The sequence below is a fragment of the Nelumbo lutea genome, chromosome 3 (assembly GCF_056320005.1).
Source record: "Nelumbo lutea isolate HS-2025 chromosome 3, American lotus-T2T, whole genome shotgun sequence".
Lineage (NCBI taxonomy): Eukaryota > Viridiplantae > Streptophyta > Magnoliopsida > Proteales > Nelumbonaceae > Nelumbo > Nelumbo lutea.
Window position 1 is genome coordinate 105922178 of NC_142686.1, and position 72089 is coordinate 105994266.

A 72089-nucleotide genomic window follows, 5' to 3' on the forward strand; every position below is an offset into this window, starting at 1 on the left:
ATTGAAAAACTAAGGGGGCATTCTTTTTCTGGATTTTGAGAGGGGGAAAGTTACGGTTGTTTTTTTTTTTTTTTTCAGATTTATGTGGGGACCAAGGAGAGTTTATTTTTCTATACCCATCTCCTAAGTGGGTAAATAACTTTCCCACCTGGGGGAAAGTTGCTAAGGCTAGAATAGGACAAAAATGCCAATTTTAATAATGAATTTTTATGGTTAAAATGATCATTATCTTATTTACATAGAAAATAAAAGAACATGGGTAAATGCACTTATCCGGGAAGTGTTTCCCAAGAAAGACTTAACCCGTTAAGTGCATTTATCTGGATAAGTAACTTACCGAAAAGCGAACAGGGCGTAAAAAGAATCATTGGTATTGGGGAGATTCTAGTGCTAACTTGCTAATTCTAAATACTAGCTTTGAGATTCTAGAGACTATGGGCGCATTTGATAACACTTTTCAGACGTCTGGTGTCTGAAAAACTTGCTTTTCAGACATCAGACGCATTTGGTGATGCATCTGAAAACATATCTGAATCTCATTTTTAGATTTGAAACTTTAATCACACAGTCCGACTCTTAACATGCTCAAACACATTTTAGAGCTAATTAAAGGTCAAAACTACCCTCTAAAATTTTCTAAATGATGCGCAAATGCCCTTGATTACCCCCTAAACAGAAAAACCTAGACCGTTTTGTTTCAGATGCAAAAGAGCTCTCCACTTGTGAACATTGCAAAAGGTATGGCCGTAAGAACTTTTCTCTCATGTTTGTTTCTTCTTCTTCTTCGGATTTCTCGCTGTAAAATTTTCTTCTTCTTCTTTTCTATTTATAGTTTGTTTATTGAATCTCTTAACTATTTTATACGATGCTTTAGTTGTTTATTGAATATGAAAACATCAATGCTTTCTTTATTTGATTTGTTTATTGAATCTCGATTCCTCTTCTTTTTCCCATTTCCCCATCCAATAGTTTGGTTATGGACCGACTCCATTACATCGTTTTCATGGGGTTACCAACTCCATTACATTGTCTTCATGGGGTTACACAAGTACCCATAACATCTCCCACCTGATAGATAGATCACACTGTCCTTTTCTTTTTTTAATTATTAACTGTTAATTAGTTATTATTAAAATTTTAAATGTGTAAATTATTAGTTAATACTTATCTTTATTAATTACTAATTATTAGTTCTAATTATTTTAAAATTTAATAAGTATTAATCATGTAAATATTTTTTAGTCATTAATTATTTTTTTTAATTTTAATTAAATTATTTTTTAATTATTAATTTATTATTTCGTATTCATATTATTTGAATATTATTTTGAATTTCCTAAATTATTTGATATAAATAATACAAATTGAATTCAAAATAATCATATAGTCTATTAATCCATCACAATCAACCTTATCTAACCATCTAAAAAAAGTAAAAAAGCATAACAATTCTTTTCTTTAATATATTTTTGGATAAATCTCTTAAACTATCTCGAAATGTCGAATTTATCCTCCACTATTCCTCAAATTTCATCCCCTATTTCACCGCCTCTACTCTCTCCGTTCTCAGACCTCCCCCTCCGCCTCTGGTCTCTCTCCTTCTTTCTCCGTTCTCAGACCTTCCCCTGCCTCTGAAATAATTGTGGGGATCCTTGTGGATAGAGTTGCAATTAATAATCCCTAGATTTGTCCTATGCTTCTCCTTCCTCCATCTTCATCTCTGTTCATCGTCTTCTTGACGGTGAACAGAGAGCGTCCACCGGCATCATCATCTTCAGAGAATGTCCGTTGCACAGAGAGAGGCCAGTTCTGGGTTGGCGAGAAGGAAAGAGGGCCCCTCCGCCTCTGGTCTTTCTCTTCTTCTTTATCTGTTCTCAGACCTCCCCTTCGCCTCTGAAATAATTGTGGGGATTCTTGTGGATCGAGCTGAAATGAATAATCCCCAAATTCCGGATCGCCTGGGGACTTTAAAGATCAACCTTACGATGCTTTCCAGCACTGCTTTGGTGGGATTGTAACGATCGTTGGCGATGATGAAACAGGGGCGATAGCATTGTCAGCTGAGATTGGATATCTTTCTCTGTGTGCTTGTCTGGAAGACAGAGGCAAATGGGAAAATCAGCGAGAAGGTCACCTCACCCGTGAATGTTCCCAACACCTTGAGACTCATCTAAGAATTTCTTGAAGGAGCACAGTGTCTAAAGAGACGGAGCTGGTGCAAGGGAGTAGAGGTTGCATCTCTGTCACCTCTGAAATCGGCCATCAATGGCATCACATAACTCGAAACCACCGACAAGGATTAAGAATCGATGGTAAAGAGTTATGGTGGGTTCCCCTTTCTCAACTAGAGTACTGATTGCATAATTGCAATGGGCAATCTGCTGGTGGTCGTAATGGTGGTCAATCTGGCCGAGGATTCCTCCATGTGCAGACAGAGCCATGTCTTTGCTCAAGGTCTTTCCACCTGGAACACTTACATCTACTCAATCCATCCAAAAATCTGTCTCTCCCTCGTCGTTTTCCATCCAAAAACCTTGGCGGTGCTTGTCCAAGCTCACTGATTTTCAAAGGTAAATAGCGCCGTCAACTGGGTTTTCAGAAGCCATTGTTTCTTCTCAGTTTCTTATGGCGGTGCTCGTCTAGCTAGCTGCCAGGGAGCTTGGACGGAAGGGAGTACAAATACAAACCCAGTTGGCGGTGCTTGTCCGCTAGCGTCTATGACATACCAGGTATGGTTTCTATCAGCTGCCAGGCAGGGAACCAGTTGCCGGTGCTCATCCATTGCGTCCAAGCTCCCATGGCGGTATTCGTCTGCTGCATCTGCGTGCGGTGAATTCCCAGTTGACGACGCTATTTACCTCTGAAAATTAGTGGAGAACTGATAATCTATCAAATGGAGCACTGTCTTTAGCTCCCAGATCTATCAAACGGGACAGAGGAAAGGGGATCTGCAACTCCCAGATCCCAGGTAATCTATCAAATGGCATTTGCAACTCCTAGATCTGCAACTCCCAGATCTGCAACTCCCAGATTTGCCTCAAGCAGAGGGAAGGGGATTCATCTGTAGAGGGGAGATGAAGGACGAGAGACGGACGAAAGAGAGAGAGAGACGAGAGAGACTGCCGTCGACTCTAGCACCGGCAACTGTGTGGGTGCCGTTGTCTGCGACGACGATGCGTTGAAAATGTGAAGTGGATTAGTCTTACAACTGATTTTTGGCAAATAAAGAATTTATTAAATCTAGCCATACAATAAAAAATGAAGATGCGTTGAAAATGAAGCTTCTGACATTGAGGTTTGATTATCTCATGACTTGTTGCCCACGAACAAGATAATTAATCAGATGTAGATAAGGTCAACACTGCTAATATATATTATATGTATATTAATGCATACTCTATTTTCTTGTCAAAGATAAAAGTTTGATCAACAATGAGTTAAGTCTATTACTTTGTCGATTGCTTGAGGGTTACGTCTTGCCAGTCTTTTTTTTTATTTCCCTTTCTCGCCATTGATCCATTGGAACAATGCTCTCTCCTTTCTCTCTCTCTCTCTCTCTCTCTCCCCGATCTCTTTGGCGTTTTAGTTTAATTTGAGAGGAGACATGGGAAGAAGAAAAGAGAGAAAAGAAAAAGAGGCAAACCGCCAATATAATAATGGCGGAGAAGCAGTTGGCAAGAAGCATAAGGTTATTATAAGGTCATGGCTGTTGGGGAAGATGAGGTCACTGTAACTTTGGAGGAGAAGCTTTGAGGCGAGTCTGAAGATAATGTCTTTAGAACGTTATTTATCCCTACTCAGTTTTACTGAGTTTGCTGTTGGGTTACAGGCAAATTCGTTCCTAGGATACAACAGAGCTTTGAGCGAGAATCTGCAACCAGCAAAGTTGAAGAGTCTCCAAAGAAACCTTCTGTGAGACTGTAGCAGACCGGACAGAGAGAGAGAGAGATAGTGAATTTCGAAATTGTGTGTTTTAGAATCTGATTCATGCTCCTTAAATAATTTGTGAAGAGGTATGAGGAAAAAGGTAGGTGCTGGTTTAGAGAAGGCACCTTGAACAGTCACAATTTCAACCATTGTGACTGTTTAAAAAGTTGTTAATAGTTGGTGACTGTTAACTTTGAATTGTGCCTCTTGATCACACCCGATCGAATCGTGACCGTTGATGAGATCAACGGTGATCAACGTACCAAAACCAGAGCCGCCCATCGTGAGCCACGCGGGTGCGAGCAAAGTGCACCTCATTGCGCCACACACACGTGGTATCGAATCCCCATACTCTCATCTACTAATTATAAGGAGTGCAAATCAGCTCCTATTGAAATACTGAAAACAAACCTTGTAATTATCTAATATGGGACTAGTTCAAAATTGGGTTTTTTTTTTTGTAAGAAAAAAACAGATTTTCCAACCAAGTGTGCATGTGCAATTTCTCATGTAATTGACCAATCAAACCCATTGGATTTAATCTCTTATGAGATTAAAACCCAACAATCCCCCACATTGATTTATCAATTACATAGTTCTCTCTCAATCCAAACTACTATGACACAGTTATGCATACAAAAGGTGTCTATCAACTTAAACCTTTTGTTCGTATAGTTATCTCAAAGCCTTGTCAAAGTTATTGGTGGTAAGACCTTAAACCAACTACTCTCAAGACAGACCGGAGACACCTATACACATAAAAATGTTCAGTCTCTGCAAGAGTTTCAAATTTTGCTCAGCACTGTTATGGCCATGTGCTTCTTTCCTGGTTTCATGAACAATCCCGAGAGCAAACCCAAACCCTAATGAGAAGCGGCACCACTTCTATGTTCACATAGGTGAAGTTCCACTATGTGCTCCATTATTTTACACAGTTCAGAACTTCATTAAGAGTTTATCTCAACCTCTCATCATAACGGACATCACTGTTTATGTTGTGATGGGAAATTTCTCAATGTCAGTGCTAACAGTCACATTGCTGTAACTTGTTGTTACCCATTAAACCCAATACTGATGGCTTTTCAGTTTAGGTTGGGTTACCATTACAGGTGACTAAGTAAAGGGTTTTAATCCCAACTCTTTGGTTGCCATTCTTACCAATTCTCTGGCTAAACCATTGGTAAGAGGATCAACCAAGTTTTTACTTGACCTCACATAGGTTATAGTGATGACTCCATCTTGAATCAGTTGTCTAACAAATTCATGCCTCAGACTTATATGTCTGGACTTACCATTGTAGGTACCACTGTAGGCCCTTGACAGAGTTGCCTCACTATCACAGTAAATGGAAATTGGAGGCGTAGGACTAGGCCAAAGTTTTATATCCAATAATAAATTCCTAATCCATTCAGCCTCTTTTCCAGCAGCCGCTAAGGCTATGAATTCAGATTCCATGGTCGAGTGAGATATACAAGTTTGTCTCTTGGATGCCCAAGAGATCGCACCTCCACCAAGGACAAAAATCCATCCAGATGTGGACTTGTTATCTCCATTACCGGTAATCCAACTTGCATCAGTGTACCCTTCTAGTACAGCTGGATAATCACAATAAAACAAGCCAAGTTCCATGGTTCTCTTGAGATACCCAAGAACTCTCCCAATTGCCTTCCAGTGCTTTGCACTGGGATTACTTGTAAATCGACTGAGTTTACTTACTGCAAATGCAATATCAGGTCTGATACAAAGCATAGCATACATCAAGCTCCCTACTGCACTAGCATACTCAAGTTGTGCAATTGCTCTACCTGTATTTTCTACTAGCTTTATACTAGAATCATATGGCGTGCTATATTCTTTAAACCCTAAATGCTTAAATTTCTCAAGTACTTTCTCAATATAATGTGATTGGCTTAATGCATAACCCCTACTATGCTTTTTAACTTTTATTCCCAAGATGGCATCTACTTCTCCTAAATCTTTTATTTTGAAAACAGAGGATAAGTGGTTTTTAGTTTCATTTATGCCAACCATATTTGTACCCACAATAAGCATATCATCCACATAAAGACACACAATTACTCCAAAATTTTTAGTGAATTTTGAGTAGATGCATCTATCAGCACTATTATATTTAAAACCAAAAGCTAGAATGCAAGAATCAAATTTCTCATGCCACTGTTTAGGTGCTTGTTTTAATCCATATAGTGATTTAACCAGTTTACAGACTTTCTTCTCGTTTCCAAGAAGAACAAATCCTTCTGATTGTTCCATGTAAACCCCTTCATTTAAATCATCATTTAAGAAAACAGTTTTAACATCCATTTGGTGAACAGATAAGTGATAAATGGATGCTAATGCTATAAGTGTTCTAATAGAAGTTGTTCTAGCCACTGGTGCATAGGTGTCAAAGTAATCAATCTCTTCCTTTTGACTAAATCCTTTGGCTACCAATCTAGTCTTAAAAGTTTGCACAGTTCCATCAGTGTTGTATTTTCTTCTAAACACCCATTTATATTTTATTGGTTTTGATCATGGAGGCAGATCTACTAGTACCCATGTGTTATTTGCCATTATTGAATCAATTTCATCATTTATAGCTTTCTTTCAAAAGGCAGCATCTCTAGAGGTCATGGCCTCACTATAGGTTTTTGGATCATTTTCAATGTTTAGGACAATGGATATTTTATTTAAAATCTTCTCTCTATCAGCCTCAACCAAAAATACAATTGACTGAGTAGAAATAAAATCCGAACCTAAGTATTTCTCTGTTCTTTGTCTTTGACTTCTTCTAAGTCCTATTGTAGGTGTTATAGTTGTGTCATTTCTTCTTTCAGTTTCATTATTATCAACATGTATCGAGATCTGAGTTTCTCTGTCATTTTCTGTAGGTTCAAAACACAGTTTATTTTCAAAGAATTCAACATCTCTAGTTTCAATTATTATGTTGGACTCTAAGTCTAGAAGTCTATAGGCCTTGCTATGTTCTGCATATCCAACAAACATACTTTTCTTATCTCTGAATCCTAATTTGGTTCTTTTAGGATCTGAAACTCTATAATATGCTAAGCACCCCCACACTTTTAGATATGCTAAATTAGGTTTTCTTCTTGTCCATAATTCATATGGGCATTTGTTATTAACTCTAGAAACAATTCTGTTATTTAAATGGTAGGCTGTTAGGAGTGCTTCCCCTCATAGGTTTAAGGGTGCATTAGCTTTTAACAACATGCAGTTTATCATTTCTGTAAGTGTTCTATTTTTCCTTTCAGCCAGGCCATTCTGCTGAGGGGTATAAGGAGCAGAACACTGATGTATTATTCCAAATTCTTCACAAAAAGAATTAAACTCATTTTTAAAGTATTCAACACCCCTATCACTTCTAAGGATTTTAATTTTCTTTTCTAGTTGATTTTCAACTTCAGTCTTATATAGTTTAAACATGTCAAATGCTTCATCCTTAGTTCTCATAAGATAGACATAGGTGTACCTAGAAAAGTCATCTATAAATGTTATGTAGTATCTCTTGCCTCCTCTAGTTAATACACCATTGAGTTCACAGATGACAGAATGGATTAGTTCTAGAAGTTGAAAATTTCTCTCAACACTAGGGAAAGGTTTCTTAGCCATTTTAGATTTTACACATATTTCACATTTTTCAGTTGATTCATTATTGTAAGTAATTATACCTAGTTTGCTCATGTTTTTTATGGATTTAAAATTCAAGTATGCTAATCTATCATGCCATAAAGAGAAAGAATCAACAATATAAGCATAAACTTTTCCTTCATTAATACTTAATTTGAACATACCATTACAACCATATCCCTTTTCAACAAACATCCCATTCTTGGATATGATTAGTTTGTCGGATTCAAAGACAACTTTGAATCCCCTTTTACAAACAAGATCTACTGAGACCAAGTTCTTTCTAATGTCAGGAACATGGAGAACATTCAGAAGAGTCAGTGTCTTTCCGGAGGTGAAGTTCAACTCTACGTTGCCCATTCCAGCAACTTTGACACATGTTTGGTTTCCCATCTGTACCTCCTAGCCATCAGTCACTTCTTCATATGTCTTGAATAAGGACTTGTCCTTACAAACATGGACTGTGGCGCCTAAATAAAAAAACCATCCAGAAGATGATTCTGCCATGTTGACTTCAGTAATCATGGCCACGAGATTGTCTTCTACCATGTTTGCAGACTTGGTTCCGTCTTTCCGATGTCGGGAGACTCGGGCATAATGCCCATTCTTTCCACAAACATAGCAGGATCATTTCTTATTGTTGCTCTTTTTGAAGTTTCCATCATTCTTCTTATTTGTAATGTAGGGTTAGTCTTCTTCGATCCGTTTTCCACAAAATTTACCTTAGAGTTCAGCATACCGGTCAGGGTCTTATCCCTACTGTCTATAATTCGAGACTCTTCTTCAATACGAAGGTGTTGTTGAATTTGCTCTAAGGTAAGTTCTTCAGCCTTGTGCAGAAGCTTCTTCCTGTAATCCTTCCAAGAGGGTGGAAGTTTGGCAATGATTGCTCCCACTTGGAAAGATTCAGGAAGAATGATGTTAAGGGATCGAATTTTATTGACTATCACCTGTAGTTCATGAACTTGCTCCAGTATAGGTTTATGGTCGTTCATGGTGAAGTCAAAGTATTCTACAATAAGATACTTATTCATACCTGCTTCTTGCACCTTGTATTTGATTTCCAGGGCTTTCCAGATTTCTTTTGGAGATGTAAGTTCCTTGTAGAAGTTGTAGAGCCGGTCTAATAAGGCATTCAGTATGTGTCATTGGCACAGAAGTGAGTCCTCTTCCCGTTTTGCTCTTTCCTTCTTTAGTTTCTCAGAGTCTTTGTCAGTGGGTTTAGGAAGTGATTGCAAATTCGGGTCCAACAGATAGTATAGCTTCAGTGTGGTCAGAAAGAAGATCATCTTGTCTTGCCATCGGCTGAAATTTGCTCCATCGAACTGATCTAATCGAATAAGATCTTGGTTCATCATATTGATCGAAGTCGTGCTTGCTTCCGCCTCCATTGCAAAATAACGTTCTAAATATTGTTGGGGAGATGGGGTCACTGTAACTTTGGAGGAGAAGCTCTGAGGCGCGTCTGAAGATACTGTCTTTAGAACGTTATTTGCCCCCACTCAATTTTATTGAGTTTGCTGTTGGGTTACAGGCAAATTCATTCCCACGATACAACAGAGCCTTGGGCGAGAATCTGCAACCAACAAAGTTGAAGAGTCTCCAAAGAAACCTTTTGTGAGACTGTAGCAGACCGGACAGAGACAGAGAGAGAGTGAATTTCGAAATTGTGTGTTTTGGAGTCTGATTCATACTCCTTAAATAATTTGTGAAGAAGTATGAGGAAAATGTAGGTGCTGTTGGTGACTGTTAACTTTGAATTGTGCCTCTTGATCACACCCGATCAAATCGTGACCGTTGATCTCATCAACGGTGATCAACGGTCATCAACGTACCGAAACTAGAGCCGCCCATCGCGAGCCACGCGGGTGCGAGCAAAGTGCGCCTCTAAAGTGCCACACACACGCACGCACACGCGTACGTGCACGTTGCGTGGTATCGAATCCCCATACTCTCCTCTACTAATTCTAAAGAATGCAAATCATCTCCTATTGAAATACTGAAAACAAACCTTGTAATGCAAATCACAAGTATGCAGGTGCAATTTCTCATGTAATTGACCAATCAAACCCATTGGATTTAATCTCTTATGAGATTAAAACCCAACAATGGCCACATCTTCCAGAGCAGATGCAGGAGTTGGTGAAGAGACAGATATATCTAATACTAGAGACTGTACCGGCCCCAGGATTTAACCTTAAAAACCCATAACAGAATCTTCATTTCAGCGGAGTATACAAAGCTTGGAGATCATCACCCAGGCAGTGCTGTAGTCAAGCAAGACCAACCCATCATTCCACATGGCTTGAAGAGATCTTCTTCACATACCAGACCACACATTACATCTCCACTCTACCAAATTACGGAAGATGCTCGTTATGGTTCTATCACAGGTGGCCTAGTGGCAGGGATCTTTACAAATGTTCTGTAGTGGGATCCTCCAATTGCCGACTGGTAATGGCTACTAGTGCAGCCTCTCTTGCCTCCGACTCTGAATATTATATCCAGTTTGGGGGTACGAGCTCCATGCTTCCACAGCTGAATTCGAGTGTGGAGTTCAGGCAAGTCGCCCTTTCCTCCTCCTGGTTCTACCCTTGTGCTGATGAACGCACAGCTTTAGCTTTACCAGTTAATCCCCACCTGGGTTTTATGTTTTATACGATCGGTGCCGGAAGGGAACGGCAATGGATTCAAGAAAGAAGCAGCCTTTGTGACCCCAACTCACCATCGTCGTGGTCTCAGGAGCGGCGTGCCGTTCGCTTCACAAATGCTATCTGGTTCCAGGGGAAATTCTATGCTCTCACCATGCAAGAAACCCTTGAAACCATAGAAGTTGATTCTCATGGTCTTAGTCGTCCTAGAGTCACTCTATTGTCGGGTGCAAGAAGAAGGGCTGTTCCTTCTGCCTCGTGTCTGTGTTTCAGAGAATATTTAATGGAGTCCTGTGGGAAGATCTTGCTGGTTTTTCTCATTTCAAGGAAATCATCACTTCTAATGGTGGATGAAGTGGAAGTTTTCAGGCTTGATCATGATGTCTCGAATCTCTCATGGATCAAGATGAACAGCCTAGGAGACCGAACGTTGTTCGTGGGGATTGGTTCTTGTATGTGGGTCGCTGCCAGTGAGGTCGGTTGTAAGGCTAATTGCATCTATTTTATCCACTACACCAGTGATGGTTGGTGGGTTTTCGACATGAAGAGTGGAGGCATTTCGCCTGGCTGGTCTGCGGGTTCTGCCAACAAATCTCCGGTGTGGGTTGAACCAAGTTTACAATCTTTCAATAGATTTCTCAGAAAATTGTTCATCAGTTAATCAAATCTCAGTGTGGAAATTAATTTTCTGATCATAGAATACAATTAATTCCCTGCATTATTTGTGATGTAACCGTTTTTGGCCACGGACCAATGTTTTGTGATGTAAAATTTTTTGGCAAAGTACCTCGTTATTCGACCCGGTGGTGGCGTGCTTTAGTGACGAGCTACTTGGTGGCGAACTCCCAGGGGGAGAACTGCTTGGTGACGAACTACTTGGTGGCGAACTGCCTTGGTGGCAACTGCCTGGGGGCGAACTGCCTGGTGGCGAACTCCCTGGTGGCAAACTGCCTAGGGGCGAACTGCCTTGGTGGCGAACTGCCTGGTGGCGAACTCCCTGGGGGCGAACTGCTTGGTGGCGAACTCCTTGGGGGAAAACTGCCTGGGGGCGAACTGCCTTGGTGGCGAACTGCCTGGTGGTGAACTCCCTGGTGGCGAACTGCCTAGGGGCGAACTGCCTGGTGGCGAACTCCCTGGGGGCGAACTCCCTGGTGGCGAACTGCCTGGGGACGAACTCCCTACTAGGCGGCGGATGCCTTAGAGAATGTTGGAGCTCCCTGGTGCGACGCAATCCGACTGCCCTCAGCATGAGGTGGTCTTCTTTCCTTTGTAGGCTGCGGGAGATGAGGGACCTATGAGAACTTCATCTTTTCCTCCTCTTTGTAGGTGGCAGGAGCTGAGAGACCTGCGAGAACTCCATCTTTTCCTCCTCCTTGTAGGTGGCGGGAGCTTAGGGACCTGCGAGAACTCCATCTTTTCCTCCTCCTTGTGGGTGGCGGGAGCTGAGGGACCTCCGAGAACTCCATCTCTTCCTCCTCCTTGTAGGTGGCGGGAGCTGAGGGACTTGCGAGAACTCCATTTTTTCCTCCTCCTTGTAGGTGGCGGGAGCTGAGGGACCTCCGAGAACTCCATCTCTTCCTCCTCCTTGTGGGTGGCGGGAGCTGAGGGATCTGCGAGAATTGAATCAGAGGTCCCAGGGGTATTTTCCCTGTGGGGGCTCTCCGATGCTTAAGCTAGCACTCTTATTGTAGATAGCTTTGAAGATAATATGAGAGAGCTAGAGAGCAGGGTTACTTCCCTTTCTTTTTCCTCCCCCTCCCCTTTGGGGGGTCAGGTCTTTATATACCGGAATCCTCGCGGGTTAGGTGGGTGAAAAGCCTCCAAACGGTAAGACTCGTCGCATCCTGTCATAACCGGGGTACGGTGGTGAACTCCTCGAGGTCGTCAGGCTGGCACTTGTGTCAGGCGGCCAGGTCGGCGCCTGGGCCGGGTTGTTAGAGGGGTGCCTGTGTCAGTCGGCGGGTCAGTGTCTAGGCCAAGTCGTCAAGTCGGCGCCGGTGTCAGTCGGCGGGTCAGTGTCTAGATCAGGTCGTCAAGCTGGCGCCTGTGTCAGTTAGCGGGTCAATGTCTAGGCCAGGTTCGTCGGTGGGCGCCTTGGCCGGATCATGCGCTAAGCTGGTCCACTCCCGAGCTGATAGTAACTCAGCGAAGGGAGTAGATTTCTTTTGGCCCGTAAGTCAATGAGCTAGTAAGTGCTGATCCAATTACTAGTGTGGCCCGTAGGCTTTGGGAGTGACTCGTAGTCTATTCTTTTTTGACTTTGCCCGTGCCGGAGAGGCGACCGGGTCTTGAGCAGTAATGTGGCCTGTAGGCTTTTTGGAGCGACTCATAGTCTACTCTTTTTTGACTTTTGCCCGTGCCGGAGAGGCGACCGGGTCTTAAGCAGTAATGTGGCCCGTAGGCTTTTGGGAGTGACTCGTAGTCTACTCTTTTTTGACTTTTGCCTGTGCCGGAGAGGCGACCGGGTCTTAAGCAGTAATGTGGCCTGTAGGCTTTTGGGAGCGACTCGTAGTCTACTCTTTTTTTACTTTTGCCCGTGCCGGAGTGGCGACCGGGTCTTAAGCAGTAATGTGGCCCGTAGGCTTTTGGGAGCGACTCGTAGTTTACTCTTTTTTACTTTTGCCCGTGCCGGAGTGGCGACCGGGTCTTAAGCAGTAATGTGGCCCGTAGGCTTTTGGGAGCGACTCGTAGTTTACTCTTTTTTTACTTTTGCCTGTGCCAGAGAGGCGACCGGGTCTTAAGTAGTGAGGTGGCCCGTAGGCTTGGCCTGCATCAGCTTCGTAATGCCGGTCACCTACTCCTACAAGAAGCTACTAGGGGCTCGATCTTCGGGGGCAACACCACTAACTTTAGGTTGCCAGCTCACACGGGAGCCTTGGAAGGCTCGACCAGTAAGGGCGCCTATGTAGTCAGTTGGCCGCCAACTCCCGTGGAAGCCACGAAGAGCTCATCTTTGTAGGGGGGACCTTGCGGAGAGGACTGATGTGGCATTATTTGAATTGAAAGTAAGGTTGGTAGAGCTACTTAGTCTGTTAGCTCCCTGCATAGTCTCTGAGTTCATAAAAAATGTAAACTATAAAGCGATAGCTTCAATTTCTAAAAAGTGAGGACTTAGTTTTGGCAAGATGAGAACTTAGCTTTGGTAGGATGAAAACTTAGCTTTTTGTAGCGTGTTTCCACAGATGGCACCAATTGATGTAACCGTTTTCGGCCACGTACCAATGTTTTGTGATGTAAAATTTTTTGGCAAAGTACCTTGTTATTCGACCCGGTGGTGGCGTGCCTTAGTGATGAGCTACTTGGTGGCGAACTCCCTGGGGGAGAACTGCTTGGTGACGAACTGCTTGGTGGCGAACTGCCTTGGTGGCGAACTGCCTGGGGGCGAACTGCCTGGTGGCGAACTCCCTGGTGGCGAACTGCCTGGGGCCGAACTGCCTTGGTGGCGAACTGGCTGGGGGAAAACTGCCTTGGTGGCGAACTGGCTGGGGACGAACTGCCTGGTGGCGAACTGCCTGGGGACGAACTTTCTGGTGGCGAACTCCCTGGTGGCGAACTGCCTGGGGGCGAGCTCCCTGGTGGCGAACTGCCTGGGGGCGAACTGCCTTGGTGGCGAACTGCCTGGGGATGAACTCCCTACTAGGTGGCGGATGCCTTAGAGAATGTGGGAGCTCCCTGGTGCGGCGCAATCCGACTGCCCTCAGCATGAGGTGGTCTTCTTTCCTTTGTAGGCTGCGGGAGATGAGGGACCTGCGAGAACTTCATCTTTTCCTCCTCTTTGTAGGTGGCGGGAGCTGAGAGACCTGCGAGAACTCCATCTTTTCCTCCTCCTTGTAGGTGGCGGGAGCTGAGGGACCTCCGAGAACTCCATCTTTTCCTCCTCCTTGTGGGTGGCGGGAGCTGAGGGACCTCTGGGAACTCCATCTCTTCCTCCTCCTTGTAGGTGGCGGGAGCTGAGGGACCTGTGAGAACTCCATCTTTTCCTCCTCCTTGTAGGTGGCGGGAGTTGAGGGACCTCCGAGAACTCCATCTCTTCCTCCTCCTTGTAGGTGGCGGGAGCTGAGGGACCTGCGAGAACTGAATCAGAGGTCCCAGGGGTATTTTCCCTGTGGGGGCTCTCCGATGCTTAAGCTAGCACTCTTATTGTAGATAGCTTTGAAGATAATATGAGAGAGCTAGAGAGCAGGGTTACTTCCCTTTCTTTTTCCTCCCCCTCCCCTTTGGGGGGTCAGGTCTTTATATACCGGAATCCTCGCGGGTTAGGTGGGTGAAAAGCCTCCAAACGGTAAGACTCGTCGCATCCTGTCATAACCGGGGTACGGTGGTGAACTCCTCGAGGTCGTCAGGCTGGCACTTGTGTCAGGCGGCCAGGTCGGCGCCTGGGCCGGGTTGTTAGAGGGGTGCCTGTGTCAGTCGGCGGGTCAGTGTCTAGGCCAAGTCGTCAAGTCGGCGCCGGTGTCAGTCGGCGGGTCAGTGTCTAGATCAGGTCGTCAAGCTGGCGCCTGTGTCAGTTAGCGGGTCAATGTCTAGGCCAGGTTCGTCGGTGGGCGCCTTGGCCGGATCATGCGCTAGGCTGGTCCACTCCCGAGCTGATAGTAACTCAGCGAAGGGAGTAGATTTCTTTTGGCCCGTAAGTCAATGAGCTAGTAAGTGCTGATCCAATTACTAGTGTGGCCCGTAGGCTTTGGGAGTGACTCGTAGTCTATTCTTTTTTGACTTTGCCCGTGCCGGAGAGGCGACCGGGTCTTGAGCAGTAATGTGGCCTGTAGGCTTTTTGGAGCGACTCATAGTCTACTCTTTTTTGACTTTTGCCCGTGCCGGAGAGGCGACCGGGTCTTAAGCAGTAATGTGACCCGTAGGCTTTTGGGAGTGACTCGTAGTCTACTCTTTTTTGACTTTTGCCTGTGCCGGAGAGGCGACCGGGTCTTAAGCAGTAATGTGGCCCGTAGGCTTTTGGGAGCGACTCGTAGTCTACTCTTTTTTTACTTTTGCCCGTGCCGGAGTGGCGACCGGGTCTTAAGCAGTAATGTGGCCCGTAGGCTTTTGGGAGCGACTCGTAGTTTACTCTTTTTTACTTTTGCCCGTGCCGGAGTGGCGACCGGGTCTTAAGCAGTAATGTGGCCCGTAGGCTTTTGGGAGCGACTCGTAGTTTACTCTTTTTTTACTTTTGCCTGTGCCAGAGAGGCGACCGGGTCTTAAGTAGTGAGGTGGCCCGTAGGCTTGGCCTGCATCAGCTTCGTAATGCCGGTCACCTACTCCTACAAGAAGCTACTAGGGGCTCGATCTTCGGGGGCAACACCACTAACTTTAGGTTGCCAGCTCACACGGGAGCCTTGGAAGGCTCGACCAGTAAGGGCGCCTATGTAGTCAGTTGGCCGCCAACTCCCGTGGAAGCCACGAAGAGCTCATCTTTGTAGGGGGGACCTTGCGGAGAGGACTGATGTGGCATTATTTGAATTGAAAGTAAGGTTGGTAGAGCTACTTAGTCTGTTAGCTCCCTGCATAGTCTCTGAGTTCATAAAAAATGTAAACTATAAAGCGATAGCTTCAATTTCTAAAAAGTGAGGACTTAGTTTTGGCAAGATGAGAACTTAGCTTTGGTAGGATGAAAACTTAGCTTTTTGTAGCGTGTTTCCACAGATGGCACCAATTGATGTAACCGTTTTCGGCCACGTACCAATGTTTTGTGATGTAAAATTTTTTGGCAAAGTACCTTGTTATTCGACCCGGTGGTGGCGTGCCTTAGTGATGAGCTACTTGGTGGCGAACTCCCTGGGGGAGAACTGCTTGGTGACGAACTGCTTGGTGGCGAACTGCCTTGGTGGCGAACTGCCTGGGGGCGAACTGCCTGGTGGCGAACTCCCTGGTGGCGAACTGCCTGGGGCCGAACTGCCTTGGTGGCGAACTGGCTGGGGGAAAACTGCCTTGGTGGCGAACTGCCTGGGGACGAACTGCCTGGTGGCGAACTGCCTGGGGACGAACTTTCTGGTGGCGAACTCCCTGGTGGCGAACTGCCTGGGGGCGAGCTCCCTGGTGGCGAACTGCCTGGGGGCGAACTGCCTTGGTGGCGAACTGCCTGGGGATGAACTCCCTACTAGGTGGCGGATGCCTTAGAGAATGTGGGAGCTCCCTGGTGCGGCGCAATCCGACTGCCCTCAGCATGAGGTGGTCTTCTTTCCTTTGTAGGCTGCGGGAGATGAGGGACCTGCGAGAACTTCATCTTTTCCTCCTCTTTGTAGGTGGCGGGAGCTGAGAGACCTGCGAGAACTCCATCTTTTCCTCCTCCTTGTAGGTGGCGGGAGCTGAGGGACCTCCGAGAACTCCATCTTTTCCTCCTCCTTGTGGGTGGCGGGAGCTGAGGGACCTCCGAGAACTCCATCTCTTCCTCCTCCTTGTAGGTGGCGGGAGCTGAGGGACCTGTGAGAACTCCATCTTTTCCTCCTCCTTGTAGGTGGCGGGAGCTGAGGGACCTCCGAGAACTCCATCTCTTCCTCCTCCTTGTAGGTGGCGGGAGCTGAGGGACCTGCGAGAACTGAATCAGAGGTCCCGGGGGTATTTTCCCTGTGGGGGCTCTCCAATGCTTAAGTTAGCACTCTTATTGTAGAGAGCTTTGAAGATAATATGAGAGAGCTAGAGAGTAGGGTTACTTCCCTTTCTTTTTCCTCCCCCTCCCCTTTGGGGGGTCAGGTCTTTATATATCGGAGTCCTCGCGGGTTAGGTGGGTGAAAAGCCTCCAAACGGTAAGACTCGTCGCATCCTATCAGAATCGGGATACGGTGGTGAACTCCTCGAGGTCGTCAGGCTGGCACTTGTGTCAGGCGGCCAGGTCGGCGCCTGGGCTGGGTTGTCAGAGGGGTGCCTGCATCAGTCGGCGGGTCAGTGTCTAGGCCAGGTCGTCAGGTCGGTGCCGGTGTCAGTCAGCGGGTCAATGTCTAGATCAGGTCGTCAAGCTGGCGCCTGTGTCAGTCGGCGGGTCAGTGTCTAGGCTAGGTTCGTCGGTGGGCGCCTTGGCCGGATCATGCGCTAGGCTGACCCGGCCCGGCCCATGAACATGTCTAATCCACACTATGTTGAAACACACAATAAACTGCTGCCATGCAAACCACAATTCCACACCTATCGATCGTGTTCGCCTGCGTTCGAAGGCAAATGGGCCCGGGTTTTGGATAGCCGGGTGGCCGACACCCTGACACAAGCACTATGTTGACCATTGGGTCATTCCATTTCGGTACGTGTATCGACACTAGGATGAAACAAATTGATACTGGTATCACCCAAACCACAATTCGACACCTATCGGCCGCGTCCGCGCGCGCTTGAAGATAAATGAGCCCGGGCTTCAGATGCCCGGATGCTCGAGGCCCCAACACAAGAACTACGCTGACCATTGGGTCATTCTGTTCCAGTATGTGCAAAAAATAATCCACCAAGTGTGGACTACACTAGGCTGAAACACACAACAATACTACTACCATGAAAACCATAATTCCACACCTATCGGTCGCGTCCACATGCGTCCAAAGGCAAATGGGCTCGACCTTCGTATGGTTGGGTGCCCAAGGTCCCCGGCACAAGCATTACGCTAACCATTGGGTCATTCCATTCCGATATGTGCATCCACACTAGGTTGAAACACAAAACAATACTGCTATAATGAAACCACTCTTCCACACCTATCGGTCGCGTCCGCTCGGGTCTGAAGGCTAATGGGCCCGGGCTTCGGATGGTCGGGTGTGCAATGCCCCCGAAACAAGCACTACATTGACAATTGGGTCATTCCATTCCGGTATGTGCATCCACACTAGGATGAAACACAAATTGGTATTGGTATCACGCGAACCACATTTTGACACCTATCGGCTGTGCCCACGCACGTTCGAAGATAGATGGGCCCGGGCTTTGGATGGCTTGGTGCCCGATGCCCACGACACAAGCACTATACTGACCATTGGCTCATTCCATCTCAGTATGTGCATCCACACTAGGCTGAAACACACAATGGTACTGATCCCATGCAAACCACACCTCCATACCTGATGGCCGCGTCGATCCGCGTCCAAAGGCAAATGGGCCCGGGGTTCGGGTGGTCCGATCCCTGAGGACCCCCGACACATGCTCTATAATGACCATTGGCTGATTCCATCTCGATGTGTGCACAAAATAATCCACCAAATGTGCACTATACTATGTCGAAACATATAAGGTACTGATCCCTTGCAAACCACCCATCCACACCTATCGGTAGCGTCCATCCACATCCGAAGGCAAATGGCCAGGTACTCGAGGCCCTTGACACAAATACTATAATGACCACTGGGGTCATTTCATCTCGTTAAGTGGACAAAATAATCCACCCAATGTGGACTACACTAAGCTTAAAAACACAACAATACTAAACCATACATTCATGCCTATTATACGTGTCTGCCTGCATCCAAAGCCAAATGGGCCCAGGGTTCGGGTGGCCCGGTCCCTGAGGCTCCCGGCACGTGCACTATAATAAACTTTGGGTCAATCTATCTCAGTATGTGCATTAAATAATCCACCAAACACTAATTTTGATTTCGTTGTTGTTGACTTGTTATTAAGTCCTACATATGGATGTATGTATTTAGGAAGATAAATCATTTATGGTGGAAGTGAATAAACGTATTAACATGACAAATAAATACTTAATCAGATAAAAATATAGTAAATGTCGGACATGGGAGATTTATGAAAGAAAGTACTTTTACAAAAACAAGTTTACGTAAACAGATTACAAGCAAAATATTTGATCCAACATAAACATATGGTCATTTAGACACAGTCCGATCTCATTAATGGTGACCACTTCCATCATTTCGTGTACCAATATTCTGCAAGCCTTCCACCTCGTCGCGCAATTGCAAAAACTCACGTCTCAATGCTAGATATGCTGTCCTCACGTCCTCTAGTTCGGCCTCCCGTTCAAGGCAAATACGTTGGTACTCTTTCATGGCATCAAAGTTTGCATTCCGTATGTTGATCTGACGGTGTGATCACAGATATTGGATGGCAACTTAGGCAGCCATTTCAATGGATGCATCGGGAGCATCGGTTGTGTCCCCGTAGAAGCTTCTCACATCGCCCCACAGTCACTGTAACCACTGCGTAAAATTTGTTGCCCAAAGTATTTATGGTAAATCTTGGAGGTGGGAGGTGGCAAGCAGCCATAGTTCGCCTCAGGATATCAAGTAATGATACTTGGACCTCATAGGGTTCCTCCATTCAAAACTACAAAACAAAACAATATAAAAAAATTCTAAGAACATGTAAAAAGTGAGAGAAAATTGATACCTAACAAAAATGATATTAGTTTCATTAATAACTTAGAAAACGGGGGAAAAAATTCTTGCTGTTGCTCAGTTACATAGAATAATAAAGATAACAAAAGAGAGAAAATGGAAAGAATGACAGCGAAGGAAGAAACAAAGAGAGTTAGAATCTTACATTGTGTGAACAAAACTCAACCCGAAAAATAGGGCCCGGTTGAAGGTTGGGTTAGTGTTGGGTGTTCATACTTCATAGTGCTAATCCAATAAATATATATATATATATATATATATATCCAGTCAGGTTGGGTTAAACATAAACAGTTACAGACAGTTAATTTTGGACAATCTGAGCCAAGAGGACAACGATAAAGCATGGTTACAACTATGGTATACTATACTATAATGTCTTCGCGCCATGCATGATCTGTTGCACTTGTATGAAGATGATAATGTTTATTTTTACACAATGAATTTATAAATTTTGTAGGTCATGGGTAGGGTTAGGGTTTCACAATTCAAACCCAACCCAACTTGTAATGGGTAGACACCCCGCCATTGATAGAGATCCCATTCTGGGCCTACTATTTATCAGAGGGTTCTTCTTCCTCAGTGTGAAGAACAGTGTTCAATTGCTTGTTGGCTTAGAAGAAAATTTGATATTTAGCTGTTCAATATCTTGAGCTAGTGAATAATAAGTTCAAATATGGACTACTCAGTTATAGGTAATAAAAGCCCACTTTGTACACATTTAAGTTTTTATTTTCCAGACTCAACGTCAAGGAGCCGGAGCTGCTTCAAAGAATTACACTAAGCTGATGAAAATATAATCTAGCAAAAACACTAGAGGAAAAACAAAAAAAACAAGAGGAACAAGAAAAGAGAAAAAGAACAAAAAGGCAATGAAAAATTCCCGTGACGATGACAAAATAGACTACAACATGCAATCTGTGAAAACCACCACAAACTTGACCACCTCAGAGAGCCATGGAAGCTCTAACGAGTAAGCATTAAGATAAGCCACCGACACTTTCAGACCAAGTAAGCAAGCTATACTTTGCAACGTGGAATTGCTAATGTAAAAGCTAATCCATAAAGGCTGCTCCAATTCTATACTATAAAATACAACATGGTGATTTGGCACTCACTAGTAGATCGTGACATTGGAGGGCCTCTGGGATGTCCTTGATTACCCCTCCCTCTTCCCCTTCCCACAGCAGTTTGGGGAGGTGGAGCAAGTCTAGGTGTTATCTGTTCACTCTTGGCAGAAACGAATATGGAGCTAAGATCTGTAGCTTTTGTTTCAGTATTTGAACCTATCAAAGAACTCCCTTGATTAGATTTCAAGAATCCAATGGAGTTTTGGAGGTTGAGCCCCCCACTATACAGACTGTTGATATTTGACATGTTACTCCCCTGGTTCTGTCTTGGAAGCTCGTTTGAACTATGCATGTTGAGAGTGTTGAAACCACTACTATTCTGATTACTGGCATTTACAGAGGTCCCCTGTTTTGATACTCCAATGGGCTTGCTATTGGCTCCAATGCTGTTCTGACCAACTGTGTTCAACTTATTGGCAGAAGACCCCAAACCACCTACCGAGTTACTAGGGCGTGGGGACCAATCAGCAAAAGTATCTATATCATCAAAATTAGTGGTGGATGCACCCGAGTTCTGTTTTTATTTCTCACTGTCACCTAATTGAGGGGCTAGATCGGAAAATGGGCGAGGAGGCCATTCTATATCAACTGCAGGGCATGACAGAGCAGTTTGCTGGGTAGATGCTGATGTCATCAACTGCCCTGCTGTAGTAGTAACTGTTGTTGGCTGTGAAACTGGCACCATTGGTGTGGATGATACACTAGCTGTGGAAGGCGGGAGGGGATTTGTAGGTCCCTTTGTTATGGGACCCCAATCATCATCCCATGCTGAGCCATTCTTTTTTGAAGAGAGGGTACCACTTGGTTTACTTAGTGGTTGAGTCTGAAACCCATTGGCTGCAGGCGTTATCTTTACTTCTGGAGTGCCAGCATCAGTTACAGTTACACCTCGTTTTTCTTCTATTTTCCTGCAATTGGAAAAGCATACAACCAGCTCAACATCCTTGGCTACAGAGATGTATAGAAAATGTCAAGGATGAAGTAACATAATCTTTCACAAAAAGCATGTATTTAGCAAATTGTTGGACATTCAATTGCTGGGCAATGATTAATGGCATAAGAAGTGGAAGAACATGCTCTGCAACAAATTCCACGCCATACTGAACAAATAGTAAAATAATAAGCTGTTATTCCACAATAACCATGCATCTTTTACTTCATACTTAAAGCCATGACAAAGCTATGTCAAACAAGTATTTAAAATACCAAGAGCAATTTTATGCTTCACAAATAGATTTAGCAAATAAGAAAACAATACCTGCTTGAGAATTGAATTTGAAACCCCCAAGGTACACATGAGTGTTGGGGCTGAATGATCAACAGCCGTACAACGTTGAATCGTTTGTAAGATATCTAAAATAGCATGTTTATCAAGAATGTGGATCATATCACCGAGGCATAGCAAAGCATTCACTCTCACCTGCCAATGGAGGCATCTCGATGGTTCAGATATTTAATTTTTCTGCCTATGTGTATCAGTATGCAAAAATATATCCATAAAGCAGTTGGTAATTAGTAAATAACAATATCGTATATGCTAACCAATAAATATTTTCATTGCAAACCAGACTAGCAGAATAAAGATCAATCCATTGCTGGCATTTTTTGTAGATTGGGGACTTCTCCATGCGAAGCTATGTATTTGTTCAACTGGACAGATGAAAAAATATTTCTATGTATCTTCCTAGCGTTTCCCATATCATTTTAAAAGTGTTGATGGTTCAGGAGTTAGATCTCAATTGATTTTACAACCAACTTGCTGTCCATAGAGTTTGATCTCCACTCTTAACATTTTACAGAACAATGATTGCAATAAATGAGGGATAATTTGGGCACATTACCATTGAAAAAGACACATGGCTCCCTGTTTATTTATCTATTTACTTGTTTATTTGTTTATTTGTTTATTTTGAAGGATAACATTTGATACATAGGAGTGTTTTTGTCTTCTTCAAGATGTATTTTGGACTGGTTATTAGGGGTGTTCCCCTCATGATGGGATATGCTCAAATCACTCCCCTAATATATAGTGTTGAGGTTCAACAATATCCCATTGCTTTGCTCTGGACTACAATAACAGAACCATATTTCAAGGTGATGCATGAAGCAAAAAAAAAATCAAAGTGATGCACTTTTTGAAGTTGTCTGATGATAGTGATCCAAACAAGGTTGAAGTTGTTTAATTCGGGCATGGAACCTGAAGCAGAAAATAGGAATTTGCATGTGAGAGAAAGGGGGGAAAAGGAAAAGATAGAATATGATGGAACTGTTGATAATAACATAAATGTAAATGGCCCATTTAGGCCCATTAAACTAGTGTATAACCGGGGACCTCGCAAGATGGCCCATTATGGCTAAAGAGGGGTAACCAACATCTATAAATAGTCCATGAAACAATGAGAAAGGCATCGAGCCATTTCAGAGTCTCTCTCTCTCTCTCTCTCTCTCTCTCTCTCTCTCCCTCTCTCTCTCTATTTTCTGATTTCAGGAGGCAGAGTCTCCCTTGAAGAAGACTCCTGTGGTGATCAGTTGTATTTGGGACACATTGTCACAGCCGGCACAATCAGAGCTGATCCAAACAAGATAAATTGTATGTTGCAGTGGCCCAACCCCACAACTGTCAAGGATCTTAGGGGACTTTTGGGTCTTACTGGGTATTACAGGCGGTTCATTAAGGGGTATGGCACTATGATTGCCCCACTAACAAACTTGCTCAAGAAGAATGCCTTCCAGTGGTTGGAAGAAGCAGAGAATGCCTTCACGACACTGAAGATGGCCCTTACGACCCCCCCCCCATCTTGTCCCTGCCAGATTTATCAAAACCGTTTGTAGAAGAATCAGATGCATCAGGAAAGGGCGTAGGGGCGGTACTGTTACAAGACAAAAAGCCCATTGCCTATTTCAGCAAGGTTCTCTCACCACTGGCCCATGGGAAATCCACGTATGAAAAGGAGTAAATGGCGGTTGTGTTGCCTGTGCAAAAATCGAGGGGGTACTTGCTGGGTCGAGCTTTCACCATTTTCTCCGACCAAAGAAGCTTACGATATCTAATAGAACAACCGGTTCTGAATGAGATACAACAGAAGTGGCTATATAAGTTGCTAGGCTTTGACTTCACAATAGAGTACAAAACAGGTCCGTCCAATCTGGTTGCGGATGCTTTGTCAAGGCAACATGAGTGCTGTCAGATGGTAGCTTCTAGGCTCACTTATCCATTTATGAGTCAGCTGAGGGAGGGAGCCTCTAATGATGCTAGTCTCACTGAGATCAGATGTACAAGGGCAGAATGGTGCTGCCAGGTAACTCAACCCACATTCTGGCCCTCTTAGAGCTTTTTCACACTTCTCCAGTTGGTGGCCATTCTGGCATCCTACGAACATATCGTAGGGCATCCTCTCATTTTTATTGGGTGGGGATGAAGAGACAGATTCGGGAGTATGTTGCCATGTGTGCAATATGTCAGCGGCATAAATATGACAATCAGTCCCCAGCTGGGCTGTTACAGCCTATACCGCTCCCGGAACAAGTTTGAGATGAGGTAACTATGGATTTCATTACTGGTCTACCTCCTTCCAGCGGAAAGACAGTCATTGTTGTTTTTGTGGATCGTCTGTCTAAGTATGCGTATTTTGCACCACTATCCCATCCATACACTGCAGCACAAATGGCCAAAATTTTTGTCCAGGAGGTCTCCCGTTCTCATGGCACACCCAAGGCAATTATCTCTGATCGGGACTCAGCTTTCATGAGCCGTTTCTGGGGTGAATACTTCCGGGTGCAAGGAACGAAACTCCATCATTCCACCAGCTATCATCCACAGTCCGATGGACAGTCAGAGGTGGTGAATCGTTCCCTTGAGACCTACCTTCGGTGCTTTACTAGTGATTACCCCAGGAAGTGGGCCAAGTGGCTGCCGTGGGCGGAATACTGGTATAACACCTCTTTTCATGTTTCAATTGGCATGTCACCTTTTCACGCTCTGTATGGAAGGGAACCACGCTACCTACTACCCTATGAGAAGGGATCCACAGCTTTGGCTGAAGTACATGCACATCTAACAGACAGAGATGCAGTCCTTAAGGACTTAAAGGCCAACTTGCTAAAGACACAACAACAAATGAAGGCCTACTATGATAAGAAACATCGAGATGTTCAGTTCGAGGTAGGAGACTGGGTTTATTTGAAGCTAAGGCCCTACAGGCAGAGTAGCTTGGCTAAAAGGTCCTCTCAAAAATTGGCTCCCAGATTTTATGGTCCATTCCGTATCATAACCAGGGTGGGAAAGGTGGCTTATAAGTTAAACCTCTCTAGCTCTTCCAAGATGCACCCCACATTTCATGAATCCCTATTGAAGAAACACTTAGGGCCAGTCCCTTCGGTTTCAGCTTGCTTACCAGAATTTTCTGAGGAGGGGGTTCTACAGACAGAGACAGATCATATTGCTGACTTCAGGTGGGTACGAGATGGCAATAAGTCAGTTCAGCAAGCCTTGGTGGTATGGAAACACCTCCCACCGGAAGACGCCACATGGGAAGATTACTGTCAGCTGCAGCAAAGCTACCCCAGCATTAACCTTGAGGACAAGGTTGTTATAAAGGGGGGAGGATTTGATGGAACTGTTGATAATAACAGAAATGTAAATGGCCCATTTAGGCCCATTAAACTAGTGTATAACCGGGGACCTCGCAAGATGGCCCATTATGGCTAAAGAGGGGTGACCAACATCTATAAATAGTCCATGAAACAATGAGAAAGGCATCGAGTCATTTCAGAGTCTTTCTCTCTCTCTCTCTCTCTCTCTCTCTCTCTCTCTCTATTTTCTGATTTCAGGAGGCAGAGACTCCCTCGAAGAAGACTCCTGTGGTGAGCAGGCTCTCATCAGAATATGGGTAAACCAAAAAGCAAGTGACCAACGACAAATTGAAGGGGCTAGAAAGGACTAGGGGTAAAGCAAAAAGGATATGGGTAGTAGTAAGGAATGATTTAAGTGTGAAAAATTTTAACAATGGATATAGAATTAAAAAGAATGCAATAGCGAAACAGGATTCATGTAGCCAACACCACATAGTTGGGATAAGGCTTGGATGATGATGATGATCTTATATAGAACTTAAATGAAACACATTATCTTTTTGGTCAAAAAACAAACTGAATAGAACAGATAAACAAATTTGCAGAACAGATTCATGTAGTGTAGCCAACTCCATATATAGTTGGGACAAGGCTTAGATGATGATGGATCTGAAAAATGTAGGAAATATCATATAATATACTTCTTATTTATTTCTTTCATTTGATGTACTCTAATAAATTCGTTGTTATTGATCAATAAAAAATCAAAAAAACTAGACTAGAAGTGGCAGAGAACAAAAATACTAATTATAATAAAAACCTACCTAAGTTAATTAATTATATATATTTTGGATGTCCATTAACTTATATCCTTATCATACTAAACCAAATACGATTTTAAAACTAAAATATGAGTGACAGCATTCACAATTAATACAAACTAAATTGTCACCTTCTAAAACAACAACGAACATTTCCAATAATCCCCATTCACCTACGCATCATTACTGGGTATCACACACTTGATGACTGATACAAACTCCATAGAAAAGCATCATTAAAAGAAGAAAAAAAGAGAAGCAAGATAAATTTAAGGATATGGAATGTGAAGTCAAACCTACTAATCTATGACAAGTTATCCTTCACTTCTAGTTGGAAGTTAAAACTGAATGAGGAGATGAATGCAACACATGACACAGATGCATGAAACAAACATCCCAAACATACCGCAGCCACTGTCGTTTTAAGTGCCAAGCCATGAACACGAGGTAAAATTGCTTGCTTCACTAGCTGCCAAAAAGAAAAAGAAGGAACAGAAAAAATAAAGTTTATAAGGCTTCACATATTAAAATGTATCAACCATCAAATAAGCATCAACAACAAAGAACCTGAACTTGTCACTATTTTAAATTAGTTTCTAGAGTAGGGAAAAGAAACTTAAACCAACCCCCTTGTCATCTTACTCAAGAACACTAGTCAAGCTAAAGACATGACCCATTTTTAGATCTAGGTGGTAGTTCAGCACTTCAACCATTCTGGTAAATATTTGAGGGGGGGGGGGGGGGAAGAGAGAGAGAGAGAGAGTGATGACTTAACCAGTTGCCTGTGATTTAATTGCTTCTGGTGGTGGTGTGGACGACAAACACAAGCATGCTTTCTTTTCTTCTTCTCTTCCCCTGCTGCCAGCAGAAACAACATCCCCTATCTTGTTTCTTTGTTTGTCAAATCCCCCTTCACAATTCTTTTTCCTGTTTCAATTTTTTGCTTCTTTTCATCTGATATTTAATTACTAATTATATGGATTTGGTCAGACCTGACCCTTTGAATGGTTGAACTGAACAGTTCAACTGTTTCAACCAGCTGGGTCAACAGCTCTTTGACTAAGTAAACATTTTTTTTTTCTATACAATGGATCTAATGATGGACTGAACTGCCTCAGACTCCAGATGATGATTGAATGGTCAGACAGCCAAGTCAATGACTTGTTGAATACCTTGTTACCAGCTAGAGGATTAGCTCCTGGCACAAGCTCAACAAAATAATCATTTCCCTCCTCGGTTTAGATTTTAGTTCAAAACCTTACTCCTTAGGGAACTCAAACCTTGATGCTCCATAATGAAAGCCTCTATTTCTTGTCGAAGTTTCTATTCCCTCCTTGGGTTGCTCCTAAAGCGTCCAAATATGTGGCCTCCACTCCTTCAGGGATCCTACCATATAGAGGACTCCAGTCACAACATTTGCTTTCTCCATACTCACTATGAATATCAAGCATAGATGCCTTCATCTGTGACAGAAATACTCCAATGCATGTGTTACCTTCATGACATTTATAGAAATCAGAGGCAATATGGCACATTAGTTGTCAAGGCGTGGCCTAGGTGACTAGGTACCCTTGGCTGGGCACCTAGCCCAAATGCCTTGCTTTACAGCAACTGGGTGCCTGTCTAAGCAACTAGGCACCTGCCTAGGCGACAAAAATGACAAGGCGGGCGCCTTATTATAATATCATCTATATTTCTACATCTTATTAACATGTGTGTTAATACCTTATATTATACACTGTATATATTGTTGAGAATTCTATTGTTATTTGCTTGTTTAGTTTATTTATTTTCTGTTAGTATGTTCAAACCACAGTCCTTTAGTTAAAAGTTGTTTAAATAGTTTTGCTTAAATTTGTTAGTAGCAGCCAACCTATCAAGGGTAGGGTATATGTGGCATTGCACTCATTTTAAGAGGAAAGAAGAGGCTCAAACAGGAAGGAATTCATTCACATCTCTCAATCTAGGGGCCGATTCCCTTGAAAGAACCCTGAGTTAGGCATATTCCTAACAGTCTGGTATTGGAGCTTGGATGCCAAATACCTGTGCTACATTCATGGAGGCAAGAGTTGATCAGGTAGAGGTTGAGCTCCACCAAGTCTCCGACGATGTGAGAAATAAAAGAAACCATGACAGTCATACTGTGCCGTCTCAAATAGGGTACGCTAGAAAAACACAAAGGCGGCGATCAAGAAGGGGGCAGCCAAGGAAGCAGACAACGAGGGAGTTTGAGCATCGACAAGAACATCAAGTTACTCTTTTCAGTGTTCTCTAGAGGTGACCCAATTGCTTGGATTTATCAGAATTGTTAGAAGTAGTTAACAAGGGCAGTATTGACTTTTTCATGTTATTCTTTCTCTTTTATATCTGCTGTATTTTTCCTAAGGGTATTATAGTCATTTTGGCCTTAATAGAATGTTACAACTTGGGTCGACAGTAAGGAGAATAGAACAGATTTCTCCTTTCTAGTCTTCCCTCTTTTCCTCTCATTTTCTTCTCTTTCTCTTCCCTTTCTCTTCTTATCTTCTATTATTTTCTTCATATTTTCTTACTTTATTAAAGTTGGAACATGGTATCAGAGCCTTGAGGTCAACTGTACTATCCACGTCTCAACTTTTTGTACCCTAGGAAAATAGAATATTCTCTATTCTTTGTTGGAAAGGAAAATGACTTAAGAGGACTGATCGCCCACTTTGAAAAGAGGCTTTAATGCCTCAAGTTGCAGTGTTGTGTGAGTTGGTGGTGCTTTTCTAAAAGCCCTCTATTCGGCAGTTCGAAGAGGGCAGCTTTGTGATGTTTCGAGTTGTGAGGTAGGTGCTCCTCAATGTGCGGTGATTTTGTAGTGGTTTGTGTTGTGGTGACACCTTGTGGTAAATATGCAATCTTTCCCAAGTGTTTCTAAAGTAGAGGGCTGATGATTCTTGGTGTTTTTCCTAAAGAAAAAGGTGTGTTACAGTAATTGCATACCAGCTGTTTGACAGTTTTCCTACGTGACAAATCAGTGATCTCAATTAACTACAGTGAAACTCAATGGTACTAATTATATCCTATGGGCCAAGTCAGTTGAGGTATCTCTCATTGCGAGAGGCAAGTTGAAGTACATCAAGGAGGGTCCATTGAAAAGTGAATTAGAAGGGTACAAGAGAATGCCCAAATTATGACATCACTTTTGGAATAGTTTGGAGAATCACATTAGTGTAAACCTTATGTTTCTAGACACGGCCAAGGAGATTTGGGACCATGCCAAACAATTGTACTCTGGACAAGACAATATCACAAGAATTTACCAGTTGTACCAGGACTATTTTTCTCTTCAACAAGGGGATAAAAGTGTAGAAGAATACTATGCTTCTTCTGTTGCAAAACAAGTTATATGCCAAAGAGTCCAAATGTGCTTTTGGACAATCAAGGGTTCATTATTTGGGACACGTAGTTGAAAATGGCACAATGATGGTTGACCCAGGAAAAAGTAGACTGTATACAACAATGGCCACAACTAACCACTGTTAAGGATCTATGAGCATTCCTAGGGTTGACAGGATTCTACCGCCAGTTTATTAAAGGTTATGGACAGATTGCAGCCCCACTAACAACCTTGCTCAAAAAGAACTCTTTCAGCTGGTCTGGCCAGGCCCATGATGCATTTAAAGCCCTCAAGTCAGCCGTTTCCTAACCGCCTTCTCTAACACTTCTGGATTTCAACAAAGCATTTGTAGTAGAATGTGATGCCTCAGGTCTTCGGGTGGAAGCAGCACTATGCAAGATGGACAACCTATTATGTATAATTCATTTCCACTAATGCCACAAGCAATTAAACGGCCTAAGCTCCCAAAATTCTCCATGGATATGGAGTTGTAGACAGAACCATTACGTATAATTGATTTCCATTGGGTTAAAAATGGCACCCATGTGATACCAGAAGCATTAGTGGTATGGACTCAACCAAGGATCAAGATTTCAATACGATACGCCCCATATCGGGCATATCGTATTGTATCTTTGGGGTCCTGAGACACCTATTGACAGGTGTTTCAGGAACCCTCTTTTTTTAATAAAAAATATACATAAAACCTCCTCAAAACAATTTTTGAAAAAAAAAAAATAAAAGTGCATGCTTTTAGTACCAATGCACCTCTTCCGATACACAAGGGCATATCGATACTTTGAACCTCGGACTCAACTACCGGATGAGGATGCTACATGGGAGCCATACCTACACCTGCAAGTTTCCTCACATTGACCTTGAGGAGCTCACAGAGAACCCAGGCCTTTATATGGGAATAGACAACCGGTGCATGAAGTATACAAGAGGACACGTCGGCATACAAATAGGTCAAGTGGTTAGAAGGATGTAAGCCTTGTAATACTCTCTCTCTCTCTCTCTCTCTCTCTCTCTCTCTCTCTCTCTCTCTCTCTCTTCTTCTTCTTCTTCTTCTCAGTCTAGAGGTCGGCTCCCTCGAAAGAACCCAGAGGCAGATTCCTAACACTGGATCTGTTACAATCTGTGCAACTTCACCCACCTCAAGTGGGTCATCCTGATTCTTGTAGTTGGTTGTGGGAGAAAATAATGGTAGGTTCTCTGTAAAATCTTTCTATAGAAGTATGTGCCAAGATTATGACAATTTCTCAGTGAACAGAATCTAGCATAGTGGGGTGCCATCCAAATTTGTTTTTCCTTGACTGCAGCTCTGGAAGAATGTTTAACTTGGGATAAATTACTGCATAGGAGAATGACATTGGACCAGCAGGGGTGTGTCTTTTTCAGAAGAGTTGGAAACTTCCAATCATTTATTCTTTCACTGCCCAAACGCTGTCAAAATTTGGACTGTGCTTTTTGAATACATTTGGCTCAGCTGGCTGCTTTCAACAGTCTATTAAAGTTTTTTACAAAGCTTGTAGATTAAAGTGTTGATAGTAGGGACAAAACTGTATGGAGAATGCTTCCCCATGGCTGCTTTTTGGTCTATATGGGAGGAAAGGAACTTGTGTTTTTGAAAACATCTATGCTGATAGTGATGTGCTAAGGGCAGTCCAATGCACGAGGCTCCCACCAATGCAGGATCTGTGGAGGGACAGATGTACGTAACCTTACCCCTGCACATACACAGAGGCTGTTTCTAAGCTGATAGTGGTGTGCTCCTGAACAGAATTGAAGGCAGGCGTTGTTCATAGTAAGCTGCTCATAAGGATTTCAGGGGGTTGCTATAGATATTCTTCTTTCTTGTTAATTTCTTGCTAGCAAGTTGTATAGATATATACTCATGGGATGTACAAGGCCTACAAGTGCATCTCATTTTGTTTATGGATAAAAAGGAAATTTTATTAAACTGAAAATAAAGGCAGTACATCTCAAAATGATGGTTGTCAAGTTGACAAACCAAATACAGATCAGATCAAACTGTGAAAGAATCAAAATTACAAGGATTCAACTCCAGAGTACCCCATAAATTCTCTAACAGATCAAAATTACAATGTTTTTTCCTTGTCCTTGAAAACCCTTCTGCTTCTTTCTTTCCAGATGGACCAGCATACTGTGAATGGGATATAGCTCCACAGAATTTTAGCTTTCTTACTTCCTCTGATCTTCGGCCATTTGGAGAAAATCTCTGATGGAACCAAAGGATGAAATGCATTCTCTCCAAACAGGTAGGAGAAGAACTTCCAAATAGAATTTGCCACACTACATGAGAAGAACAAATGCAGAACTGTTTCTTCCTCCCGGTTGCACATATAACAGCAGTTGTTAACTGTAAGCCTCTGGATTTCAAGTGATCTGGGGTTAGGATACTGTCATGTGCAACCAGCAGTTCGCTACAAATGCATCTCATTTTGTTTTATATATTTTTTTATCAGAGCGAACAGATTTATTAATAATTGAGTTAATGATTACAATTACAAACAGAGCTGAGACTGAAGACCCACCCATCCATATGTTGTATTTAACCTTCTATAATGCTGCCCAGAAATATTGTTCCCTATGGACCCCTTGTTTGGCCAAGGAATCTGCCATCCCATTAGCGGTTCTCTTAACCCATCTGAATGTTGCACCAACTTCCCTTGCTAGCTTTCTCAATTTCCCTTGAAGTTTGCCTATAAATCCAAGTTACTGAGTTGTTTCTGCACATCCAAGAGATGACCATATTCAAGTCCCCCTCCTACATGCTGCAGTTCAATTTGCTTAGCTAACCTTAGGCCTTGTAGTAATGCCAATACTTCAGCCTTTAAGGAATCAGCATAACCAATTGATCCTGAAAATGAAGCCACCACCTTGCCTTGTGCATTCCTAAATACACCCCCAATCCCTGATGGTCCCAGATTTCCAATTGAGCTTCCATCAAAATTCCTCTTTACCCTATTATTTCCTGAAGGCTTCCACTCCATTATAACTCTCTTTAGTTGTGAAGGAACTTGCCACTTATCCCCATGCCCACAATATGTCATCCATGGAGTACTCTTTGAAGGCCTCTATTATAACATCAGGCCTTGTAGCTAACCTCATTTTGTTTTATACTATTAATACAATACCTTACAGTCTCTGCAATGTTTTTAAGACCAAATCCATATTAATTTTGAAGGCATGGTCGTTCATAATTTTTATAGATTAAGGAGCAGTTAACAGGTTAAGAGAATCAAAACAATTCAAAAACCACTGACTAGGGGACCCTGGCCTACACTGAATTTCATGGTTTAACTGCTTGGTCTGGTTTCTCAAACATTGGATTTTGAATTACCAACAGAATACAGTTTCCAAGCATTTACTTTTCAAGGGGAAAATCACTTTCTTTAAATCATAAATATGTAAGCAGAGGTGTTTGGGAAGAAAGAGAACAGGACCTTTGAAAATAAAACCAGGAAAACCAAAGATCTTATCTCTCATATTTTTTTATGCAACATTTGGGCTCTTAATTCTTAAGTTTTCAAAGGTATTTCTTTCAATGATCTTCAGAGAAATTTAGCAGATGTCCTCCTGAGAGTGGTTTAACTTGTACACTTTGTACTAGGGAGGAGGGACTGATAACTCTAAGCTTCAATGGTAGTGCTCAAGGATCCACAGGTCAAGCAGGAATTGGAGGAGTAATCCATGTGAGGGGGGGGTGACCATCTATTGGGCTTTTAGTGGTCCGATTGGGAGAGATGGCACGGCAGAGATCTTAGCTGCTCTCACAGGTCTTCATTATGTCAAAATGCTAGGCCTTTCCTCTCTAATCATCAAAGGCGATTCTGCCAATACGATAAAATGGTTAAGGGAGAAGAACGGAGGGTCTTCGAGGCTTGCTCATCTGCTGACTGAGGCTAGAGATATTTTGGATTCTCTGAATGTGAAGCTGATCTGGATCCCTAGGGAACTAAACTCCGTAGCTGACAACTTAGCCAAATCTGGAGTTCATAGAGAATCTCTTAAGGCTTCTGTACTGTACATCTTTTTTTTTTTATCAGTAAAAAAGATTTCATTATAAACTTAGAAAGATTACAGAAATGAGTAGCCTCAGCTACCCCACTAGAAGCTAGCGTTTGCCAACTATCGACTTTTAATTATCCAGCCTTACAACCCAGAAACAATGTTCCCTGTTAACCCCCTGTTTTGCTAGCTGATCTGCAAAGCCATTTGCCGCTCTTGGAGTCCACTGTATTAACCAACTGCATGTCTTTGGAAAAGCATTTAAACTTCTTAATTTCATTTCTATAGAGCCAAGGAGTCTGTTCATTTTGTTTTAACCAGCTCATGACCACTTTGGAACTGCCTTCCACAACCAGTTTTCTCACTTCCAACTCCACAGCCTTTTGTATCCCAAAAACCACTGCCTTTAGTTCAGCTGTAGTGGAGTCTCCCCTTCCAATAGGGCCTGAGTGAGAACATCCCCACCACAGCCCCTTTGTCATTTCTTATCACCTCTCCAATTCCAGATATTCCTGGGTTGCCAAAACTACTTCCATCAAAGTTCAATTTGAGGAAACCAGAATCAGAGGGATCCCACTCTCTTAAAACCTTCTTTTTAGTTGATGAAGAGGAAGCTACTGTCCTCCAATTTCTGAAGATATCATCCACAGTAAAATCCGAGAACAATCCCACAGATTTTACCCAAGAAATCACCTTTATCATGATCCCTTCTATCAGCACTTCCTTGCATCTTTGCTTTTCTTCAAAGATCCTCAGATTTCTTTCCTCCCATATCACCCAAAGCACTGCTGCCGAGTGCATCTCCATAGCATTCTACCTCTTCTGTACTGTACATCTGTCATGTTCCTGTTCTTTAAATAAAAATTTCAGTTAAGTTTTCTAAAAAAATCATAAATATGTAAAGGGAACTAAAAGAACCAAAAAGAAGAAAAAAATTGGGGACTAGTTAAAAAAATAAAATAAAAATAAAGGATACAAAAATTGAAGATATCACTTTGACAGATGGAGTATTATCACCCTTGAATCTCAATATACTTGGTAACAAAATTGAATCAAGATTCACAAGTAAAATAATTGAAAAGTAAATTTGGTCTGAGCTTCAAGAACTTTTATTCTACCTATTTCCTTTTCCATGCTGAAACATCTCACAAATATTCCCAGAGTTAAAGACGTGCAACTCCAACAAGGTATTATAATGGCCCTGCTCTATTTCCTCCTCTCTCACCTGATGAAGAAGTAGGAGTTCAATTATGAAATCCTCCCAATCAACATTACCTCCTTTTGATTGTTGGCATTGTTGCTTCCTAGCTTCCAAGTCTTCTAGAAGGCAACTATCCTTCTTTTCACCTGAAACAGTGCCGGGAGGTCGCATAATCTCATCAATTCGCAGCTTAGCTGCATCTATCTTTTCTCTCCTCCTTTTGCATGCCAAACTACCAGTAACGAAAGATGGAGGCAAGGCATTAAACCCCACATTCTTCTCCAAAATCTGTTGAAGTGAGAGCTTTTTGCTCAAATCTGATTTTCCACTCCACCATTCCTTACTTTCTCGATCTTCATATCTCCTCCTATTTTTTTGGTAATCCTCACCATTTTCACCTACATTCTTAAAGTAAGAAGATTCTTTTGAGAACTTTGAATAAATGCCTGCCAAGCATTCTTGTGACAGCTTGAGCTTCTCCACATCATCATAACTCAAACATGGAACTCTATTTCTGTCTTCTAGCTCAAAGTACTGAGAATCATTAGTTACATCTTCCAAATTGAACCAGTCAGGTTCTATACTCTTCCTCTTATTGCCTGGCTTCAATCTTGACTTCATCTCCATATATTGAATCACTAAAGGTGCATTTTTTACTATATTCTTAACTGTCACATCTTTTCCCCATGGTAAATTTTGAGCAACCTTTACTAGAGTCTCTTTGAGCTCTTTATGCCTCTTTTTGGATGTGGTGACTGTTGAATGCACCTCCTTTGCTATATCTTCAATTTCAACATCAACTTCATTTAACTCTGCTACAAATTTCAGGATAGCAGCAACCATAGGAAGAGGCCTCCTTCCTGTTGTCAAGAACCATTTAACTGCACACTGCAGAAGAAACCTTCCCTGTTTAACCATTTTATCCATCACATCCTTTGAAAATCTGGAAAAAGTAGGGCAGGTCCTAATTGCCTGTTCGAAAGAGGTCACAATATCAAATTCAGGCAACTTCAAATCAAGAAAATCGACGACACGAAAGATCATCCGGCCAAGCTCATAAACATCACAACCAATTACTGAGGCAACCTCTGCAATGGAAAGGGGTCTGCTGTTCTTTCTCATCACAACATATGAACAAGCACCAACAAGAACAAGGAACCACTCTCCACCACCAAACTCTTCATCAGTAATTTGCTGAATCATTCGTTTTACCTCTGCAGAAGTTGCAGCTGAGAACCCTAGTTTTAAAGCAATATCTTCAATAACCTTATCAGCTTCATATAGCTTCTTTTCTTTATAACTGTATTCACCACTGGCAGAAGCACCAACACGGACAAAGGTGCCCTGGGGGCCATTGATACCTCCAAAACTTGCTTGGAAATTGTCAAGTTCTTGCACAATACCACAATTCCTACAGACCAAGGTGTCAGTGAACTCATCACGTATGACAGTCTTCTTATTGCAGCTCTTGCAGGTACGGGAGTTCTCCATCCCTGTGCAACCAAATTAAAAGGAAGTTAGAGCTCAGGCATTTCTTTGAATTACTTGTGGGGCTAGCAAAAGTAAGGTTTTGAAAATATGCAACAATCTCCCTCTACCCATTGTTTGACAATGATGAAAGATAACTGATTGCAACCGAAAAGCTTCCAAGATATCAATAACATTGGAAGAAGAAAAAAAAAAGATAGTGACTAATTATTAATCTCCAAATCGATAGATTGGCAAGCAAACAAAAGAGACTGGATAAATTCTAACCAGTCAGAACATTAGCTACATACAAAAATAGGAGAGAAATCATACAATCTAGTTAATGTTGATGCTAACAAAGATTTGATCTCATGCTTAATATCATAATCAAGATCAGATTCATCGAACAGAGACCAATTATAAAACAAAAGGAAGCTGCTTGCTCCAATAAGTGTAGATTACACTGGTGAAACATAGTTTTTGTAAAATACCAAGTCCAAGGGCCAAAAGCATTTTTGTATAGTTAAGTGTAGATTACACTGGTGAAACATAGTTTTTCCTTTTCCTCTTTTCCTTTTTTACAGGTGAAGATGTTTTTACTAGGTATAGTCGTAGAGAAGCAAGTTTTTTGGTATAAAGATTAAGTAGTGTTTTAAAAGCCCCATATACAAGGACCTTATGTGAGACCATGTACAGTACAAAATATACGCGTTCAGCTCTATACATTAAAAGAATTAAAAATAATTGAATCCCATTGGCCACCATTGATTTATCCATCACATAGAGAAAATATTGGACAACTGATCATCTGAAATCCAGAGGTTCCAATATGGCTAGCAGATGCTGTCTGTGTGAGGAGCAAGAAGAGAATGCTACTCACTTATTCATCTCATGCAAGTTTTCAAACTTCTTGTGGAAAGTGTTTACAGCTATGTTTGGGGTCTCAGGCTTTCACCCAACTTCAACAGCAGAGATTTTCTCTACTTGGCCCTGGCTGAATGGGAGTAAGAAGGTGGTCAACCTCCTTGGGTGCCTGACCTTGGCACTCCTAGACCAACTTCCCTTGCGAGGCGGCCTTCGTTAATGGCTAGCATGGCTACCAGGGTTCCTCATGGGCTTCCTCACGCTCATGGGGACAGTGCATGGACCGGCACTGCACCAAGCACACTGAAGGGAGGTTTGGCATGCGGGTCTAGCTCAAAAATGTCCCTTCACCTCGCCAACCCCATGTCTAAGCTAATTGAGCTACCCCGTTGCCCATAGCGCACGAGAGTGTTCCGGCCTAGCGGTTGCCTATCATCCTTGGCATATAGGTGTCCCTCCCCATCGGCGCCACATTCGCCTCTCATCATGGCCTTCCCCCTTTGGCACGTAAGTGGCGCCTCCCATGGACTGGTCAAGTCCATAGAGAGCCCCGGCCATGAGCCTTGAGGTCATGATCCAGTGCCACTGACCTTGGTGAAGCCTTCTCATCGGGCAACACCTAGCCCTTCAACACACATGAGGCTTGTCCTGGCCTAGACATCGCACGGGTTTCTTCTGTTGCAGAACTACCCATGTGACATGGGGTGGGTGTGAGACAAAGCGGGGATGCCGTGAGCGAGGTAGGTTCAGGTTGAGTAAGGTGGTTGCGAGCGGTGTAGGCCTGAGCTGGGTGGGTGGGTCCCTGGACTACCACGGGCACAAGGCCAGGTTGTAGAACAGGGTTTTGGAAAAGATATTGACTCCATTCAGTACAATTTTTAATATCTGTAGATCTTTAAAGGAGCAAATGGTAAATGGGGTTTCCAGTAACACAAGAAATGCATTGATGAGAGAAAAACCATGGAAGAATACCCAGTTGTTGAGAATGAAGTTAGTGAATTACGAAATACTTAACATCAGAAAGCATGACTACAAGCTACTCATGTGACATAATATAAAGCCTATCCAATTCCATGGAGTTCAGTTTCAGCATAAGGTTCATTATAGCCCATTTCCATATCGACTACAGAAAAAATCACGTACAAACCCGATTAATGACCGAAATCCACCTAATTCAGGTTTAATGTGAAAGAATTCTAGACAAACAAACAAGAATGGAAATCACCCAAAACCAATCTAGTTCAAGAGGAAAACAATTGGCAATCAATAAACAGCTATTTGTGTTTATTTAGCTATTTAAGGCCTAAATCAAACATTTACCTGATGAGATTCTTCGAAGTGGTGTGGAGCTTTGATTGCAACGCCAATCAAACCACTTCCCGTTATATAAATTCCCCTAAATTTTAATAGAAATTTACAAGTATTATAGATTCAGAAACAGATAGGGAAAAACTCCAAAATGATTCCAACACACAAATACCAATAAAGAATATAATGGAGAGAAAAAAATTGATCAAATACCTTAAATGATGCTACTTGCTATTAATGGTTACAGGGCCGACGTTGGTGGTCAACCAAGAAAACGAAAAAAAAAAAAAAAAAAAAAACAGAGTAAGAAATATATAAGAAGAAGAAGGTATCGAACTTACCTTCATTGTTAGCTTCGTGCTCTGTGCACATGCAGAAGGAGAAGAAATGAAGAAGAAGAAGAGGGGAAGATCTTACCTTCACTGAACCGTAGAGAGATCGATTTTATCTTCCACAATGAGATAGGAGAAAGAGACAAGGGTTCAATTGAGGGTTCAATCGAATCGAATGAAAAAAAAAGAGGGAAAATTGCAATTTAGTACCTTAAAATTTCGGGGTAGTGTCAAATTAGTACCCGAACATTCAAACCTGTCACTGCAGTACTTAAATTTTCAAAAAGTGTCAAGTTGGTCCCTATCGTTAACCGACCATCGGTTATCTATTAAAATGTCAAAACTACCCTTCAAAAGAAGATATTGTTCGTTGTCTTCTACCTTGAGATTGAACCATAGAAAAGAACATATAACGTATAAACTAATTAAAAAAAAAAAACAAAGAGAGAATAAGAAGGCAATGACCATTAATTCGGCAATGATATATATATATAGATAGATAGATATATATATAGAGAGAGAGAGACAGACAGACAGACAAACAGGCAAACAGATAGAGAGAGAGAGCTTCATGTGTGGGAGAAAGGTTCCATGGGAAGAAACAGGGGAAGTGTTAGTTTACACGTCATATGTTCTTTTCTGTGGTAAAAGACAATGAACAATGTCTTCTTTTGAAGGGTAGTTTTGACATTTCCAACAGATAACTGACAGTCGATTAATGGCAGGGACCAACTTGACACTTTTTGAAAATTTAGGTACTGTAGCCAACATTTCAAAGTTTGGGTACTAACTTGACACTACCCCCAAATTTCAAGGTACTAAAGTGCAATTTTCCCTTTTTCCATTCGATTCAATTGAACCCTCGACTAAACCCTCGTCTCTTTCTCCAATCTCCTTGTGGAAGGTAAAATCGATCTCTTTACTATTAAAAGTGAAGGTAAGATTGACCTCTCTTCTTCTTCTTCATTTCTTCTCCTTTTGCGCACAGAACACGAAGCTAGCAGTGAAAGTAAGTTCGATACCTTCTTCTTCTTATCTATTTCTTACTCTGTTTTTTTTTTTTCGTTTTCTTGGTCAACCACCAATCTCGGCCCTGTAACCATTAATGGAAAGTAGCACCGTTTAAGGTATTTGATCAATTTTTGTCTCTCCATTATATTCTTTATTGGTATTTGTGTGTTTGAATCATTCTGGAGTTTTTCCCTATCTGTTTCTGAATCTATAATACTTATAAATTTCTATTAAAATTTAGGGGAATTTATATAACGGGAAGTGGTTTGATTGGTGCTACAATCAAAGCTCCACAAATCACTTCGAAGAATCTCATCAAGTAAATATTTGAATTTAGGCCTTAAATAGCTAAATAAACACAAATAGTTGTTTATTGATTGCCAATTGTTTTCCTCTTGAACTAGATTGGTTTTGGGTGATTTCCATTCTTGTTTGTTTGTCTAGAATTCTTTCACATTAAACCTGAATTAGGTGGATTTCGGTCGTTAATTGTGTCTTTACGTGATTTCCTCTGTAGTCAATATGGAAATGAGTTATAATGAACCTTATGCTGAAACTAAACTCATGGAATTGGATAGGCTTTATATTATGTCACATGAGTAGCTTGTAGTCATGCTTTCTGATGTTAACTATTTCGTAATTCACTAGCTTCATTCTCAACAACTGGGTATTCTTCCATGGTTTTTCTCTCATCAATGCATTTCTTGTGTTACTAGAAACCCCATTAACCATTTGCTCCTTTGAAGATCTACAATATAAAATATTGTACTGAATGGAGTCAATATCTTTTCCAAAATCCTTTACGGAGTTTGTTGGACTTGTGATGCTAACTCAGTAGCAAGTTAAATTTATCATTTAGTGTCTCCAATACTCCACAAAAGTAGATATTAAAGTTTGAATGTGATCCTCAATTCTGTTGGTTTTACCTATTCAGTATCTATGATCCAAGTCTAGCAAGAAAGAATAGGCTTCTATGTGGTGAATTTTGAAGGACTCTTGAAGTTTTGCAAAATAGGGGCATGAATATTTTTCGTGCTGCAAAATACATAGAGTTTTGCAAAATACATATTTTTCCCGGAATGAATCCTGCGGCATCAAATGGTTATCCAAACACCCACGTCTCATTCATTTTACCCATTCTTTTTCAAAATCGATAAGAAATGAAGCTAGTGGCAGAGGAGTTCACATATGCCCTCACAGAATGCGGCCCAAAAATGTCCAAGAGTACATCACATTCGTGTATGAGAACACTTCCCAATGACAAGTACAAGAAATGTTCTAAATGCACATTGAGATGTGCATGTAGGGCGCTTTTGGGGCCCGTTCTATGGGGGGCAAATGTGAACTCATGGCAGCGAAAGGAACATGCCTAAGAACTCACCTGGAGTTGGGATTGGCTTCATTGGATGACCCAAGTGAGGTTGAATGGATGGATCTATTGTTGTTGTGGCCGATCCTCTTCCTGGTCGACCGTAAGACAGACGAGGATTTACGAGACTAAACACTTGCCCACGACAAACTATTTCCCCACTCATGTTGATGTTCTTGAGCCTATATTAGTGTTGCAAACAGGTCAAAACCAATCCGGTTTAGAAAATAATCCCGCCACTGTGACCCCAGCGGCCCAGCCTTCGGCACCCGACGTCCATGGCAGACCCTAGACTACAACCTAGCCCTATGCCCGTGGCAGTCCGGGGACCCACCCACCCAGCTCAGGCCTACACCACTCGCGACCACCTTACTCGACCTGAACCTACCTCGCCCGCGGCATCCCCACTTTGTCTCACACCCACCCCATGGCCTAGCCCCATGTCACGGGGGTAGTTCTGCAACGGAAGAAACCCGTGCGATGTCTAGGCCAAGGTAGGCCAGGACAAGCCTCATGTGTGTTGAAGGGCTAGGTGTTGCCCGATGAGATGGCTTCACCAAGGTCAGTGGCATTGGATCATGACCTCAAGGCTCATGGCCAAGGCTCTCTATGGCCTTGACCAGTCCATGGGAGGCGCCACTTACATGCCAAAGGGGGAAGGCCATGATGAGAGGCGAATGTGGTGCCGATGAGGAGGGACACCTGTATGCCAAGGATGATAGGCAACCGCTAGGCCGGAACACTCTCGTGCGCTATGGGCAACGGGGTAGCGCAATTAGCTTAGACATGGGGTTGGCGAGGTGAAGGGCCATGCTTGAGCTAGACCCGCATGCCAAGCCTCCCTTCAGTGTGTGTGACACAGTGCCGGTCCATGCACTGTCCCCATGAGCGTGAGTGTGCCCATGAGGAACCCTGGTAGCCATGCTAGCCATTAACCAAGGCCGCCCCGCAAGGGAAGTTGGTCTAGGAGTGCCAAGGTCAGGCACCCAAGGAGGTCGACCAACCTTCCTCAAATAGTACGTTAAGCTTTTGGTGGTCTGCCAATAGGAAACATGACTTCTCCCAATAATCAACTGGCACAATTTATGATAGTGCCTCTCAACGTAAGCCTGCCAAGTGTAGGCAAGGCTAAGCCTGTGTTAGACTGTGACACCCGTGTCCGCTCAGATTTGGATCCACCTCAATGTTGAACATGATCCAATCTAATTGATATTGAGTCACATATACTTATATCTATATAAGATTAATATGATCTATCAATAAAGCTTTTCTGATTAACTGTGTGCGTCTTCAAAGAATTATACTTGGATCAAAAGAATTATAAGTCCAACTCCCTACGAAATTATCTTTAGGTCATTTTATTAATAATAAATAATATTTTAATTGATTTCTGTATTATTTATGATATTCAATACCCAAAGGTGATCCAAGTCCCATAAATCTGCATTCAAGAAATTTATGTTTTATACCTAGCAAGTAAATACATTTTTTTCCTTAGGCTGTTTCATAATTAACTCATATAGATACTTGAAATAGGACAATTTAGAACACTTCAGGTAGGGCTGCAAGTCAGGCCGGGTTAGGTTGGGTTGAGGCCAACCCTAGCCCAACCCTAGGTTCTAAACCCCCAACCTAACCCTAACCCAACTCGACCTTCAACCCGACCCACCCAACCTTAACCCTAACTAAATTTCTTCAACCCTAGCACAACCCAAAGTCAACTTTGGGTTGGGCCCAACCCAACCTTCTTCCCTTCCCTTAAAATCTTGTAGAATTTCTTAGTCTTAGATCTTAACTCAACTTTCATTACGTATATTAATCCTATGTTTTATTAGCATTTGTTTGTTGATGTTTTTATTGGTTCTTTAACTAAAAAATTCAGAAAAAAAAAAGTGTTTGAAATGACTATAGTTTATTATGATGACTTATAATAGATATTTTATGGGCAGCAAGCTATGGGTGAAAAACAACAGAGAGGAGATAAAGAATAAAATATTCAGAAAACATAAAATATGTTATCAAGGTTTTAGTATTTCCAATTAAGATTAAGTGAAGGGATTATCTTAAATGAAATCAATGATATTACGTGGTAGTGGCTATACAACTATTGTGAACGTTGGAAAACCGACTCACTTTACCATTTGGGCTAGAAATGGTGTCGCCACCCATCACTTTAGGAAGTGGAGGTGATGGGACCTCCGAGAATGATTTTCAAAATGGTTCGCTTTAATAGTGACTCCAATAGCCCAAGGCACCGGTCCAACCAATCCAGTTAAGACTCCGATGGGAGAGGGAAGGGATTAGGCACCCCTCTCCCGAGTCCAATAAGTGGGAGCCACATGGTATACTAACAAGCATAAATAAGTAATTATCTAATTGATTAAAGCATAATCAACAAACTAAACCCCCAGGTCCTTCCCCTTTCCATTCCAAGAAACCGAATTCAGTGATCATTCAATGCGATTCACAAAACTGAACTGAACATTTAGATTAAGCAGCTCAAGAAAACTTAAGGAAATCAGAACGACATTAAACCCAATCCTAAGCATGCGAGCATTTAACAGAAATCCAATCCAGATTCAGAGTTTCTCACTCTTCTATTTACGCAGAACAGAATATGTTGAGCACAAACATTAGCGGTAGCAATATCAGAAAAAAAAATTATAATCAATGAAATGAAATACACGATCAGTAATTCATCGAAACCCATGGTAACAAAGAAATATACCACTAGAGTAGGATTACCAGGGTTGTATGTCGGCCTGAACTCGACGATGGATGAACAGGGGAATCGGCTGAACTGACAGATGCGCGTCACTGGTTTTCAGACTTCAAGGAGTTAGATCAGAGGATCAAAAGCAGGTTCGAGAGTGAACTTCACTGATTGGGAAAATGGTGATGCCACAGGGACAGGTTGCTTCGAATTTCAGAGGTGGCGCAATTGAGCTATTGTTGCGACCGAAAGATTTGCACTATCGATGTCGGGCTGAGAGCTGTCGTTGCTGTGGTTCGGTTCCAATGATGGACAGTCTGATTTCGAATTCAACGATCAGGGGATTTGATCCAATGGAAGGGAGAAAGAGACGGAAGAGAGATATGAGAAAAGGAGGGAGGGGGGGAAGAGATCCGATTGGATTCGTCACCGCTTCTGGTTCGGTGGTGGGTTCGACGGTGACAGAGGGGGCGGCAACTGGTTCGGCGCAGAAATAGAAAAACAAAACGAATTATAAAAGAAAGAGAGGAGAGAGAGGGAGAGGGGCCGGTGGTGGAATGGGAGATCGCTGGGCTAGAATCCGCCGCTGCGACCAGTTGCAGGGCAATCTCGTAATGTTGAATTTAGGGTTGTTCATCATAACAATACCCAAACCGACCAATCCGGTCCGATCCAATCCGAGTTGGCCGATTTTTTTTAGCATCGGTCAGTTTCGGGTTAAAAAAAACATAAACCGATGGTTTGATTTGGTGTGAAAACCGAAACCAAACTGACCCGAATCAATTTATATATATATATATATATATATATATATATATATATTTAATCCATCAAATCATTTTTAATTTCCAAGCACCCGGCCTTTGTTTTCTTAGACTTGAATCCTTTACCGTTTACATCGAGAGAATCATTCACAAAACTGACCCAAACTGATTCAAACCGACCAGGTCGGTTTTACTTAGTATTGGGTCGGTTTCAATTTCATTTCTAGGTAAACCAACCAGGTCGGGTTGGTTGTAAAAACGCCAGTAAACCGACCCAACCCGACCCGTGAACAACCCTAGTTGAATTTACATGGGAGGCAGGGGCAATCTTATAATTTTGGGGAATCCGAGGGTTATTTTGATAATTTTTGGTAAGCTGGGCTAAACTAGGTCCAAGGGTTGAACCAGGTTCTTGGTTTAATGATGGGTGGCTCTGGGTCGAAAAAGTAGAGGGTTGAGATGGGTCTGACCATAGAGAGTGGGTTTGCGTGTGTGGGCTAGTAGGATTGGCTGAAATGGAATCTTTTTACGTAGAAGGGTTAATGAGGGCATTTTCGGTTGAATTTTGTAGGATGGGGTTTTCAGAGATTTTGAGTTGATTGGTCAGGTCAGATTGGGCCAAATGGGTCCGAAGCAAGCAGATTTGGAATCTAATCAATTTGGAACCTTGAAATGGAATCTTGGTGTGATTAAAGGGTAACCGGATTCTGTGCTGAGATTTCACAGGTGGGTATTTGGGAGTGTCCGAGATCTAATGATGAGGTCTGATCAGATGGTTGAGGTGTAAGTGGGGGTTGATTGGGGCCATCGGATAGGTATCAGGCAGTTTTAACGGTGGATTTGAGGGCTTTTGGGGTGAAATTCGGGTTTTTTTGGTGTTTCGGATGGATCAGAATGTTCTTATTGGGGATTTGGGGTGAATTGGAGGTTTAGGCGATGGACCAAGCAAAAATCGGATGCTAACAACTATCATGCATCTAAACAAATCAATGTATGATCATATATATAACATATATTTATATATGATATGTACTATAGAGTCGGGTTTAAGTTCGGGTTGGGTTGGGTTGCCCAAGGGGTCAACCCTAACACTAACCCTAACCCTAACCCAAGCATCAACCCGACCCACCCAAACCTAACTTTTTTGGGTTGGGTTTGGGCTAACCCAGCCCAAGTTGCAAGCTTAACTTCAGGCTAGCCCTTGTAATGTAGCATTACTAACCTCTTAATCCTCTAGGTTAAATTAGTAATAATTAGACCATGTTTGGGAATGCTTAAAAATAAGTGCTTGTTTGGGTTGGGACTACACCATTAAGCACTTATTGGTGTTTGAGAAACAAACCCAAGATAAGTGCTTATTTAAAAAATAAAGGCTTATTTTTTAAGCCCAAATTTCTAGATTTTTTTTAGTGCCCATACAATAAGCACTTATTCAAAAATGTTCTCCCAAAACTGTCCCCAGTACATTTTTAGAATACCAATCATACCCTTTCAATATTGTAACTTTTATGAAAGTAAAATACTTTTACGAGAACACTTTTATAAAATACTTTTACAAAAGCACTTTTATGAAGATACTTTTACACAAAAACACTTTTACGAAAGCACTTTAGTGAAAGTACTTTTATAGGAAAGCACTTTTATAAAAGTACTACGAAAATACTTGGAGTTTTATTGTTCAGTCTACCCCTACAAATCTTAGCACCACCGTACAGGTGGGATGAATCCTACCCGTGGATCGATACCAAATCCACAAGCAAGATGCAGTTTATAGAGGGGGACTACTAGTAGACTAGGAGGAGGTTGTAATTCATATTTCTGAGGTGGAGTGAAGTCTACTTATCCCAAAATACTTTCAAGAAGGTACACACAAAAAGTACTTTACAAAAATACTTTTATAAAAGCACTTTTACAAATGTATTTTTATAACAATACTTTTAAGAGCACTTATCCCAAAATACTTTTAAGAAGGAACACACAAAAAGTACTTTTACAAAAATACTTTTATAAGAGCACTTTTACGAAAGTACTTTTATAACAATACTTTTACAAAAGCATTTTTATGAAAGTATTTTTATAAAAGTACTTGTATGAAAGCACTTTTATAAAATCATTTACAAAAGCATTTTTATAAAAGCACTTTTAAGGAATTAGATTTACAAAAGCACTTTTACAAAAGCTCTTTACGAAAACACTTATGAAAGTACTTTATCAAAGTACTTTTATGAAAGCACTTTTATGAAAGTACTTTTATAAAAGCACTTTTATCCATTCACTTTGGATTGGATATTTCAAAATTTTGAAAGAAAATGAAGGACAAAAGAGTCATAAGTGCTTATTGGAGAACACCCAATATAAAATAAGTGCTTATTTGTGAAAATAAGCCATTAAAAAAGCTGGGGCCAAATGCAAATAAGTGATTATTTCGAATAAGCACTTGTTTTGAAGCACTTATTCAATAAGCATTTATTTTTAGCATAAGAACTCCCAAACATGGCCTTAGTTACATATTATTGGCTGAAAGTTTAAACTATTTATGTTACAAAATACCCATACGAGTAGGACTCAGTTGTTGCCCATCATAGTGGCCATGATCTAGATTGTGTGGTCCTAATCCAACCACCCAAGCAGATATTATTATGTGGGTGGTAGGACTTGAATACCTTCATAGAATAGCTTTAGAATTTGGGGGATTTGACAGATATAAATTTAAAATTTGAACATACTCATTTATTTGAACATACTCATTTATTTGAAAATAATCAAGTTGTTAATTGAGAGAAAATAAAGGGAATTAAATCTCAAATCTTTAGGTAAGTTATTTAATAGAGGGAGTTTGCCTACAAGAATTAATATGTGAATGGACCCCTTTCCCCTGTGGCCCTGAGAAGTATTCTCTCTATTACCTAACCTCCCACTCATGAGAGTGCTTCCTATCAGCATAATTTTTTTTTTTTCTCTCTAGAAAAAGTATACTAGAGGGAATCATTGTGACTCAAGGGGATAGACTAAGTCCTTATAGTCACCAAGTATCTATCTTGGTGGTAGAAGATATTACATTCAAGTGCAAATACCTATATAGATTTAGTCAAGGAGAGTGTGTGGATGTAGTTGTGCTTTATTAATTCCAAAGACTTAAAGGCTAATACGAGAAGGAAATCGACTTATAGAAGTAAACAACAATGGTTATGGCAACTAGAGGTATAATTCTTATTTATTTATTTATTGTTGTTTTATTTAGCCAAAACAATCACTATTCTTCAAGATCTAATCTAATCTGTTTTACCATTTTAATTTATTATTCCATGCTTTTATTTAGATTGTTCAAAACAAGTGGTTGTATGGCCGACTTTCAATTTATTGCATAGCAATTCCATTGACTTAGCATGCTATAACCCATATGAATGATCATTTAGTAAATCTCCCATATTATCCTGCATTACCACCATAATACATTAAGTGTGCTATAGCCATCCATTGAACAAAGCTTTTCACATTATTATGATTATTGATATATATCCCACGTACATATTTAAAGCACAATAGCATTATATCCTTCTATGCGACATTGCTTTACGTTTCTTTATTAAATCAACATTCAATTTCCACAAAAAAAAAAAAAAAAAAAAACTATGACATTATCTTCAAAGATACGGTTTTAGTTTAGAATATTTTACAAAAACCTAACCATTAGCACAATACCATGTTTTAAAACAAAATTCTAAAATACAATCACATTATTTAGTTCAAAATTTTCCCAAACAAATAAGTAACACCAATTCCAATTTCCAGGAGTAAAAATACATGCTAGTGTTTTAAAAACCTACCCGGAGGTCGAACCTTTTTGCCCCCAAATCGCGAGTCATCGATTCGATCGGTTGGCTCAAACGATTCAGACTGTGCCACATCATTGAATGTATGTGAATAAGTATATGTGTGTGTGTATAAATATATATGTATGTATATATATAAATAATGTATTATTTTGTATTTAAGTTATATATTTAATTTCTTATAAAGATTATTAAAAATGTAATTTGAGGTCAAAAAATGTTTTTTTTTTCACGAAAATAGCGGGGCAAGGCACCTATTGGATGCATATGAAAAGTTACCCAAAATCAAAGAAAAAATCACCCCAATCAGACATTGTAGTGCAAAGTTATGGCATCAGAAAGTTTTACATGCAATGTGTGTGCAACCCACAACCTGGTCTCCGGGTTGAACGGGTCAACGGTTTTTTATTGTCTGACAGGTCTTGACTAAACCAGACCCAAAATTCTAGTCGGGTGACGGTTCAAATAGTTCAACCGGTTGGGTCAACGATGTGTTGAAAACATTGAAACATGCTATTAGCACTCCTGTAGGTTTATTTTCAGACTCAAATGGTGTTGAATATCAAAATCACATAATTCAGCATTAAAACAAACAAATTGGTATTTTTCTAACACATTTTTGTAATAGATTTTTTAAGCACATAGCAGCTTTTTCATTGAATAATTTTCATGGAATTTTCTATGAGAACAACTCTATTTGAAAGTGATGGGATATGCTCCTCACACCGGTCTCACAGCATGTTCCAACCACACATCAAGAACATCTCCCATATTTGTAAGTTATTATTCATGGGAGATGTTCCCAGTACACACGATGGGATGTGGCTATGAGGTTGGTGTGAGGAGCATATCCCATCACTTCTTCCTCTGGTTGATTTAAATATCCCATCTACAAATATTTCCAATATGTTTTTTCCAAGAATAGCATGTTCTATAGTTTTGGGGTCACATCCCAATATTTGGGCACACTAAACGTTCATTAATTCAACAGTAATTTTCCATGACACGGCCATTCTCTCATACATCACATTTCACAACATTGTTCTCATATATTTTCAACAAGCACAATAGTTTGCTTGCATTTTTTAATAAAAAACATTAAGAAATTCTTTATATATGCACATGCTACTAACATTTGTAGTTCAAATCAAGCCATACCCAAGGGTAGTAGCCCTCTATAGCACTATATAGGGACTTATGAACTTGATCTTGCCCGAGAGCATTATCCCTTCGGCATTGCACAAGACCCCATTACTTCAGCCCTGCCCAAGGGTGTTACTTATTTGCGACACTGCACAAGGCCTCATTACTTCAGTCTTGCCCGGTGGTGTTACCCCTCTTCTGCGGCCTTATACAAGAATATCAAAAGGCACTTAAACTACCAAAGACCCATTAACTCCGGGGGCCTTCAGCTCAACAGTAATCCTATGGGCATTATTTATTAAAAGGCACCAAGTTTCCAAAGATTAACGCTATTTATCAAAATGCACCAAGCTACCAAAGACATAGTACCTTTAGGGGGCTTCGGCTCAATGGTAATCCTCTTGGCACTAATACAAGGGCACCAAGTTGTCAAAATACCTACCGACTCCAGGGGGCATCAACACAACAGTAATCCTCTGGGAGCTAACATTGCGTTACGATGACAACTATCACACCAGTCCACAATGAGCATACTTTCTGTGATACAAGTTCCATGTAACCACAAAAGATCAAACAATCACAAAGGTATATAGATCCTATTAACCTGGGACTAAACCTAAGTCAAACTAATCCACTTCAACTATAAAAATCAAAGTTCAAGCGCTAGTTACTCCAACATGAGTTAAATACTTTAGAATCAGAAATGCATATGCATTCAATTATGTCATGAACATTCTAGAAACAAATGCACATCCAACTAAGCATATCCTAGATGAAAATAAACATGTGATTTAAATAAACAAAAGGATAAACATGGAAATGGTAATTGACAAGAATAATCTAGAAAAATATTTAATCACATGTTTTAAATGTATAAAAAGAACCTTCCAGAATAAAAAAGTAAAAAAAGGAAAAACACAACTTAGAAACTTATGAACTATGCACCCAAATCCTATAAATAGACGATTCTCATCCATTTCAAGGGGGACATGTGGAATGTGAACTGTCATTGCTCTCTTCTCTCCATTCTTTCCATTTCAACAATCCTCCATCTCCCATATGAACTATGCGCCCAAATCCTATAAATAGATGATTCTCATCCATTCCAAGGGACATGTGGAATGTGAACTGTCATTGCTCTCTTCTCTCCATTCTTTCCATTTCAACAATCCTCCATCTCCCATATAAACTATGCACCCAAATCCTATAAATAGATGATTCTCATCCATTCCAAGCGACACTTGGAATGTGAATCGTCACTACTCTTTCCTCTCCATTTTTTCCATTTCAACAATCCTCCATCTCCCATACAATCATCCGTCACCCTTCTTCTCCATGTCGGAATTCAAACTTCGACAAACTACATTGGCTTGATTCCTCATTGAAAAGTATTTACGCAGCCCTTTCAGGGGCCGACCACTTTTTTTCCTCCCTTCCTTTCCCCTTTCTAGTCCCACAACTTGAGCCAATTCCTCGGATTTTGGAGTATAGACCACCATCACACAACTAGTATTGCACTACGACAAAAATGACTCTTAGCAGCCGTTGTGACTGTCGCTAAAAGATGAACCAACTGTCCCTATAAGTGCCTTTTAGCGATAGTCAAATATGTCATTAGCGGCAATCACGATTGTCGCTATATATATATAACCTATTTTTTTAATTTATTTCTAATTTTCTTAAAATAATATTGAAGAAGGGTGATTTGGCCCGACCTCGTAACAGGGGGACACGTGGACACGACCTGACTGATAGATAACAGCTCCACATGACCAGCCCGCAGCAGAACAACCTCGGGTACCCAACTACCCCGGGCTAAAGTGACCTCGAGACAAGGTCACCTCGAAACAAGATCACCTCGATACCAGATCGCAACAGGAATACCTCAATGCCAAGGCACTTCGACACTCAGTCCAGTTCAGGACTTAAAGGCATCATCTTGGGGATACTGACGTGCCACTATGAGGATCCCGAAAATCCCTCCAATGGTTCCCGGACTACACGGGATCACACCGCGTAACAGCTAGCGTTATCTCCCCCGACCGATTCGAGCAGACTCGATAAACCCTATCAGTTATCTCCCATTATCGCGGAAACGAATCTCATCATGGCGAGGATCCCGAAACCGCTCCGCGAAACCTGCGAGGACTCCATTATATAAAGGCTCCACCCCCCGGGGGTGCAATGTATGCGTGATTTTCCTGCCCTCAAGCTCTCTACTTTCAAAAGCAATTTTATCTCGCTACTAGCCTACTGACTTAAGCATCGAAGTGACCTCACTGGGCTAGCATCCCCGAGTTCTTTGATATCCTTGTAGGTTCAGTCCGCCATCTGTCTGGAAGCCATATCACCTCCAGCAGGGAGCAGCTAGACCCAGTCGCCTCTTCGGCATGGGCATACAAGTCCCAGTCGCCTCATCGGCATGGGTAGACAAGTCCTAATCGCCTCTTCGGCATAAACAACTCATCTCGTGCCTAAGGTATAGACAGCTTGGGTATAAACCCTACGATGTCTAGCCCACCTCGCCATATAATAAAAAAGTCGAACCCTAGTAAAGGGACAACTAACATCACCAAGTAGCCCGTGCGCAGACAGGTCAGGTAGATACCCTACAATGTCCACGCACCTCTAATCTAAGTCGAGCTCGCAGGCCTGGGATATACAAGGAATACTTAGTGCTCTTCGCCCTCGCTCGAGGCCTCAGCAGGAGGATCAAACCTTTCGTCAGCGCCGGCCTCTCCGATGTCAAGCAGCTCATCGTCATTCTTTGCCTCAAAGTCCGGGTCTTCGGCAGCTTCGATGGCCATTTCATCTGTAACCCTCAAGGTGGTGATAGTGCTCAGATCAAGCTATGGGAACTCGCACCTGGTCAGCCACCTGCTGAGCTTGAAGCCCTTGCGGTAACCTTCCATCCCGACTTCGATTAGCTCTCCTTGGAACTTCTCCGAGCTCTTGTACTCTTTGACGACCTTTGCTTTCGACTCTTCCACCGCCTGAAGGAGTACCTCGGTTCGTTCCTTGACATGGGCCTCGAGGTTCTCGACCTCCCACCTCAACACCGCTTTCTCGGACATCAGCACTGAAATGAGCTCCTTCTGAGCTTGTGCGTCGTTCTTCAACTAGTTGATCTCACTACGGGCCAAACTCAGCTCGACGTGAGCTTCGCAAGATGAGGACTCAGCTGCAAGAGCCGCTTCAAATGTACGTCAGAGCGTGCACCGTGGAATTCACTTGTCAAGAGAACAATAGTTAGTACCAGAAAAGTCTTAAATACAAAATTGAAGAAGTCAAGACGGAACTTACTTACCACCATGCAGTGAGTAGCCGCTCGAGCTCTGAGCTGAGCGACCAATAGCTCAGCCCAGCTAGCGACCTCTTTGGCATACACCACACTTTTGCTCTTGAAAATGCTATATTTCAGAGTCAAGATGCTCCGAACTGCTTCCTCCCTACCCGAAGACACGACGGTTGCAAGGCGGGCTTCGAAAATGCCTCCTCGGGCGAGCAAGGCGGGGAGGCCTTCCCTGGTTCCTCCTCGATCAGATCGATTACTGGAGGTTGCGTAGTGGAGGGCTGTTCGGACTTAGGCACAGTAGCCTGTGGTGACTCGACGCGAGCTCTTTTGGTAGCTCGCTTCTTCTTCTCATTCATCCGGCTAAGCAGTTGATCTGCAACGAGCTTCATTGGAGTTGCAGCGAAAGCAGAACGCCAGCAACATTATCAGAAATAAAGAAAAAACTCAAACAAAAATGACCTACCAGAACTCAGGCCAGCCTGCACAAGCTTGTCTTCAACCACGTAGTCCGCGAAGTTGAGCCCGACCTCCGCCCAAGATTGGAGCACTTCCCTTGTTTTCAGGTCCAGACAGACGGGGGTCCTGAATGGCCACCCTCCAATGGGTTGGGAAGGGCCATCCCTCAGTGTTTCAAACCACGAAGTAACCCCTCTTCCAGGATGAAACCCTATTTGGGAGCTCGTGCAAAAGCTTGTAGCCCGAGCGAGGAGAGAAGTAATAGGTTTGCCTATGCTTGGGAAGGACACAGGAGGCGCTCTTCTTTATGGATAGGATTGAAGAGAAGGTATCGAGGTCAAGAGGCAGGTTATAGTCATGAAAAATTGAGATGGTCCCTACTACGTTGCGGATAGAGTTCGGGTGCAATTGGTCTATAGTAATGTTGAAAAGCTTCAAGACTTCTACAATCAAGGGGTGCAACGGAAGATGAAGACCAACTGTGAGCTGCTCCTCGAAGATCACGATCTCGTTGTGATCATGCTCCCAGGGGAAGTTGCCTAGCAGAAGACTATAAATGCGGTTGTTCAAAAGATTGTACCGAGCTATCAAGACTTGGAGCATGCCCGTTGTCGTTATCGATGGTCCAAAGTTTTTTGGCACCCGACCTCGGTGCGAGGTGGATGCCAGATTACTAGAGGCCTCTTGTGCCTCCCGGGGTGACTACACTTCAGGAGGGCAACAGACCATTTCTAGACCCGAAGTAGCTTCGGTATGACTATTGACCTGGGCCAAGGCACCCACCTCGACCTCATCTAGAAGACTATCAAAACTGAAACTAGACATGAAAAAGACAAACTGAATCGAAGAGGAGAGCTAAGGAAGACTCACCAAGGAGAAAGACTGAATCGAAAAGAAACACCGAACTGGAAGACTCGAGCTAAAGAGCTTGAACGCGACCTCAGATCAAAGGCTAATGAACTTATGGCGAAGAAAATGAGTCTCGGGTCCCCCTATTTATAGCCATTGTACTTGAGAATCAACGGTCGAGATCAAATCGATCCGATGACTCCTAAGAAAACCGTTTGCACGACCCCCGAGGTTGAAATCGGTTTAGAGCATTTTTTACGTCCGCATAGTTTGTAGATCGCATGACGTCCTCGCGTAAACCAGACACGACCCGGGTTATCCTTGGTTGAGCTGAGTATATGAACTGGTCCGACCAACGATTCGCCCGCCAAAATGGCCTGGACCTCGAGCCAAATCCACTTGTCACATCATGAACTCCCCGCACCAGGTCAGGACCCCTAGCTCAAGGAGTGGGGGGCAATTGATGAAGGGTGATTTGGCCCGACCTTGTAACAGGGGGACACGTGGACACGACCTGACTAATAGATGATAGCTCAGCATGACCAGCCCGCAGCAGAACAACCTCGAGTACCCAACTACCCCGGGCTAAAGTGAACTTGAGACAAGGTCACCTCGAAACAAGATCACCTCGGTACCAGATCGCAACAGGAATACCTCGATGCCAAGGCACTTCAACACTCCATCCAGTTCGGGACTTAAAGGCATCAGCTCGGGGATACCGACGTGCCACTGTGAGGATCCCGAAAATCTCTCCAACAGTTCCCGGACTACACGGGATCACACCATGTAACAACTAGCGTCATCTCCCCCGATCGATTCGGGCGGACTCGATAAACCCTATCAGTTATCCCCCATTATCGCAGAAATGGATCTCATTGTGACGAAGATCCTGGAACTGCTCCGCGAAACCCACGAGGACTCCATTATATAAAGGCTCCACCCCCCGGGGGTGCAATGTATGCATGATTTTCCTGCTCTCAAGCTCTCTACTTTCAAAAGCAATTTTAGCTCGCTACTAACCTACTGACTTAAGCATCGGAGCGACCTCACCAGGTTAGCATCCCCGGGTTCTCTGATATCCTTGCAAGTTCAGTCCGCCGTCCGTCTGAAAGCCAGATCACCTTCAGCAGGGAGCAGATAGATCGCGCTACATCAAATATGTTTTCTCTACATTCATCTAAATTAAAATGAAACACAAAAGATCAGAACATCAATTACAAATAAAATTTAAAAATCTACTATCCATTCAAAATTTTTGAGTCAAATACATTTTAGTTTCAAATTGATAAATTGTTGGTTTATACAAGATACCATGTCATCCACAAGTAAGCCCTTATGCCTACCATGCCTGCTATTTCCTTTAGAACCTTCCACAAGTAAGCTCTTATGCCTTCCACACTTTGGCGATTTCTGTGTTGGTGGTATCTACACAATCAGGTAAGTTAGATTTTCAAACACAATTGGAAAAGAGTTCTAAACAATGTAAAATAACTAAGAAGAGTTCATGTAACTAAGTGTTGAGTACTGACCTAAAGAGAGGAAAAAAGAAGATAAGAGTTTAATGGTGTTCACGATGATAAAATACTATAAATAAGCTCAAGATTGAACATTTTAGTGTATTACCTTATACCAATTTGTTATTAGCTCACTACTAAGGGAAACAAAGAAAACAATATAATGTCATCATGTATACAAGAAAGCAAAAGTAACCTACAAATCTCGTAAAATTTGCAAGATAGTGGAGGCTGAAATTATAATATATATTAAAAAGGGATAGAATTAAGATGTAAAGAATAGTAATCCACAAAATTCAAAATTTTACTTACTTTTTATTCTTCATATACATAGTCCTCTGTCATAACAATGCTAGGTTTGACACTTGGGGGTGAACGAAGCAAATCTTGGGCCTCTTCCCAAGTAACCTCTTTTGGATCCAATGTTTTGACTCCTTTTCATGGGTTGCAACACCAGACCCCCATTTGTCCAAATCCCATTCTTCTTAGTTTTACGCCAGTTAATGTCCCCATCAGCTGAACTTAAGTGTTCCTACAGAGTATTCAAGTGAGGATCTGTGCTTCCCTTTAGTGACTGAAGAAGGGTAGAGTAACATTAGAAAAGGCAGATGTCATAAAAATGTCATTCCTAACATTTTTAACAGCCCTCAAAGTCCTTTATGCCTTTTCTTTTCTAATCATCTTTTCTTTTTCCCTTCAGAAATTCTACATGGTGATGGAAGAAAAAAGCTCCTGTGTTATTGAGATATTCTACTTAAAAACTCTCCAGTGTTGTATAGTGAGAAATAATTAGCATTTTACAAGATCTTCTTTTGCCCAACATTTGCACCTCAATTCAGCATCAACCACATTGAATCAATTGACTAAACTAATCAAGATTCACAAACATTTAGTAAAATAAGTAATTGAAACTTGACAAAACAACTTATATCCCTGTATCAATCTATGAGAATAATAAAATAGTCAATTGAAACTTGACAAAAACACTTAAAGAGATGATTGGTAGATTCTCCTCCATTCGGATTCACAAACATTTAGTAAAACAAGTAATTAGATAAATGAACATTTAACTTGTCAAAATAGGGCAGAAAACAAACTTTCACTGTCAAATTGATGGAAATAATAGCTGAAATATTCCCACTTTAAGAAGCAACAAACACAGAAAAGAAAAAGTGATGAAAAATTGTTTGAACACCAAAGCAATCTAAAATTTATTATTTTTAAAAAAACTCTTTTACCCATGTAAATTCCAAGTCATCATCATGAGTAGAATATACCTGTATGAACATTAAGCCCTTGGGCACCAAAGAAACAAGTAGCTATTTCAAAGGTAGACACATTATTACCCTAGCTTGCAAGAGCAGCAAAAGTTGCATATCGGCAAGTACTCAATGTCATATTATCTTCAGCTCCTATAAGGTAGTGAATGTACAAAATGCTAGCATTCATACATCTCCTACAACTACTCTCCTCTGAAAGAGGTAACTTGCAGTTTCTCTGTGACATCCTCAAAGTTTGGAGATTCTAGCATCTGCATGACAGTTATTCGGCTCAACACTCATAAGTGACTGGGATTTTTGTACCAAGTGCACAAAAGACTGTTGCATTTGATGGAACACCATATAGTTCCAGGGTCTCTAATACGGAATGGAGGAAGATGTCAGACAATCCTGAAGGAACCCCAAGGTTGCTTGACATGCTAGCATAGCGAGCAATAGATACTGCCACAAAGGCATTGATATAACAAAAACACTTTCCTCTGTCACCTTTGTTGGAGCAAGCAGAGGACACTAGTGTTAAATTTGACCCACTCAAATCAAGTGGACAATCTGCAAGAATATTAAGAAATGAACTTGTAAGATATTCATGTACTTAACTGTATTATAGTCAATTGGTGCCACAAACTATCATGCAAATAACTATTGCAATGAAGAGATAATTCCTAAATGGATAAATTGATGAATGTTACTTGCTGCACTAAAAGTTCTTTTTTTTTTTTTTTTTTTAATTTGGACAAATTAAGGGGATGAAATCACATGGAAGGAAGAGTTTAGATGAATGTTCATGGTGCATTCCATCTATGTGGCCTTAGCAAGAGGGGCATCAAAGGCAGTTGAGACTGATTATGTGTGGGGTTTTCTTGTTCTTGCTAGGTCAATGGCTTCATGCACATATTGATAAGGTTCCCACAATCAATCACTTAAATATTAGAGGTCTCCCCACTCACATAAGATGTTTGATGTGCAACAAGGAAAAGCCAGTGAATCATCTTTCCCTTGAATTAGTAAATGCCCAATCTCTTCTACATTATGGAAATTCTATTTTATTTTTCATACGAATTGGGTTAGATTCAACTTCTTTAAATCTGTGCTCTGTTCCAAGAACCCTTGCTCTCTAGTAAGTAGGGAAAATGTTTAGCTCAGAGAGAACTCAGAGTGAACTCAGAGAGAAAGGCTAGAAGGGAAATCAAACCATGAAATCTATGTTATTTGAGACAACTTTTCCCCCCTTGCACAAGGAGTAACCATGTGAGGTCCAATGGGGGTGTTAAGCAAAGCTATAGTATGGACTGTGCAGACAAGTGGAATGCCAGGATCTTCTTAAACAAGAATTGTTCGGTGGGTGCACTGGTTGATCTTATTACTATCAGGGTGGCTCAGTGTAAATTCAAAAGAAATTCAGAGCCTTTTCTAATGATGATATGGTTAGATCCTTAAAGTCTGGTGGGGCTAAATCGTCAACTCAAAAAGTTACACCACAAGTATGGACCATGGAGTGTTCAAGATGAATTTTAATAGCCACTCAATAGGGAACCTAAGAGCCTAAAGAGTTGACATAGGTAGATAATCATGGTGTTTTATGGCCCCATTGGCCAAAACTATTTGAAGGCAGAGATTCCGAGGGTGAAAGGGAAGAAGTTATTCAGCAATTTGGGCGTTCGCTTTATTTTACAGTTTGAGATAGTCCACCATTAAGACATTGCTGGTAGCCATCCAAATGGGGTAGTCTTCAATGGAACCAAAGTTTGTGACAACCTAACCAATGTGAATCCAAATTCCCCACCCCCAAAACCATAAAGTCAACAGATGTATGCAATAACACCCTTTCCACCTCATCTTTGTGACTTTGTTCTCATTGTTAGCAATATCAACTTCCTCCCTTGAGCAATTTCTCACTAAAGCTTTTTTTCGTTTCTCTTGCTATGAGGATTGCAAAGAGATGTGAGTACTCCCACCAATACACATGGAAAAAATAAAATGACCAGATATGGAACTTGAAAATAACACATAATGCCTATAATTTTTCAAGAAAAAAAGGAGTAGGGAACACCAAGGGGGTGTTCTACAACTTGAATTGTTTTTCTTGTTGTCAGTTCCAAAAACAAATCAAAACCATATTGTTTGAAAACATATTATTTCTTAAAACAAAAACACAAAACATGTTCTCAAGGGGGTGTCTTCTACTTTCAAAATTGAAACCAAAAATATGTTCTTGAATTTGGCTGGAAAACATGTTTTGTCTAATTATTCAACATCATATTCCATAAATCGTATAATTTTTATACTAGATAACTATAAATTTTGTTTTTGTTTTAAAAAGCCAACATTTTGTTGGTTTTCAAAAACATGTAATGTTCTTTGAAACATAACCAAATTGTTTTTCCCTTTGAAAACAAAACTAGAGTTCAAGAACATGTTTTTTTGTTGATGTGGCAATTCCAAAAACAAATGAAAACAAAAGCATTCATGTTGTAGAATGCCCCCCAAAATGTGCATATTTTATCTTCCAATAATAACTAAGGCTCTCAAGGACAAAGAATTCAATTCTTCTTGTCAAGTTATGGAGGTAAACAGATCAGACTTAAGAGGTAGATGGCTCATTGTCAAGGTGGTTCAATTGACCGTGGCTTTCCCCCTGGCATGGTGCGCAGGACAAATCCAATGTTTGGAGGGCTAGGAGGTCAAAAGTGATGAGGTGGGTCATAACACTAAAATCAACCCCCACCCCCATGGGGCGCCACTACCCCCCTTACATCTTAACGAACTCCAAACTTATGGCAGTAGATTACCTCTCATGAAGATAGCATTCAGCTAGTCCAGAGTCAAAACTTTAGCAAAGCAAGTTGTACAAGTTCTATCAAGATGATGTTTTATCTCACAATAGCAATAAGCGTGTAAAATAATATGAAGAAAGCAAGAAAATAGAACTTTCGTTCTATGAATCAGAGTAGATGCAGAGTATAACAGCACATAAACAACCTTAGCCATAACTGAAGGAACTTCATCAAACCATATGGTGTTTCATTACTAGGACCAATATATCTGATCTTGAAGGATTCTTGGACACTAAACTAAAATCCACATTAATAAATAATTAGACTATGCAAGTCAAAACAATTGTTTCATCAACTTATGTTTTCAACTTCAACAACTCTGCCCAAAGCTTGAAGTTCTTCCATAGGTATAGAGAAGAGCTAGTGAATTGGACCATATGCAATTTATCCAAACATTAGAACATAGTCAAAACCCAGAAGCACTACAATATATAAGAAGATTAAACCAAGGAGCACTATAATATCCATGAAGAGTGACAATATTCCGATGCTTTATATCCCTCATTGCCTTCAGCTCCCTTTGAAATCCTCATTCACGATTTGCATTACCCTTGTTTAGTCTTTTAATGACAAAGACCAAGAAATCATGGGGTTTAGTTTTAGGTTGAAGGTTCTTCACCGATCGAACACCTTTCTTAATACTCCATGGTGGTCTTCCTGCCTCTTTTCCTTGACAACTATGTCATCTACATAACATTCGATCTCCTTAGACATCATGTGGTGGAATACACTTGTTGTCGCTCTTTGATAGGTGGCCCCATCATTCTTTAGACCGAAGGGCATCATCTTGTAGTAAAAGTTCCTGATGGGTGTCCTGAATGCCGTGTGAGGTGCATTTACGGGGTTCATAAAGATCTGATTGTACCCACTATAGGCATCTAGGGAAGAGAAGAGTTGATTCACCGCTACTGAGTCTATTAGTACCTCCATGTTCGGCAAGGGGAATTCATCCTTGGGGCAAGCTTTGTTCAGGTCCCTAAAGTTGACACAACACTTGGGATAAGGTTAGGAAATGTCAGTTTTCATTTGTGCACTAAGGTCGGGTAGCTATACTTTAGAGTATTAACCTAAGTTGTCCGTTCTTATTCTTTACTAGTACTATGTTTGCTAGCCACTGGGGGTGTGCTATGGGCTTGATAAACCTAACCTTTAGGAGTTGTTCAACTTCTTCTTTGAACTTCAAGGTTACCTCCGGCTTAAAAAACCTCTGAGGTTGCTTTATGAGCTTAACCTTGGGATCTATACATAGGGTGCGTCTGACCAGGCCCAAGTCCAGTCCTAGCATCTGATCATACGACTAGGCGAAAACATCTTGAAATTCTGTGCAAGTGTATGCGGGTTAGTTTCTCTTAAATGGGCTTTTAGTGTTCTTCAATAGGGAGGAGTTTTTACCTCTTAGTAGTGCGACCTAATTTTCTTTGTCCTTAGCTCTTAGTTTGGTTGATATGTACAACGACCTTTCCTCTTCCTCTTCTGTGGCCATGTTGATTTCCTCTAAAGGTTCCTCCACTGCATCGATGGAATCCCTCATGTGTTTAGGAGGTGTTTGGATCTCATCACACTATTCTACAGTCTCCTCTTTTTGCTCTTGTTATTGCAAGTGAACTTTAGTGTTCCTTAGTTACGTTGGTTGATATCTTTTTTGCTTTTTTTTTTTAATGTTGTACCTTTGGTATGGGTGATGTCTGTCCAATCCTTGGGGGTGTCCTCATGCAATGAAATCATCGTGATGTCCTTTTGTAGGAGTAGTTTAGTGAAATAGTTCTGGTTGAAACATAGTTCGCAGGCATGCTTTTCTTAAAGAGAAATGCAACATTCATTCCATGTGAGAAGCATGTTCTTAGAAAGAAAAGTATGAGCATGCATAGTTTGAGTATCGTTTCAAGTACATATGGGGAATATACTCTAGTGATGACAAACAATAATTATGCTTGGATCTCATTTCATTTAGTAAAACACATACTCTATGAATAAATAGGGAGTCATACCTCTGAGATGGCCTTTTTAGCTATTAGCGATTCATCGTCCTCATAATCCGTAACAATGGTGTAGTAGCTCTTCCCATCGTCACCGGTCATCCATATGCACCTTGTTTTTTCTTCTTTTCCAGCGTGGTCGGTGGGTCGCTCGCAAGGCTCAGCAACTACATTCCTTCCACCCTAGCTACTCTAGTCTCGCCTTCGTCGGCCAGCTCAATGTAGTAGATTGTGTCTTGTAGGTGAGCTTCAGACTTGTCGAAGGGGAACCTGGTCACACGTCCCTTATGCTTAGCCTGGATGCACTGATGGTATGTCGACGATACGAGGGCCAAGCTATGTATGAGTGGTCGTCCCAGCAGGGTGTGATACGCGGTTTTTCTAGAAATGACTTAGAATTCTTGCATGACAGAGAATGGCCTGATTGATACCAGCAACTCGATGGACCCCTCTGTTACATATGCGTTTTCGTTGAAATTAGTCACCTCCATGGGCAGGCCTTTCACAGTGTCCCACTGCACATCCATCGATTTCAGGGTATGGATCTTCGCATCTCGAAGCCCCCCACCCTTGTTGTGATGTACAGGAGTCGATTGTGGTGGGGGTATGCCGCTAGCATGTCTTCAGGCGTGAATTCTATACTGGTGCGTGCAGGTCAATAGGGTTCCAAGGGTCTCTTGAATACTTCCGCCAAAGCTCTGATTGCTAGCTTCCTTGTTGATGAATTTGCTCTCTGTTTGCTGAAAAAGAGTTGGAGCTCCGGTTGGTATTGGCCTGGGGCTCCCACCACGTTGACACTTCCTCCCTGGGTGTGGGCTGGGAAGGGATCCATTTCTACCGATGTGCGGTTTCATTTACAAATTCGTCTAGTTTCACTTTTTGTACAAACAACCTTCTCAACAAAAAGCAGTCCATTAAGTCATGGTGCGGGGATTGGTGATAGTTGCATCACTGTTCTCTATGTTTGTCTTTTTTTGGATCCACTCTAGCCGATGGTGGTGGTAGACTAATTACCCTGTCCTCTACCAGTTTATTCATTATCATCAAGACCTCTTCTCTGGCACAAGGAAAGGGGGGGAGGAACCGACAGATCGCTTCTTCTACCTTGGCCATTATTTCGAAAATAGGGCCATGGCCTGGGTCCCGTGTTGTTGTAGGGCCTACGATCAACTGTGTAGGCCTTGTTTCTTCCAAATTTTCCCAATACAGGTTGGGGCTGAACTGTGGCGCTTTTGACCGTACGCGTTGTCCTCTCTAAGCACCACCATAGTTGGCTAAATGTTTCCACTTCAATGTTTTCTATGCCTATTTTGTAGGCAACTTGCATTCCCTGGATGCACTATTCAACAAAACCTTTCATTGCATGTTCGTCAAAGACTGCATGGGTCAACTTTTGGAACCTCATGGCGTAAGCCACAAGGTCCTCTCCCGATCGTTGCTCTGTGTTCCTTAGATCCGCCATTGTTAGTTTCCTCTCCAATGTGAACCATTTGGATAGGAACTTTTTTGCCTGTTCGGTCCATGAGTATGCTTCCAGCTGTGAGGTTGACGAACCACGTATGCGTCGGCCCTGTCAAAAATTTTGAGAACTCACACACTTTTAGATCACCAGCCCCAAGGCATCCTCGAATTTGCTAATGTGCTCATGCAGGCTTCCCCTCTGTCCGTCGTACTAGGGCCATTGTTGGGGAGGGGTGTACTCAACAAGATAAGGCTTATACAGGATTCTATCAGAATAAGGCTTCTACAAAACAGCCGAGTCCTGGGCCCGGTTGTGGCTCTCCACCACTAGACCTTGAACGTATTCTTTCAACTCGTCTCAGCTAAGTGGAGCCTCCATAGCTAGGTTAGTTCAGGGGAAGGTCTAAGGTTAGGCAAAAGAATGTTGCCCTATCTATGTGGGGTTGGTTCTAGCTAGTTGTTCTAGTACAATGCAGGCTAGGTTGGAGGCACGACGGCTAGCAAGGATATTAACAGGAACCAGAGCCGGAGTGAAAGGGGATTGTTCAGTCAGAGTTGTCCGCTAGTGGAGGATCTGGAGTGTGTTCTTTGTTTCCTCCTCTGCCCGTTCTACCTTTTCAAATCGAGCCTCGAAGTGGGCCTTGAATTCATATACTTTATTTGAGAGTATCTGGAGTGTGTTCTTTGTTTCCTCTTGTGCCTGTTCTACCTTTTCAAATCGAGCCTCGAAGTGGGTCTTGAATTCATATACTTTATTCGAGAGAATCTCGATATCAGCTTGATGGGGTAATTCTGTTTTGAGTTGTTGCTTTGTTCCCGGGTTAGTATCCTCTGGGATGTTGCCATGTTCTTCGGGGATGGGTGTGAGGTTGATTCTGCGGTTGACCATTTTCTATGATCAAAGACCGGACTAGAAATTCTAATGTAAGTAAGGAGTGGTTAGGTTGGTGGGCGATCTCTTTGAAAGATAGAAGAAGACCAAGAACAGAGAATCAACCGAAGGGTCTAGGGTGAAGGAGGGACGAGGAGGTAGCTGAGTAGGGAGTTTTGATGACAGGGTTTGCTAAAGGCTGAATGAATGCCCCTCGTCATAAGGGGGGATCTCCATTTAAAGGAGAGGATCCCGAGGTCTTGAAAGGAAGGAGCCAAAAACATTCATTCTCCACTGGGAAAGAGAATATTAGATTTGTTGTCGGATATTAAGGAGCACCGCTAGGGTTTCGCCATGTGTCCTTATGGGATCTCTCAAACATTAACTTTTCTTTCTCCCAGGGATCCTCATAACCCACGTGTGCTACTGCCTCTCGCGTCTCACTTAGTTGTTGTGGCATTAGTGACGTCATTATCTAACTAGTAGTCTTTCGGTAATCCTACGTGGTTCCTAGTCACACAAGTAATTAAAAAAAGCCCCATGTGCAACAAATATTCGGTCCTGATTTTGGTTAACAACGACCCTGTAACAGCCCAAGGTTTGTCGTGGGGCCTAGTGCACGTGGACCCCTTCGTTGGTTTAATTTATATTTGCCTTGTACCTGTGCTGGGAATGGGTTCATCGTTGGTTTATCGCAAAGAAGGACTGGTTATGGGTAAATCGCAAGCATCCTTGTGGTACAAATTCAATATCTATTATGCTCTAGGGGACTGAGTGAGCATTATGTACCTACACCCACTACACCAGTGATGGTTGGTGGGTATTTGACATGAAGAGTGGAGGCATTTTGCCTCGCTGGTCTTCGGATTCTGCCAACAAATCTCCGGTTTGGGTTGAACCAAGTTTAGAATCTCTCAATAGCTTTCCTAGAAAATTGTTCATCTGTTAATCAAATCTCAGTGTGGAAATTAATTTTCTTATCGTATTAATAATTAAAGGAAGGCTTAAACTAAAAATTTTCATGCTAGAGCTCGCCACGTAAGAGTTAATAAGAGTTCACCTCTTCTATTAAAAAAAGTTGGTGACTGTTTAGAAGAATCTAGAATTTGAGAATGCTCATTTTATTATCAATGTTTGAATGGTTGATAAAGAGAATTAGATGGCATTTGAAGGGCATTTTTTATTTTTCTAATGTCACTTAACAACAGGTTAACAGACTGGTTAACGACAGGTACTAGATTGTCTCATTTTGAAAGTTTGGGTACTAGATTGCCATTTTTGGAAAGTTCAGGTACTGAATTATCGCAATTTAAAGTTCGGGGACCAAATTGTGGCTCGAGCCAAAATAGAGGGTACTGATCAGGAATTTTCCCTTTTGCTTTTCATTGATACCCCCGTAACGTAAACAAAAATCCTCATATAAGGGGTTAAAATACATATTTGACAATTTTTAAAATTCAGAATTCAGAACAACATTTTCAACAATCAGAGTTAAAAAAGAAAAGTTCACCCATACCAATATACCTCTTAACATAATTATTACACTTTCAGACATCAAACGTCAGAGCAAATGAACAAGCTTAAATAAAAACTTACTCGATATTATAAACCTTACTTAACAGGAAATAAAATTAATGTGGGATTAAAATATTTTTGAATATATGGGTGGGTTAAAAAGTATTTTTAAGATAGGCATATTAACTTGGTCATCCATATGTTATAATATAAACTGTGAATGAAGTGTAAAGATAGGGGCAAAGGTAGGAAATTTTCATGAGGGGGACCAAAACCTAAAGTTGATTTGGGGGGGGGGGGGAATATGGATGGTCACAGGGGGGCCAACCCATTGGATTGGGGAATGGGGGAGGGGGAAATTTACATGAAATAGTGGGGATTTTTGGGCCATAGGGGAGGAGGGCATGGCTCCCTTGTGTAAAGATACTTTGAAATAGTGATTTTGAGGTTTATTGCATGACTTAAGGGCCTGTTTGGCAAGTCTTTTTGAGAAGATCTTCTTGTAGCTTTGACAATCAAAAGATGCATTGAGCTTTTGACATAAGGTCTAGGCATCCCAAAGACTGTTTGGAAAATGCATGTCTTTCCGCGTCTCAAAAGTGCGAGCATAAAACGCAAAAGACACAAAAAACTCCATTTAGAGCTTCTCGAAATCAATCCAAAATGGGCTTTTCGCGTCTTTTCGGCATTCCGTATTTTGGCAGCTAGATCTTCCACACACCAAACAAAAATAGACCAAATTTCAGTATACTCGGCTTGTAAACAATCGAAAGACTACACAGAAAGACGCACCAAACGCCCCCTTAGCTAGCTTGTTGCCCACAGAGGAAATGATTGGTTGATGTAACTATGGTGAACACTAAAAAAGAAAGAAAAATAAATAAATAAAACTAAGGTCAGCACTTCTACCCTAGCACTTGTCCTTGTAAGATAGAAAGTCTAACATAAAAATATTGCAATGCATTGGTTAGTCAAATTGTTTGGGGACCAAGTCCATGTGAATCTTTTTTAATTAATTAGTTCTCTTTGTCTCCATTGATTCATTGAAACTCTCTCTTCCTCTATGTATCTGCCACAAATTAGCAGGTTCAACCACTGTATAACTTTCATTATTTCTTAGCTTCTTCTCTTTTGTCAATCTCTTGGCATTTGAGTTTAATTTTAAGAAAGAGACATGGGAAGAGGAAGATGAAAACAAAAGAATGAAAAAGAGGCAAACAATAATAATGGTGAAAATTTTGACAAGAAGTATACAGTTATTACGAGGTCACCATGGCCACATCTTCCAGAGCAACTTCTAGAGTTGGTGAAGAGGCAGATATATCTAATATTAGAAACTCAACAAGAACCAGGAATAAACCTTAAAAATCCATTAGAGAATCTTCATTTTCGCAGAGTGAATAAAGCTTGGAGATCATGACCACCCAGGCAGTGTTGTAATCAAACAAGACCAACCCATTGTTAAGGAAAGCTATGGGTTGACTAGTATAAAAGAGGAAGGATCTAAAAATGGTAACTCTACAAGAGTGGAAGTTTCTAATGGAGGTTCTCTCCCAAGTTCAAAAATAACTGAAATAGGAAATAAATTAATAAGAAACTTTATACATTGACAACTATTAATAAGAAACTTTTCTTTCCTTTATTATTTTATTATTTTTGTATATATATTGTACCCAAGTATCTCTAGTTGACATATATAGAAATACAATTCTCTTGCATTGTTTTTTTTTCCTTCTCTTCTTGTTCTTTAACTTGGTATCAGAGCTAAGACTTGAAGGTTGATCATGGATGCAAACAATGCCGATTCTTTTGAAGAAATGAACTCCAATTCGTCTGTTCTCTAGCACATGTATATTACGGTGGTCATGAACTCGATTCCCAACATATCTCCTTATATCACTATCAAGTTGAATGGAGAGAACTTTCTATTGTGGAGAGCTCAACTTTTACCAGTGCTTAGAGCATACAAGTTGATGGGTTTGATTGATGGATCGGCCAAGGCACCACCGGAGGACATCCCAGATCCAAATAATATTTGTAAGGAAATTCTTAACCCATATTATTCGTCTTGGGTACAATTGAACCAACTCATTTTGAGTTGGCTTGTTGCATCTCTGACTGAGGGCTTATTAGCCCAAGTTGTTGTGCTTTCTACTACAATCGAAGTCTGGGGTGCCCTAGAGAGATCGTTCTCTTCTCGCTCATGATCTAAGATATTACAACTTAGATGCCAACTTCAGAATCTTAAGAAAGGGAATTTATCCACAAGTGACTATATTAAAAAAGCAAAGACTATTGCAAACAATCTATCTGTTATTTCTGAACTAGTAGCAAAAGAGGATATTGCTCTATATGTTTTATCTAGACTAGGAAGTGAATATGAATCTCTTATTACCGCTATTACTAACAGAACTAATGCAGATCAGTTATGAATCAATGATGTTCATGGCTTACTTCTTAGTCATGGATCATGGCTTATTCAACATAATATATCCAATGAAGCTCCCAACGCTAATATTGCTGCAAATAATAGAAAAATAATTATTATAATAAGAGTAGCAATAAGCTTGGACGAGGTCAAGGACGAGGCAACCCAATTGTAAGTCAGCTAGGTAATAAACCAGGACATGGAGCCTTGAAGTGCTACAAACGATATGATCTTTCATACCAAGGACAAAGCAACCATAATTCGCCAAATCCTACTGCTGCATTCCATAGTGGTATGTCTTCCTACAATGGTTCAATTGCTCATTTCGATCCTACCTGGTATCCTGATAGTAGAGCAACTCACCACATGACTCTAGATGCTGACAATTTACAAAAAGTCTGAATTTTTAGGAACGGATCAAGTGAAAATTGATAATGGAGAAGGTTTGGCCATTAAGAATATTGATTCTTCTTCTCTAACTTATGATCAACATCAGTTTAAACTAAAAAATGTTTATCATGTTCTTGCTTTGACAAAGAATTTGATTTCTATTAACAAATTTACAAGAGATCATTATTTGGTGTTTAAATTTCACTCAGATTTCTTTTTATTGAATGATCATACGGAGAGAACTTTAATCAAAGGACCCAGTAGAGATGGACTCTATCAATTTCCAGACACTAATAGTTATAAAAGGAATTTAGCTGAAGCTTTTGTTGGAGAATGAGCTTCTCTTCAGAATTGGCATCATTGACTTGGGCATGCTTCTTTACTCTGATGTGTGGAGACCTGTCCCAGTTTTGTCTACAAAAGGCTATTGTTATTATGTCTTGTTTATGGATATGTATTCAAAGTTTTCTTGGATTCCTCTTGAAGGAAAATCATATGTTTTTGATACTTTTCTTAAATTTAAGAGGTATGCTGAAAATTTCTTCTCTACTAAAATAAAAATGTTTCAAAGTCATTAGGGAGGTAAATATCGTAGATTATCTCAATTTTTGGACAATAAAGGAATTTTGCATCGAGTAAGTTGTTCTCATACTCATGAGCAGAATGGTAGTACTGAATGAAAACACCAACATATTATCGAGTCCACTGAAGCAACAGAAACTACAGTTTTTCTCATAAACCAGTTGCCTACACCGACCCTTGGTAATCTCTCTCTGTATGAAAAATTATTTGGGTGTGCACCTGATTATTCCATGTTACGGAGTTTTGGTTATCTTTGTTGTCCTCTTATTTGACCATATAATAAGCATAAAATGGCTTATAGGTCTACCAGTTGCATTTTCATTGGTTACAATTCTTCTCATAAAGGGTATAAGTATTATAACCTAGTCACTTCAAAGGAAATTATTGCCAAACATGTTTTGAATGAGAAACAATTTCCTAAGATTTCTCAAGATAGTCCATCCTTTGGACATCTAGATTTGGCACCAATTTCATTGTTACCTGTAACCACAGTTACTAATGCATATGAGCCTTCTCTTTCTTCTTTTATTACTGCTAATTCTTCTCCAAATCATCATGGTACTTCTCCAAATTTTTCTTCTTCTATTAATGCTTCTACCGATGGTTCTTTGTCTCATAGTGATAGTCAGATAGAACCGCTGCCTCAGAGAACACGGTTGCTTCAAGAAATTCTTGACACCACACTTGTTCCTCCTCCAGCGGCAGAAACACATACTATGACCACTCATTCCATGTCTACTCGCCAATTTTAGACTGTTATGTGGTATCCTTTTCCTGAAGGACTCCTAGTAGCTAGTGGTGCTTGTGATATGGAACTATCTTCCTATTCTCAGGCGTCCAAGTCTGCTCATTGGCGCTTTGCTATGACCTCTGAGTTTCATGCTCTCCTCCAAAACGATATGTGGCAACTTGTTCCCTATGATCCCTTCATGACTGTTGTTGGCTCTAAGTGGGTCTATAAAATCAAGAGAAAACCTTATGGTTCTATAGAAAGGTAAAAAGCCAGATTAGTTGCTCAAGGTTTTTCTCAGGTTCCTGGAGTCGATTTTACTGATACCTTTAGTCCAGTTGTTAAACTGGCTACTGTCCGTACCATATTGCCTCTAGCCGCATCACAGTGTCAGATCGGATTTGGATATACTCTGATTCGAATCCAATCCGATCTGTTTACATCCCTACATTTACAAGGGCTTTCAACTGTGTGTGTATAAGAGGGGAGAGAGAGAGAGGACAGTTCATAACAAAAATGCCAAAATTCTACCACAGCCATAGGTATGCAAAAAAAAAAAAAAGAAAAGAAACATTCATCATCGATAGTTTAAAAAAAAAAAAGATGATTTCAACAACTTAACCAAGACTTAGCCAACCATTTGGGATCAGCTAAATAATTCTCCATTAAACTCTGACATGGCCACATTATCAAACTCTTAACAAATATCTCACATTCAAGTAAGTAAAAAACACTTGATAGAAATTCATACTTCATGGACTACAGAGTTCCCAATTAAACATTATGAATAACAAATAATGATGCACCTTCAAGAGTCCCTCCTTTACCATTCAGATGTCTCGATCGGCATAAGAAAGCGAAACAAGGGTTCATATTGTCATGTAATGCAAACCAAGATGATGAAAGGAAAGTAGACACAACTGCAAAAATAACAGAAGAGCATTCCAAATCCAGCCTAGTAGCTTCTGACCTCCGACTTCAGAGAAAGAAAAGGTTCAACTCCCTCCATGAAACAAACATATGATAGGAAAGGTTTTCGTAGTGGATTTTTTTTTTTTTTTTTTGAGCAAAAAAACCGAGCTTTTCTGATCAGACATCACAACCCATTTTTGCAAGTATAAGAACAAGGCAGCAAAAATTCAGAAAACATCAAGGATGAGTTTCGAAAGAAAAACAAAAAAAGTTACTCTGATATGTGATTAAGTTTGAAACGGTCTAGAGGGTCTGGACCGTGGACCCGTAGCTCGGCATCAGGACCGATGGGTGGATAATAGAAATTCGATATTAAAAAGGATACAGCACTCATCAGAGTGGCGCAGCGGAAGCGTGGTGGGCCCATAACCCACAGGTCCCAGGATCGAAACCTGGCTCTGATAAAGAAAATGCTTCCCAATTTTTTTCGTTTTTTACTTTTCTCTATTTCACATTTTAACCCATGAAATTTTATGAAAAAAAAAAACACAACCAGAATCAGAGTGGCGCAGCTGAAGCGTGGTGGGCCCATAACCCATAGGTCCGATCGAAACCTGGCTCTGATAACCTTGTTCAGAGAAAAGGCTTCCAAATTTTTTTCCTTTTTCTCCTTTTCTCTATAAATGGAGCAGCATCAGAGTGGCGCAGCGGAAGCGTGGTGGGCCCATAACCCACAGGTCCCAGGATCGAAACCTGGCTCTGATAATCTGATTCAGAGTAAAAGCTTCCTAATTTCTTTTTCTATCTTTTTTCTTTTTTCATTTTTTTCGTTTCTTCAGTGACTAATGACAATTCGACTAACACTTAAATCGTGTTAGAACTACAACGATTATCAATGTATGTTCATCTTCTCTGCATTCGGATTCTGGTTTACATCAAGTTTTGGAACTGACTTTTGGAGGTGACGACGACGAACCACTTAAATGATCCTGCACAGAGAAAAAAAACCATAATAGAGATTTTAATCTCACTTCCGCTGACATTAGCAACTGTAAGATTGACAGAGAAATTAATGTTTAACAGTTGAAATTGAAATCCTACCGCAACAATTTCACCTAGTTTGTTCTTGTTCTCTATGGTTGTCACCACTCTGGTTTCAATGGTTGTCACCACTTTTTCTTCTTTCACCAAAACCTTCTCTTCCAATTTCTTGGATTTCCCTGCACACATCAAACGCAGTCAACCAAGGAAACCAGGCAGAGTAGCATTTCACTTCACTCTGAATTTTCTGATTGATTGATGGGTTGAAACTGGACTTACGCTTCTCCTCTGTTTCTGTTCTCTTCTCTCCTTCATCAACGAAACCTTTCTTGTGTTTAGCTCCTATTCCAGGCATGTCTGGTTCATGGGGTGGCGAGAAGTACACGACTCCTCCTTCGTCACCAACAATGGCGTCGATCGGATCCTCGTTCTTCCTGGACGAGAAGTAGTGGTCCGGTGAGTCTCGAGAAATCAATCTACCGTGG

General features: G+C 41.5%; 2 protein-coding genes, 2 non-coding genes and 1 pseudogene across 11 annotated transcripts in view; 2 read left to right on the plus strand and 3 right to left on the minus strand.

The window, feature by feature from the left end:
- Window positions 1-18878: 18878 nt before the first annotated feature.
- On the minus strand, window positions 18879-21822 carry LOC148867383 (SCY1-like protein 2 B; annotated as a pseudogene). The gene is made up of 3 exons (XR_016109598.1): window positions 21747-21822; window positions 20662-21621; window positions 18879-19475 (listed from the first exon to the last, which is right to left on the minus strand). The product of XR_016109598.1 is annotated as an SCY1-like protein 2 B (transcript).
- On the minus strand, window positions 20209-44343 carry LOC148867384 (plant-specific TFIIB-related protein PTF2-like). Of its 7 annotated transcripts, none has more exons than XR_016110644.1 (6): window positions 43763-44329; window positions 34584-36159; window positions 26473-26535; window positions 26198-26274; window positions 21932-22093; window positions 20209-21581 (listed from the first exon to the last, which is right to left on the minus strand). XR_016110644.1 is itself a non-coding variant. In XM_088980673.1 (4 exons), the coding sequence occupies exons 3-4, from the start codon at window positions 36155-36157 to the stop codon at window positions 34239-34241; spliced, it is 1647 nt and encodes a 548-aa protein (XP_088836799.1). In that variant the 5' UTR covers window positions 36158-36159; window positions 38318-38393; window positions 43763-43900; the 3' UTR covers window positions 33465-34238. The 7 variants fall into 7 exon arrangements, 3 of the variants coding, with proteins under 3 accessions (XP_088836799.1, XP_088836798.1, XP_088836801.1); XR_016110643.1 differs by lacking the exon at window positions 26198-26274 and adding an exon at window positions 38318-38393 and having other exon boundaries at window positions 43763-44226; XR_016110642.1 differs by lacking the exon at window positions 26198-26274 and having other exon boundaries at window positions 43763-44343.
- A 26612-nt stretch (window positions 44344-70955) lies between these two features.
- TRNAM-CAU (transfer RNA methionine (anticodon CAU)) lies at window positions 70956-71027 on the plus strand. Its single transcript has one exon. It is a non-coding gene; the product is annotated as a tRNA-Met (tRNA).
- Window positions 71028-71256: 229 nt separating this feature from the next.
- On the plus strand, window positions 71257-71328 carry TRNAM-CAU (transfer RNA methionine (anticodon CAU)). The gene has a single exon. It is a non-coding gene; the product is annotated as a tRNA-Met (tRNA).
- Window positions 71329-71355: 27 nt separating this feature from the next.
- LOC148867387 (uncharacterized) overlaps window positions 71356-72089 on the minus strand; it is a 1259-nt gene continuing 525 nt past the window's right edge. Inside the window, exons 1-3 of the mRNA XM_088975065.1 lie at window positions 71884-72089; window positions 71665-71783; window positions 71356-71552 (exon numbers count right to left, since the gene is read on the minus strand). The exon at window positions 71884-72089 is cut by the window's right edge and continues 525 nt beyond it. Coding sequence (XP_088831191.1) covers window positions 71499-71552; window positions 71665-71783; window positions 71884-72089 — 379 coding nt within the window. The 3' untranslated portion in view covers window positions 71356-71498. The remainder of the gene's footprint in view (window positions 71553-71664; window positions 71784-71883) is intronic.

What these genes read in the sequence shown, in the direction of transcription:
- LOC148867384 (XM_088980672.1), bottom strand. Translation starts at nt 36,157, where the DNA reads ATGGAGAACTCCCGTACCTGCAAGAGCTGCAATAAGAAGACTGTCATA. An exon ending in CAGCATGGAAAAGGAAATAG is followed by an intron (nt 34,312 to 34,583) that starts GTAGAATAAAAG and finishes TTTAAAGAACAG; the next exon opens with GAACATGACAGATGTACAGT.